Genomic DNA, 68,551 nt, shown 5'->3' with positions numbered 1-68,551 from the left:
AGACCTCCACTGAGCTCAACAGCTTTTGATCAAACAGCCACAGGATTACTCTGGTGAAATGATTTTAAACAGAAGCATTGAAACAAATCCCTGAACAACTGTTCTATTTGTCTATAATGACACGTTCTCTGTGCACCTGAGTGGGCAGCTGAGGAAGTCTTGGTGTTCTCCACTCCTATAATTTGCTGTACTGATTCTTGTTCCGTCCTATCAGGAACTTCTGATTAGGAGAAAGAGGGGGGTGGGGGTGGGGACAGTGCTGAGGAGAGAGATTTCGACCTCTGCAAGCTGCAGGAAGGAATACAGCTGGGCTGGTTTCTATACAAGAACGGAAGAACATAAAAGAGCCTGCTGGATCACACCAACAGTCCAGCATTCTGCAGCTATGGCATGCCAATTGTGGAACGACATTCCCAAATATTATCAGACTTTTCACATGCTGCTGTTTTTAATTATTACTACCAGTCTATTTACTAAAGCCCTGTACGTGGCCCTGAGTTGTTTTTAAAACATTTAGTGCTGGGTGTTTCCCAGTTTGTTTGGTTTTTTTTAGTTGAAATTTGTAATCTAATTTCAATATACTGTATGTTGCATTTTAATTTGACTAGCTGCCTTTTACGCTAACATGATTTTTTCCCCTTTGTATGTTTATGTTGTGAACCGATTATGTTGAGATCTATCAGCAAAGGGCAGCATAAAAATTCAATTAAAAAAATAAATGAAATAAAAGATAGGGGGGAATGTTTAAATTAATAGGTAGTGAGAGCTTGAAAGGGGTTTTTTCTCCCCACCCAGAAGAGAGATCAAAGATTGCAGACGTGCGCCAAAGAAAAGAACAGAAATGATAGGAAATGAGATGAGGTGGAGAAGATTTCAATGGGTGGGAATCTGAAGAAGTGTGCATGCACACGAAAGCTCATACCAAAATAAAAACTTAGTTGGTCTTTAAGGTGCTACTGAAGGAATTTTTTTATTTTTAATGGGTGGGAATGACTGCAATCCTCAACACAAGTCGTATTGAAGAGGACATAAATAATGCCCTATTATTTACTTATCCCTACTCGCTGGCAAATCCACACCGTGATGAACTCCCACCTGGAAACCAATGTCCCCACTGTGGAAGGACGTGTGGATCCAGAATTGGCCTCCACAGTCACATACGGACCCATTGTTAAAATCGTGTTTATCTTACTCGGCTACAAGTGATCGCCAAAGAACAAGAAGAAGATTTACTTAACCACGTCTCTAACCTTGCTCTCCTGCAAGGACATTGCCTCCTCACCCCCAATTCCTCCTCTTAACAACCCTGCAAGGTAGGCTTCATGTCTGAGTGGGGCTGTGAACCCAGGTCTCCTCGCTCCTAATTCAGCCCTCTAACCACGACACAACACCGTTTGACAATTGTGTGGCAGCTTTTGCTTAGGGGAGGCGTTGCACTTACAGTTAGAGTCGCTTCCCTGGCTGAAAGGATCCCCTGGCCGGGCTCTCTGCTCTCCCTTCTCTTCCCGGCTTGAAAGGCACCCTCACCAGGAATCCTTCAAGAAGCGGGGATCCTCGGGGACTTCTCAACCGATCCCTCTCTCTTCTTTTTCTCTCGGGATTGTGCTACGACGTCTCCTCGATCACCATCACAGTTGTCTGTGCGCGCCCGTGCGCGCTTAAAAGCGAATCGGTCTTTTTCAATTTTATTTCTACTGTATTTTATTTCCCTTTCTCCTCCTCCACCAGAACGCTCAATGGGGAGAGCTGGCGGCTTTGCTCTTTGTTTTCCGCTTCCCACCATGTGATCGAAGCAAAGCCAAGAGGAGAGGGGGGGGGCACACAGAAACCCTCTTGCAAGGCAACCCTGCAAAAAGAAAAAAACCCACTTGGCTACCTGAGCTCATGGATGGAGCGAGGGTGGATGCACTTGGCAATTGATTCCTTGGGGCTGCTTGAATTCATTGCCTCCGGCGCGCGCGCAGTTATTTTTTGTTTGTTAAAGCCCACCCCCAATCACATAAAAAAATTCCTTCCAGTAGCACCTTAGAGACCAACTAAGTTTGTCATTCGTGTGCATGCACACTTCTTCAGATACACATGAAAGCTCATACCAATGACAAATTTAGTTGGTCTTTAAGGTGCTACTGGAAGGATTTTTTTTATTTTTTATTTTGTTTCGACTGCGTCAGACCAACACGGCTACCTACCACCTGTAACCCCAATCATATATGCAGGTTTACTCTGAAGTAGGTAGAACGGGAGTGGTGGACTCTCCTTCCTTAGAGGCTTTTAAGCAGAGGTTGGCTGGCCATAGGTCATGGATGCTTTAGTTGAGATTCCTGTGTTGCAGGGGGTTGGACTAGAGGACCCTTGGGGTCCCTTCCGACACTACAATTCTATGATTCTCTGATTCCAACTCCATGATTCTAAACCCTTAACTCTGGAGCTGACGGTTTGCTCCCAGGCAAATGCACCGGGCTGGGTTTCACGGCTGCATGAGCCCCGAATCTTTTGCGCGCTTACTCGAGAGTAAACCATTGAACTCAGCTAGTCTTTGTAGTAAAAGCACGCAGGATTGAGTTGTTGGTATTTTTCTCCGCGGCCCTTCATGCTCCCTTTCTTGGCTCTTGCGCAAAGGTGACTTAGAACCACCTGCTCTCATTCCTTCAGCCTAACTTTGGCAAATATATGTAGAATATATGCATTTGTAAACTAAGATGATAGATACCGTAGATAGATAGACAGATAGGAAGATAGATAGATACTTTATTGCCATTGTACATAGTACAACAAAATTGAATGCCATCCCATAAACAACTAAGCAAAAACACGATTACAGCCACACACACACATACATACACACCCATCACAACTCCCCAGGATCATATTATTTAGTTACAGCATTTAAGATGGTTATACATAGCTCTTGGATAGAAACTGTTCTTTAATCTATTTGTTCTTGATTTAATTGTTCTGTATCTCTTGCCCGAAGGCAACGGTGCAAAAAGACTATATCCAGGATGAGATGAATCTTGTAAAATATTATTTGCTTTTCTAAGGCAACGGATATGCAGAGGATGCTGGTGACTGGGCTGCTGTCTGTTCAAATTATATTTTAATTGCTGATTTTAGATATACTGTGATGCATTTTAAGTATTGTTTTTAACCAGTTTGTTCTGTATTTTATAACTGATGTTGTAAGCCGCCTTGAATCCTGACTTGGCAGGATAAAAATATCTATACAAATAAAAATGAAAGGTAACCTTGTTCAAAATTGATAATCTCTGAAAGTTCTTGACCGATTGCTTTCAAATTTTGACACAACGTTGTCACACCGTACATGAGTGTTTTTATATACCTAGATTATATAGATGGCTCACCTGTGACAGGTGAAAACATGCTTTTTTAGAATAACAGCGCCATCTGCTGGATGTCAAAGCAACACAGCTGAGGATGCTGCATCATAATCTCAGGCCTAAGCTGCTGCCATTGGCTGAAGACTATCTGTGACATCACAGTTCTAGTTACAGGTAGGTAGCCGTGTTGGTCTGAGTTGAAATAAAAAAAAAACTTCCTTCAGTAGCACCTTAAAGACCAACTAAGTTTTTATTTTGGTATGAGCTTTCGTGTGCATGCACACTTCATCAGTGTATCTGACGAAGTGTGCATGCACACAAAAGCTCATACCAAAATAAAAACTTAGTTGGTCTTTAAGGTGCTACTGAAGGAAGTTTTTTATTTTGTGACATCACAAACGAACATGGCAACCTACTGAATATAAATGTGGGCCTTTTACGCTTTCCCAACAGAACAGAAAGCAACAACTGCACAATTTTTCCAATGTTGCAATTATTTGTTTTTTAGTTCATGTTTTTAATGTTTTGCATTTTTATATGTTTTTGTTATAACTTTCTAATTTTTCAGTATAGTCGATCTGCTATAGTTCATCAAAATAATGCCTCGCAGAAAATCAAACTTAGGTCGTCGTACTCGTGGAGCGGAAGCAGTGCGACGAGCAATTGCAAAGCAAACTGAGCAAGAACGGGCAGCAGCAAAGGAGCGAAAGAGACAAAGAATGGCTCAAATACGTGCCAAAGAAGCAGCAGAGCGACTTGAGGTTACACGGTTGCGAGCACAGCGATCGTGTTCTGCAGCTTCAGATACGCTTCGTTCTCAACAGAATGAATGTGACAGGCTGAGAGTGGCTAAAAGATGTCAACAAGAAAGAACAGATCAGCATCAAACACGACTCCGTACTCAGCAATCGCGTGACCAGAGAGAGAGGTGTCGTGACGTCTGGGGTGAGGAACGGGGGTGCTGAGTGGAGGAGGGACGTGCCTTTGGGGAGGATGAATGGGGTGGGGTGGGGTAGGGGGATTTAACAGAACACGTGTGTGTGTTTTTGGGATTGATTGCTTTCTCTTTCTGAGCCACAGCAATGCGTGGCCGGGAACAGCTAGTATTAAATAAAAAATAGATTTTCAAAAAAATGAGAGGCAGTGGGGTAGAATCCAGGCTTGCTTTGAACTTCTTGGAGGATGAACCCTATTATTTTCTGCCTTATGCACATTACAACTGCATTTTGCTTTGTACCTGGTAACTGATGCCCATTATTTGTTGTTTGCATTGTTCCATGTTATTCATCTATATCACAGAATCATAGCATTGTAAAGTTTGAAGGGACCCTGAGGATCATCTAGTCCAACCCCCTGCAATGCAGGAATATGCAGCTGTCCCAGACAGGGATTGAACTTGTAAACTTGGCACTATCGGCACCATGCTCTAACCAACTGAGCTATCCATATGTATCCATATATTATATAAGTGAGTGGGTGACGCTGTGGTCTAAACCACTGATCCTATTGGGCTTGCTGATCAGAAGGTTGGCGGTTCGAATCCACACAATGGGGTCGGTGAGCTCCTGTTGCTCCGTTCCAGCTTCTGCCAACCTAGCAGTTCGAACGCACACCATTTCCGTGCGCTCTGGTTTCCATCACAGTATCCCATTGCGCCAGAAGCGGTTTAGTCATGAACCGGAAAGCTGTCTGTGGACAAATGCTGGCTCCCTTGGCCTGAAAGCGAGATAAGCGCTGCAACCCCATAGTCACCTTTGACTGGACTTAACCGTCCAGGGGTCCTTTAGATTAGATTAGATTTCTTTATTGTCATTGTGTAATTACAATGAAATTGGATGCTATCCCATAAAAACAAAAACAAGAAACAAAACAAAAACCACATTTTCAGCCACACATTCACAAACCTACCTTTTACCTTTACCTATTACATGTTTTTTTTATTGTTGATCCTTTGGTTTTCAATTGCTATTATAGATGTAATGATTTTTTTATTAAAAATGCAATTATTTTAAATATGTAATACTTTAAAATATGTTTTTAATGGAATTGTGAAATCGCTGAGAGATGCAATATAGGAAGCAGCACATAAATGAAATGAATGGATGGATAAAACGTATGTTGTTTTCTTTAAATCATTAATTGCTTCAGGATATTTCATGGGAAGCCACTCGTAACTGAAATAAATGCGTGTGTGCCTAGCATGGGCTTTGCCACTGAGCTGAAAGAGAACGAGAGGGCTAACGCCTGACAGACAGGCATTCCATTTGAGCACATAGCACAGAAGATAGATTTGCACTGCCAGGGATCTGGTTTGGCTTCAGTCACATGGTGGGAAGCGGAAAAGCAGGCACATAGGTCAAGACAGGCAGGCAGGAGAAGGAAAAGCGGTGCAACATCAAAAGGGGCACTTCCAAAACATCAGCCCGCATAATTTATATATATATATAAATTATATATATATATTAAAAAAAACCCTCCTGGGAGGCATAAAGCCGAGAAGGGCAGGAACTGCAGATGTAGGAAGGAGGAAGAAAGAGATCCAACAAGAAAAGGGGAGGGAGGGGAAAACGGAAAAGGGGGATCGGCTGGTCAGGGATGCAGCTGAGCAGGGAGTGTGATCCGCTGGTGAGAGAGGGGAAAAGGGGCGAAGTGTGTGGTGGACGGGAGGGGGAGGGGGAGAGGGAGAGATCTACATATCTAGACACCCCCAATATTGTAAATCTGTGCATTGGAAAAATAATTTCCTGAGGCTTCTGCCTCAAAGCTGATCTCAAAGGGGGAGAGGGTTTTTAATGTTGTCCTCTGCATTTATATTTTTTTCCACTTTGGACTAGACTAGAGGCACATGGTAAATGTGTGGTGTGGTGTGGTGTGTTTTGTGTGTGTGTGTGTGTGTGTGTGTGTGTGTGTGTGTGTGTGTGTGTGTGTGTATTATCCCTGAGCCCATGCTCTAAGGCAGGGGTTGCCAACCCTGAAGAAACCTTGACTGGTGTTCAGTTTTTTAAGTTGGTGCTAGACTGCTGAGCAACTAAAGAAAGAAAAGCGCTTTGCACATGCATAGAGGCCTATGTTTAGCTGCTCACAACGTATAGCCTTGGCCTGGAAACCCCCCACCCCCCAAATGTGGGAACGAAAGGCCTGTGAGCCCAGGCTCCAGGGAAGCCCTGCACTCTGCCTCCTTAACTGCTCGCAACTGCCATGGTTCAAAAACCCCAACATCCTTGGAATGGAACCCCTGACCTTAAGACCCTTGTTGTTTTTTATCCTTCCTCACGGACTCAAGCTTGACTCATCATCCGTTGCAAGATCCCTGTTACAATATAACCACCTCGCTTTTCTCACGATACATTTGGGTTGATACTTTTATATCTACGTAGGGCACAGCCCCATGTAACCTTGTCGCTTTCCCACGTCTCGCAGGAGCATCATCCCCACCTGGCCGCCCTCTGAGGGAAGCGGAAGCTGCGATGGACACAGAGATGCCTCAGGTGTGTGTGTGTCGGGGGGGGACTGGGCTGGGGGGGTGTACCTGGGAGAGGGGCAAGTCCAAGAGGAATCTGGACCCTGAGAAACAGAGCTCAGGGCCCAGATTCCTCTGTTCTGGCTGAGTTGAGCGGGGGTGCTGTCATTCAGTTTCAGCATCCAGAAAGCAAAATCCCTTGGCATCTTGTACAGTCAAAGGGATGCAGAAGTAGGACTGGCCCCAGGTGTGCCTAGGATGGGACAGCAATTGGTACCCGCTTCCTGCAACAATAAATAAATAAATAAAACTTCGAGCTGAAAATAAAATCTCAGGATAGGGCTGAGCTAAATGTGATTTGGGCAGTTCATAGACAGATTCCTGTACTGGATTTTTGGGTGGGGTGGGGGAATAGCAGCCAAAGCATATACCCCCCCCCATGCCAAATAAAGGACTGTGGTGCAGAGGGAGGGGATTTCACTATGTTTGGTACGTTTCCGCCCTGAGGGTAACTTTGGGAGACAGGGTGATATTAGGACAATTGCATTAAGGCGTTAATCCCACCTTCCCCCAGCACTGCTACCCTGATCCAAATTGGCAGGTGCAGGCAATAACACTATTTTTTTTTAAAGTTGTAGGAGACCCGGTTGTAGGTCTGCCATGCTGATATCTACTTGAATGCTCAGTGGCCTCAAAAGCAACCCGTGGTCTGTCTTCTTCTTAAGCTTAGTTTACAGGGTTGTAAGGATTGCAGAGGAAATGGGTGAACCCCAGCTAAGTCAATTTTGAGGGTAAAAGTCAGTGAATTCATCCATCTATTCCTCCGAGTGTGACTAACAATGGATATCGGCCATTGGACATAGATTGCCTGGCTGTTTTTATTTAGGCAATTTATTTGCTGCCCTTCTGCAAAAGGACTTTCAGTGCGGTGTACAATTTAAAGCAGAAGTGACAGAAGTCACAAAAACCAAACAAACCTTGTTGCTTCTAGACAACATATTTAGCAAGCATGTCTCCTGATTTGTTTGTGAGATTAGAGGACGTGGGCTATTTAATGAGCAGTCGCACATTTATGGGGAGGTTCGATGACACTGCATCAAAGGAAGTGTTGTCCCACACTTTCCCGTATTTTCCCCATCCTTATTACAAAACATGATCTTTTTTTTTGGGGGGGGAGCCAGGTCTCTGTGCAGGACCTGCCAATCAACCATAATTGTGCAATCTGAATTTACCAGTACAGTCCTACCTTGGAAGTTGAACGGAATTCGTTCCGGAAGTCCGTTCGACTTCCAAAACGTTTGGAAACCAAAGTGTGGCTTCTGATAGGCTGCAGGAAGCTCCTGCAGCCAATTGGAAGCAGCTGAAGCTGGCAGGGCATTCGGCTTCTGAAAATCGTTTGAATACTGGAACACTCACTTCTGGGTTTCGATCGTTCAGGAGCCAAGGCATTCGAGATCCAGGGTATGACTTTATGTTATTGGATCCCATGCATAAATAGCAGCCGCCCAGAATAAGGTTACCAGATGTCCCCGTTTCCCGGCCTGGATTTACAAATCAGTTTTGAAATATACTCGGAGTCGAGAGTGAATTTCATGCTCTTTGGAGAAGAAGAGAAGAATGGCTCTTTCCCCAAAACCATCTGCTTATATACATTATTTACACAATGGGCCTAGCGTGATTGGCTACTTCAGGACTACACCTGTGGGCCAATCAGGTTGTGGATTGACTTCTGCCAGCAGCCTGATTGGCTGTTCCTGCAGTCCAATCAGGTTGCTGATTCACTTCCACCTGGAGTTGGATTGGGTGGCTCCTGCGGACTAATCAGACTGCTGATTCTGGATCCTATTGTTCTAGGATTCAGCTCAGTACATAACAAGTTTCCTGACAAAATCCATCTGTTTAGTAGGAAGTTGAAAAGTTTCCCCGGATTCATTGAAAAAAATCTGGTTACCTTAGCCTAGAAGCATCCCAAGTCATAGTTATCTGTAGCAACAGGCAACTTAGTATTTGCCTCACACTTTTCCTAAATGTTGCTACGGTATTTCCTTTCTTTCCAGGGCCGTGTGGCTTTTGAGGATGTGGCTGTGTATTTCACAGAAAGCGAGTGGACTTTATTAGATACACAAGAAAAGGCTTTGTACCGGAACGTCATGCAAGAAAATTATGGGCATGTGGCCTCTTTATGTAAGTGCCCTTTTTCTCAACTTTTGATAGGAAATGTAATACTCTTCCCTCCCCTCCACCCCTTTCATTCAGAAATTCGTTTCAACACACACTTCTGATGGTGTGGGACTTGTTCTAGGAGCGAGGTACTCGTATCTTGTAGCACAGAAAGCAAAGTATTATAATGTGCTATTAGTATACTGTTAGTTCCTAACATTGAAAAGATATCTTTTGGGGGTGGATGAGCTCTTAGTTGTTGTTTTTTACTTTTACTTTTCTTATTTGTATTTGTTAATGTTTTGAAATCCAATCAAAACAATTTGGGGGGAAAACACATAAAAGATAATCATTAAAATAATAAACTGTAATAGAAAAAAATCTATTAAGATACGGTTCATAAAAAACAATAGAAACTTTAAATACAGGCTCATTGAGTGAACTTGCCCTGTGCTTACTTCAAATCCTTAATTCCCCACAATTTCTTCTTCTTTATTTTTTTGTGTCAATTTTTATATGGAAGCATTTGGTAGCCAGTGCAGTCCTGCCAAAATTGGTATTACATGCTCTGACTATCATGCTCTGGGCAGAACCATCTTCGAAGGCAGCCCCACATATTACTTGAGTTTCTTCTGTTCCCTGGGCAGGTTTTCGAGTTGTCAAACCCAACTTGATCTCCCAGCTTGAGCAAGAGGAAGACCCATGGATCCCAGACCAACCAATTGTGGAGGAAAAGGAGATCATTTTGGAGCCTGACACAGGTGGGGAAGCTGAGACACCATTCCAATACATAGTGAATCCAGTACAGTGGTACCTCTGGTTATGAACTTAATTCGTTCCGGAGGTCCATTCTTAACCTGAAACCATTTTTAACCTGAGGTACCACTTTAGCTAATGGGGCCTCCTGCTGCCGCCGCGCCGCTAGCGAGCAATTTCTGTTCTCATCCTGAGGTAAAGATCTTAACCCGAGGTACTACTTCTGGGTTAGCGGAGTCTGTAACCTGAAGTGCTTGTAACCCGAGGTGTTTGTAACCCAAGTGTCAGAGAGAGGACTGGCAGGAAGCAGACCTCTCTCCCAACACGCACAAACTGGCAAGACGGGACAGAGTGCAGCAAGGCAGGAAGGAGGTTCCAGGGCTCTAGCAGCATCCTGGAGCCTCTGGAGATAGAGGAAAGGGGAAGGAGGTTCCAAGGCTCTAGCAGGATCCTGGGAAGCAGAGAAGAAGGGGCGGAGCCAGCTTCAACAGAGGGTGGAAAGGAGGGGGAAGAACCAACGGCACCTGAGGAGAAAGGTTTGACACAATGGGGATCCGTAGCGCCGGTAGGAGGGGTGTTTTGGGGGCCAGTCTTAAAGGCTGGGTCAGAGCCTGCCAGACGCCATTGCGGGCTTCTGCCCCACGCTGAGCAGACATGATTTGAGACATCTCGGCACTGTATATAGAAGGCACAATAAAACTCTGAAAATCCAGAAGGTGTGTGGAGTGCTTACTCGGGAGTAGCCAGCACCCATCCGTGACACCAAGGTACCACTGTAAACATTGGGCTAAACTCTGGAACACAATTTTGGGTTCTGCCCCTGTCTAGAGTGATGAAATGCCCCTCTTAACCATACTCTTTCTCACATATTTCCTGTCAACCAGAGATTCCTGATGTGATAATAAAGCAAGAAGAAGAAGAAGAAGAAGAAGAAGAGGAAGAAGAAGAGCAGCTTTGGGTTCTGGACCACCAGTGGCAAAAGACCTTCCCAGGTACTGCCAGATCAGGTGAGGGGTGGAAATTAGGACCAAGAGGATGGCCGGACGGCATGTTGCTTTGACATGATACAAATAATAAAGAGGATGCAAGATGAACAAACACCAATGAAAGCCAGCAATAATAATAATAATAATAATAATAATAATAATAATAATAATAATAATAATAATAATGCTGCAACCACAATAAGAAACATCCTAAAAAATAAAAAATAGTGAGCGTTAAAAAACAAAACAAAATCCAGGAGGAGGAGGAGGACCACAAATAGTTACGGTAAGATAGCAATTGCATCCATCCTCCAAAGGCCAAATTGGAAAGTTTTGATGACCTTCTGCTACAGCGTTGAGAAGGGGGAAGATGAACTTCCCTAGGCAGGTTACAACCAGATTACAAATCAGGGGAGAGATCTGATAAGTCAAATGATAAGTAACTCTAGAACAAAACCCTTGCGTTGCAGGGGGCTAGAATAGATGACCCTCAGGGTCCCTTCCAACTTTACAGTTCTATTCTGATTCTCTAGTTGTGCTCTACATCTAAGGTAGGCTGTTGGAATATTGCACCTGAACACTTCGTTTTTACCTCTCCTTTCCCCTACCCCCTTTGATTCAGGATACCCCGACCTCGTAATAAAGCAAGAACGGGAAGAGGAGCCATGCGTCCCAGAACACCCAGGAGCTGACGAAAATGCAAATGCTGTCGCGGATCAGTCAGGTGTGGTTACAGTTCATCTGATTTGGGGTTCACCACCGAATCCTTAATTTTAAAGGGTTTACGTGGGCATTTCTCCCCAGGGCCCTCGCTCTTGTTCCAGGTGCACAAGGCGATCATGGGAACATAGCAAGTTTCTCCCTGATCCGATCCCAGACCATTCCCACGCTCCCTTTGCCCAGCTCAGTATTTTCTCCTCCGATCACCAGTAGTTCTCCAGGGGCACAGCCTGGGTTCTTTTTCAGACCTATTGGGAATGACTGGGACTTTTCTGCATAAAGACTGGGATGGTACAGTCCCTTTCAAACCAGGCCTCCTGGGTCCTTGCAACCCGGAACTGTCCAGATGTTTCAGCCCCTGCCAGCACAACTGTCCTGGCTGAAGCTTGGCCTGGGATCCAAACCTGATCTAAAAGTCTTATCAATCACGGCTGCCAGACTTTTATATGCACGAAAATGGAAGGGCACATCATTACTAACAGTGGAAGAATGGCTGTTAAAACTGACGGACTTAGCTGAGATGGTGAAGCTGATGTGTTTGATCAGAGAAAAGGCACTTTTGTTAAAGATTGGAAACTTCTCTTAGACTTTTTGTGTGAAAAAGAAAATGAGGATTGAAGATAATGTTTGTTTATAGAAAGTGGCTTTGTTGGGTGTTATATTGGATTGGACAAAGTGAATCTTGTTTTTACATAGCAGACAGAGGAAGAATAAGAAGTTCTTTGTTTTCTATCTTATCCTTCTATCTTTCTCTTTTAACCTCTTTTCTACTTTTAACATTTTCTTTCTTTTTCTTTCTCTATTTCTTTCTCCCATCCCACCCCTTTTGTGATTTTATTGTATCTAGAAGATAAAAGACTTGGTGGTTTTTTTAAGGGAGAAGATATTAGGTTTTGTATTTTCTCTGTAAGCCTTAATAAAATTTATTTTTTTTTAAAAATAGAAGTCTTAAAAATTTATAAAACCTTCTCTAATCTCCTTCCTCCTAAACAGGATTTCCTGGTATAATAATAAAGCTGGAACTGAAAGGAGAGACCTGGACCCAAGATTTCCAAGAAACTGAGGAAAGGGCAACTGTTTCAGGTGAGGCAAACCACAGTGCCACCAGCAGGATCGGGAAGAACCGTGACAGGAAGCTAGTCTCCCCTTGCCAAATAAAAAGCGGGTGCCTGGGAGACTAAGAAAAGGCTAAAGTGACATAGACATACCATCACCGTGCCTTTTCCCTTTTGGGTGCCAGGGCCCTGAGGCAGAGAGGGGAGAAGATCTGCTATGCCCTTTTATTGTTATTATTTCTTTGTTTATTAAATTTGCATGCCACCCTTCATCTGTAGATCTCAGGGCGATTCACAGCATAAAATTACAATATTAAAAACCACAGAATACATAAGAAAAATAAGAAAAACCAACCAATAATAATAAGGATAATAATTTTTATTTGTATCCTGCCCTCCCCAGCCAAAGCTGGGCTCAGAGCGGCTAACATCATATAAATAAGACAATATGCACAATACAATATGCAAATAAAATAACATTCAATGTTCATTAAAATAATATAGAATAATATTAAATATCAGCATTTCAAATTAAACAGAAATCCACCCTTAACAGTTACAATAAGTAATTTCTAAACTCCAATCAGTAAAACGCAGCAAACCAAGAGTGCACAATGTAATACAATACAAAATAATAATAATAATAATAATAATAATAATAATAAAATTTATTATTTATACCCCGCCCATCTGGCTGGGTTTCCCCAGCCACTCTGGGCGGCTTCCAACCGAATATTAAAACAGTACAGCATTAAACATTAAAAACTTCCCTAAACAGGGCCGCCTTCAGTTGTCTTCTAAAAGTAAAATAGTTACTTATTGCCTTGACATCTGCTGGGAGGGCGTTCCACAGGACGGGTGCCACTACCGAGAAGGCCCTCTGTCTGGTTCCCTGTAACCTCACTTCTCGCAATGAGGGAACCACCAGAAGGCCCTCGGTGCTGGACCTCAGTGTCCAGGCTGAATGGTGGGGGTGGAGACGCTCCTTCAGGTATACAGGACCGAGGCCGTTTAGGGCTTTAAAGGTCAGTACCAACACTTTGAATTGTGCTCGGAAACGTACTGCGAGCCAGTGTAGATTTCTCAGGACCGGTGGTGTTACGTGGTCCCGGCGGCCACTCCCAGTCACTAATCTAGCTGCCGCATTCTGGATTAATTGCAGTTTCCGGGTCACCTTCAAAGGTAGCCCCACGTAGAGCACATTGCAGTAGTCCAAGCGGGAGATAACCAGAGCATGCACCACTCTGGCGAGACAGTCTGCGGGCAGGTAGGGTCTCAGCCTGCGTACCAGATGGAGCTGGTAGACAGCCGCCCTGGACACAGAATTGACCTGCGCCTCCATGGACAGCTGTGAGTCCAAAATGACTCCCAGGCTGCACACCTGGTCCTTCAGGGGCACAGTTACCCCATTCAAGACCAGGGAGTCCTCCACACCTGCCCGCCTCCTGTCCCCCCAAAATAGTACTTCTGTCTTGTCAGGATTCAACCTCAATCTGTTAGCCGCCATCCATTCTCCAACCGCCTCCAGGCACTCACACAGGACCTTCAGAGTGCAGAGACTGGAGGGTGGGGCAAGGCAGGTGGAAGAAGGCCTTGCCTGATGGGAGTCTCTCCCCTCACTGTCTCCCCCCTCTTCCCACATTTAAAAGGGCTTTGGGCGCCAATCAGCCAAAGGCCTGGTTGAAGAGGAACATGTTTGCCTGGCACCCAAAGGTGTATAATGAAGGCGCCAGTGAGCTTCCCTGGGGAGAGAATTCCACCTCCTTTTTGTCTTGGAAGTTCCAGTCAAACGGCACTGGCAGCATCGATCCAAGTGAGGATCCCTTCTGGTTCTCTCTAAAGATCTGCACAGAAGGTGTAGAAAAGCTGTACAGAAAGGATATCCATAACCATCACTGCTTGGTCAGGTTCGGGGCTTTTTTCGAGCTGGAACTCGCCAGAACTCGGTTGCGGCTCCTCTCAGTTGGGTGCCATTGCCATTATAAGCAAACAAGAGAGGTGTTTGTGGTGAGTCTCGGTAGACCTCTTTTTCTATAAAAATAGCACTGGTCTGGTTGTCCCTTATGGAAGGCAAATTACATATCTTTATCAAGTAAACTAAACAGTGAATTGCCACACATTTCGGTTGATGACTTCTTTCCTCAGGAGACAAACTAAGGCAATACAGTGTTACCTCAGTTTACAAACACAATTGGTTCCGGAAGTGCGTACTTAACCTGAAGCAAACTTTCCCATTGAAAGTAATGGAAAGTGGATTAATCTGTTCCAGACGGGTCCGCGGAGTACCTAACCTGAAGCGTACTTAACCTGAAGCGAACTTTCCCATTGAAAGTAATGGAAAGTGGATTAATCCATTCCAGATGGGTCCGTGGAGTACTTAAACTGAAAATACTCAAACCGAGGTGTACTTAAACCGAAGTAAGACTGTATATCTCTTACTGCTATCACAATTCTCTGTTTAGCCGAACAGGCAATAGGTACATGAAAGAGGAAGGCTACTTCCCACCGGAAAGTGCTCATCAAGTGGAAACGGATAAGACACTCTTGGGAACTGCCAAGGAGAGAATCTTCCAGTATCCAAAGAAGGCCGAGGTCTCTGTGAACGAAGGCCAAGTAGAGAGGCGCCAAGGAAATGCCTCTGGAAAGAGAACGGGAAAGACTTTATCTCGTGGGGGAAGTGGCATCAATGAAACCAAACTCCAGAAGAGAATCCATAAGTCTGGGAGAATGCTTAAAAAAGGAGAGGAACCATATAAATACCTAGATGACGAAAAGAGATCTGGTTGGAGATATTACCTGATGACCCATGGGAAAAGCCACGCAGGAGAGAAACTATATACATGCTTAGTCTGTGGGAAAAGATTCTTTCGGAGATCACACCTTATTAGACACAAGCTGAATCATACAGGGGAGAAACCATATACATGTTCAGTCTGTGGAAAAAGCTTCAATCAAAGATCCCATCTTATTAGCCATGAAAGGACCCATACAGGGGAAAAACCGTACCCATGCTCTGTCTGTGGTAAAAACCTGAGTCGTAAGGCACTCCTTATTAGACACGAGAGAATTCATACAGGAGAGAAGCCTTACAAGTGCTCTGAGTGTGGTAAAAGCTTCTGTCAGAGCTCTGGCCTTGTTGCGCACAAGATCACCCACACAGGAGAGAAACCATATGTGTGTTCAGTCTGTGGGAAAAGCTTTAGTCGCAAAGCAAGCCTTATCAGACATGAGAGAATTCATATGGGTGAGAAACCATATACATGTCCAGTCTGTGGTAAAAACTTCAGCCAGTGCTCCGGCCTCCTTCAGCATGAAAGAATTCATACAGGAGAGATCCCGTATAAGTGTTCTATCTGCGGGAAAAGTTTCAGTCGTAAAGACTGCCTTCTGGGGCACAAGGGAACCCATACGGGAGAAAAACCATATTCATGCTCTATCTGTGGGAAAAGCTTCAATTGGAAAAGTTACCTGGCTGTCCATGAGAGAAGCCATAATGAAGAAAAGTCGTATATATGTGCAATCTGTGGGAAAAGCTTCAACCAAAGATCCAATCTTCTTAGCCATGAAAAAACTCATACACAAGAAAAAACGTACACGTGTTCTATCTGTGGTAAAAGCTTCATTCACAAAGTAAGCCTTATTAGACATGAACGAGTCCATACTGGGGAGACACCCTATAAATGTTCGGTATGTGGAAAAGGTTGCAGTGGGAGAACTAATCTTATTTCACACGAAAGAACTCACACGGAAGAAAGGCCTTATGCCTGCTCGTTCTGTGGGAAAAGTTTCAAGCAAAGATCCAACCTCACGAGCCACGAAAGAATTCACACTGGAGAAACTCCCTTTATGTGCTCAGTCTGTGGTAAAAGCTTCAGCTGTAAAGCAAATCTTCTTGGACACATGAGAACCCATACAGGGGAGAAACCGTATTCGTGCTCAGTTTGCGGGAAAAGCTTCGGTAATAAATCACAAGTGGCCATACACGAGAGGATTCATACAGGGGAAAAACCATACACCTGCTCAGTCTGTGGGAAAAGATTCAAACACAGAACGAGCTATACCGAACACCAAAAGATCCACACGCAGGAAAAACCATACACATGCTCAGTCTGTGGCAGAAGCTTCAGTCGTAAGGAGCACCTGATTATTCATGGGAGAATCCACACCGGAGAGAAGCCATATTCATGCTCAGTCTGTGAGAAGAGTTTCAAGCAAAAGTCAAGCCTTACTTCACATGAGAGAAGCCACACAGGAGAGAAACCACATACATGCTCAGTCTGCGGGAAAAGTTTCAATCGACGATCAAACCTTATTCACCATGAGAGAATTCACACAGGAGAAAAACCACACCAATGCACCATCTGTGACAAAAGTTTCCGGAGTAAAGCATATCTGAGGAGACATGAGAAAATCCATGTCAGATAAGGCAATCCATATGGGAGGTGGGGCAGCGATATGGGGAGAGAAAATTGAAGTTGGTAAAAGATGATTAAATAGAAAGAAATTATATATATATGTAACTCTAAACCACAGTATAGCACTATAGGAGTGAGTCTGTGTGGCCGGCAGAAAGGGTTTGGAAAATTACACTTCTAGTTTTGTTTGTTTTTTACTGTCCACAGTTACTTGATTTGTTCAAGGCAAGGCAAGAACTGTTAGCTCTTAACTATGTTCTTAGCATAATATTAACTATGGTTTTTAGGGAGATATGCCAAGATTGTAAACCACAGTTTGGTCAGCTTATTTCCCTGAACCAGTTAAGATTAACCACAGTTTACTTAGGTTCAAATTTAACCTCGGCTGAAAATGGAAGGAAAGCTTCCCAGATGCTCCTTGTGGCTGCTCCGGAGGAGAGGAGTGGGGGCCCCAAAGTTTGTGCACGTAACACTAAACTATAGTTTGGCATTATGTGTGACCCAGGCCAGTGAATATAAGAGCTCCAGCTGTGGCAAAAATATCAGTCGTATACTGCCTCTTTGGCAACACTTGGAGCATTAGTTCTAGAGCAAATTACAAAAAAATGTAAAGGTTTGCAACCAATCTCTACAAATCTCATAACCGTCTCTCATGTTCCATAAATAAGAAACAAATATTAGGGCAAAGTATTAAGAGGAAAAATCAGGATGCAGAAAAAGGCATATGCTGAAATGATATATACCATATTAAATAATGAAATTTCCCCCAAAGAGATCTGAAGTACTGTGCCTATAGTATAATTGTACATACATTTCAGGACTGATAATATTTGTGGTCCATGAACTGTTTCAGTTCCGTAACAGCAAAATTTCTATTTGATGTATGCACCCTTCTAATAACAAATCCTGCTTCTTGCCCTGTTTATTTACACTGAATTCTAGAAGCTTTTTCTTTTAGCTATAAAGTATTCTGATGTAGGGTTTATAAAACAACATTGTTTTGTTTCACTTTGACTAAATCTATCTTGGAGTCTCTTATGTAACTTATTAAATAAAGTGTTTGACAATTATGTATTTTGTGATCTAGCCACTGTGGAACCTGCATAGATTCACAGAATTGTAGAGTTGGAAGGGACCTCAAGGGTCATCTAGTCCAACCCCCTGCAATGCAAGAATCTTGGCTGAACAATCTATGACAGAGGGTCATCCAACCTCTGCTTAAAAACCTCCAAGGAAGGAGAGCCCACCACCTTCTGAGGGAGACAGTTCCACTGTTGAACAGCACTTACTGTCAGAAAGTTCTTCCTGGCGTTTAGTTGGAATCTCCTTTCTTGCACCTCGAATCCATTTGGTATGCAGGAGAAAATAAGCTGGGTCCATCTTCCACGTGACAGCCCGTTTAATCTTTAGGTCCTATCTCCTCTCAGTCTCCTCTTATCCAGGCTAAGCAGTCCCAACTCCCTTAACCGTTCCTCTTGACCTGATTATTTGTGGATCGCATACCCTCCAACATTTCTCTGATGAAAATAGGGACGTCCCATTCCATAATGATAATTCTACTTTTTATACCATACACATTTGACTGGGTTGCCCCAGCCATTTTGTGTGGCTTCCAATATATATAAAAACATAATAAAACATTTTTAAAAGCCTTCCCTAAACAGGACGGCTTGGGGGTAAGATAACTCCATACCCTCCAACATTTCTCCAATGAAAATAGGGACGTCCTAAGGAAAAGTGGAACATTCCAGGATCAAATCAGAAACCAGGCAGCTTCTCTAAATCTGGGACGTCCCTGGAAAATAGGGGCACTTGGAGGGTCTAGGATTCTCTCTCCCCTTCATCTATGATAATGAAAACACAGAACTAGATGGTATTTTTGGTTCAGCTACTAAGGGACCCAGGTGGCGCTGTGGGTTAAACCACAGATCCTAGGGCTTGCTGATCAGAAGATCAGCAGTTCGAATCCCCGACAGGGTGAGCTCCCGTTGTTTGGTCCCAGCTCCTGCCCACCTAGCAGTTCGAAAGCATGTCAAAGTGCAAGTAGATAAATAGGTACCGCTCTGGCGGGAAGGTAAACGGGAGCCAGTGTAGTGTAGTGGTTAAGAGCGGTAGACTCGTAATCTGGGGAACCGGGTTTGCGTCTCCGCTCCTCCACATGCAGCTGCTGGGTGACCTTGGGGTAGTCACACTTCTCTGAAGTCTCTCAGCCCTACTCACCTCACAGAGTGTTTGTTGTGGGGGAGGAAGGGAAAGGAGAATGTTAGCCGCTTTGAGACTCCTTAGGGTAGTGATAAAGCAGGATATCAAATCCAAACTCTTCTTCTTCTTCTTCTTCTTCTTCTTCTTCTTCTTCTTCTTCTTCTTCTTCTTCTTCTTCTTCTTCTTCTTCCGTGCACTGCTCTGGTTCACCAAAAGCGGCTTAGTCATGCTGGCCACATGACCTGGAAGCTGTACGCTGGCTCCCTTGGCCAGTAAAGCAAGATGAGCGCCGCAACCCCAGAGTCATCCATGACTGGACCTAACGGTCAGGAGTCCCTTTACCTTACTAAGATAAAAAGGTGAATGAGCTCTGGATGGTTAAGTCCAGTCAAAGGCAACTATGGGGTATGACAATCCCACTAACCAAACAAATCGGAAGCCACCTAGAGTTGCTGGGGCAACCCAGCCAGATGGGCAGCATATCAGCAAATATTATTATTATTATTATTATTGGCCAACTTCCTTCTAAGGTGGAATATCCAAGTGTGCTCAATCTCAGGGGATGAGTTACAGGTAGGTAGCCGTGCTGGTCTGACGTAGTCGAAACAAACTAAGTATGTCATTGGTATGAGCTTTCGTGTGCATGCACACTTCTTCAGATACCGGTACTTCAGGGGATGAGATTGCTTCATTCTGGAAAGCAAGAAACGCAGAGGGAAGGAGAGGGAGGAAGATTGCAGACCCCTCCTCCACCCCTCCTCATCCATCCTCTCCCCTCCCTTCTTCCATGAGCTCAGGCAGGCAGCAAGACTGAGTACGGTGCCTCGTTTTGCCAGGAGTCTGGTCCCGACTTCAGTCACATGGCGCGGAAGTGGGGAAACAAGCCTCCACAGGGGGCTTCCAACACACACAAACCCCACCGTAAGAGAATAGCAGCTGTGCGGTGGGTGCAACGTCGACCCGGGTCTGTTGGCGAAGAAAACGAACCCCAAATCAAAAACGCCACTCGCGGGGGAGCCGGGGAGGCAAATGAGAATGGTTGGTGCAGGATCGAGCTGGAGAAGAAAGATCCAGGAACGAGAGGAAGGGTAGGGGGAGAAAGTGGAGTGAGCCCTGGGCAGGGAAGCAAGCGGGCTGGTTGAGAAGAGGAAGGGGAAGGGGAAGGAAGAAAGAAAGAAATAAATAAAGAAAGAAAGAAAGGGGGACGACGGTGGCTGAGACTGGCTGGAGACAAACATCTGGGGCTCAGAAGTGGTTGGAGGGGGGTTTATTTCTTAGGTGACGCGTATTTGTTTTGTCCCACTGGCCGCTTCTAGGTAAACAGGCTTTGCAGGGATTTATTTATACAAAAGCCTGCAGGATCTAGCATTTGTAGAACCTGAGATGTTTCTCCCTCTTTCTTGGAAAATGCTTCTCTCTCTCTCTCCCCTCCCCCTAAATTCTGCAGACTACCATGTTATCAGAGGTGAAAAATATGGGAAGAATTGGGACGTCTTTACACACCAGGGACAGACCTTCTCTTACCTTTGTCTGTCATACCCCCCTAAAGGGCCAGACAATAAGGATTTTGGCACAGATGACATAGGTGTAATCTGAGCTAGCTTTGAAGGAAAGGGCTTGAGGCTCCCCTTTTCGTTTTTTTGTTTGTTTTTTGCGTTCTGCTCTCAGCTCCCTTGAAAAACAACAATTCCTCTCCGTCTCTTCCGTTCTCACAATAGAGGGATTCTTCTCCCAGCGTTGGCAGTTTGCAAAATATAAATGGTAAGAGCAGAAGAGGATGAGAAACGGGATCAAAGTCTGTTTAGGGTCTCACTCAGGCCCTGGGGACGCCGCCAGGTTAGTAGAATAACAGTAAATGAAGAAGAAAAGAGAAGAATATAAAAATATCTTGGTGAATAATAACTATGCTCACCAAGATGGCCTGATTGAATTTCTAACAGCTGTAACTCAAATATGTATCTGGGGAAACATTTGTTCATTTCCTGACATACATACAGTATTTGCATGCTGCTGCTGTAACCCACTTTTGAATGAAGCTGCAACTCAACCCAGTAGTTGAAGATTAATGACTTGAAGTACAGAAAGGAACCCTTCTAAAGAGCTCCAGTTGCTTTGATGCTTAAAGGGGGAAAATTTATTAAGATCAAATAAAAAACTCTGATCCCAATAAATCTGTGACGAACACAAAGCAATAAATCATTAAAATCAGAGAGTTTCTATGGTTCACAGGTTATAAACTTGAGGCACACCTCCTGGAATAACTTTATAAAGCTGTGCCCGTGATTTTACCAAAGGTGCATTGCTGCTTGTCTTAATTTATATTAAATATTATATTAAAGCAAGAGCTGTTTGATGGGAAAGCAGGACATAAAACTTTTTAATAAATATTTCCTAGGCCTCAGAGCTGATATTGATTTTTTAAAAAAGATGGTGAGCCTCAGATCCCAGAAAGTCCAGCGCCAAATTAAACCTCACATTCTTACTCAGCCGGCTGCATCGTTTAAGCGGTTGGATTCTGAACTGCTAGGCAATTTTGACATCTGAAGGGAGCCCTGTTCAGGGAAAGTTTAGTGTGTGATGTTGTATTGTGCTTTTACTATTTTGTGTTGCGAGCTGCCCAGAGTGGCTGGGCAACCCAGTCAGATGGGCGGCATATAAATACATAAATTCTTATTATATTTTAAAATGGTAGCTGTCTTGGAATAGAACTTCTAAAGTGGCTTGCATAGTTTCTCTTGCTTTCTCCTCGCAAGATTTTGTTGTCCCATAGGAGGACAAACCATATAATATTACCCGCAACCCTTCGTCTTGCTTTCTCATTGTTGCTCTCTGATTGCAAACGCCTCTCTCTCTCTCTCTCTCTCTCTCTCTCTCTCTCTCTCTCTCTCTCTCTCTCTCTCTCCCTTCTTTGCAAAGGACATAATCCTGACTTGAAGCCCTGAGTACTTTTGCCCCATACACTTTTCCCGTTTTCAGTGCAGCACAACATTCAAGATCCTTGCTAGATGTACAGATCCTTGGAAAATGGAAATGGCTGCAACAGGGTGGCCTCAGGTATGTTACCCAAGAAGACATTCTGCTGCCTTGAGGCAGAACTGTGAATGTGCAGCAATAAAACTGCTAGCGCATGTGCAAAGCTAAGCAGGGTCTGGTCTGGTTTCAAACTGGATGGGGAACCACGTTTTGGGATTCCTACATTGAAGACTAGATGACCCTCGAAGGTCCTATCTAACTCTACAGATCTATGATTCTGTGACAAATATCCACAGATAAACATGCTGAATTTCATCACTCTCTAGAGCAGGCATCCCCAAACTTCGGCCCTCCAGATGTTTTGGACTACAATTCCTATCTTCCCTGACTACTGGTCCTGTTAGCTAGGGATCAAGGGAGTTGTAGGCCAGAACATCTGGAGGGCCGCAGTTTGGGGATGCCTGCTCTAGAGCATCAGAATATCTTCCAATAGATACTATGCACAGTTCTTTGAGCTGCTGGAATTTCTTAGACTGCCAACGTTTTCTAGTACCTTGAATTTCCCTCCACCCTTAAAGAATATGAGGGAAGTACTTGACTAGGGAGTCAAGGCCAAGGAAGATAGGAGATGAAATTCAGCAAGATCTGGGGAGGCAGGCCAAATTTCCCCACACCTGTGCCATTGTCCTTAAATTTTAAATAAGTTTCCCAGCTGTCAGAGTGCAGCCCGCTTGACCCACTAATGGCACCACCGATAGAAGGAAGAAATAGATGCCTTTCACTCTTTCTTGCGCTACCTTCATCTCAAAAGTCGTCCTCCATCGTTGTCGGAAGCTGTCATGAAAGAGCAGCAAGTGGTTAATTATCTGATTTATTATTTTCTCTTCCAGGGGAAGGGAGACTTGTTCAAGGGAGTTTAGGAACAATTGGAAGTTGCATTATATCGAGTCAGACCATTGGTTTATCTAGCCATTATGTCTACACTGACTGGCAGAGGCTCTCCAGGGTTTTAGCCAGGGGACGTTCCCAGCCCTACCTTGAGATAACCAGGGATTGAACCTGACACCTTCTGCATACAAGGCACTTCCACTGAACTGCAGCCCTTCCTCAATCTTCAGCCTCAGGTGCCAAAACACCTTGACTGGTCTTTAAGTCCAGTATTGGCTACTCTGACTGGCAGCTCAAAAAGAAGACCTATCCGTTCCAACATCCAGTTTCACACAGTGGCCAACCAGGTTTCTGAGCACAATTCAAAATACATTAAAATATCACACGACTAAAAACTTCCCTAAGCAGGGCTGTCTTTAGGTATTTTCTAAATGTCAGATAGTTGTTTATCTCTCTGACCTCTGATGGGAGGGCGTTCCACAGGGCGGGCGCCACTACCGAGAAGGCCCTCTGCCTGGTTCCCTGTAGCTTTGCTTCTTGCAGTGAGTGAACCGCCAGAACGCCCTCGGCGCTGGATCTCAGTGTCCGGGCAGAACGATGGGGGTGGAGACGCTCCTTCAGGTATACAGGACCGAGGCTGTTTAGGGCTTTAAAGGTCAGCTCCAACACTTTGAATTGTGCTCGGAAACGTACTGGGAACCAATGTAGATCTCTCAGGACCGGTGTTATGTGGTCCCAGTGGCCATTCCCAGTCACCAGTCTGGCTGCCGCATTCTGGATTAATTGCAGTTTTCGGGTCACCTTCAAAGGTAACCCCACGTAGAGCGCATTGCGGTAGTCCAAGCGGGAGATAACCAGAGCATGCAGTACTCTGGTGAGACAGTCTGCTTACCTTCAAAGGGATGGTGTAAACATTGCAGACATGATGTGTGTGAAGCATCTGAGGCGCTTGGACACGGTTTGCTTATGTTTCCCCAGGAGCTGGTGACTTTTGAAGACGTGGCCTTGTATTTCACGCAAGGGCAGTGGGCTCTGCTGGATCTGAATCAAAGAGCTATGTACAGGGAAGTCATGCAAGAGAATTACAGTCATGTCGCTTCCTTAGGTAAGGACCCCTTTGTTAGGGATATCTGAACTTAGATTGCATCCATTAATCTTCTTCTTTGGCGATCACTCGTAGCCGAGTAAGATTGTCTTCCATAAATACAGTTTTAACAATAAGTCCGTACGTGACTGTGGAGGCCAATTCTGGATCCACACGTCCTTCCACAGTGGGGACATGGGTTTCCGGGCGGGAGTTGATTATGGAGAGGGTTTGCCAAGAGTGCCTTCCTTTTAGCATGTTTCTCCCTTGCATCCTGAGTTCATCTTCAAAGCCCATGACACCTTTGGTAAAGGCTGTTCTCCAACTGGAGCGCTCGCAGGCCAGTGTTTCCCAGTTTTTGGTGTTTATATTACATTTTTTTAGATTTGCCTTGAGAGAGTCTTTAAACCACTTTTGTTGACCACCGGCATTACGCTTTCCATTTTTAAGTTGGAACAGAGTAGTTGCTTTGGAAGACGATAATTAGGCATCCGCACAATATGACCAGTCCAATGAAGTTGATGTTGAAGAATCAATAGTGCAACATGAATCTATACTTAAAGCCTGAAATTCTACTCAATAACATCTTTTTTAAAACTCTGGGCAGGCTTTCCACTTGTCAAGCCTGGTTTGATCTCCTGGCTTGAGCAAGAGCCATGGTCTGCAGAACGGCTGGGTTTGGAGGAGATGGAGGCTCCCTCAGAACAAAGCTCAGGTGAGGGAATGAAAAACAGAACTCATAAAAAGTATATATTCCTGCGAAAACTCCAGAGATTTGTACCAAATCTAGTTCTTCTCTTACTGGGTCAGAAAGCCAACCTTTGCATGACCTTTACCTCTGAATCCCAATTTTCTTACACTTTTCTCTTGATCAGGGTTTCCTGATGTGATAATAAAGCTGGAGGAAGGAGGGGGTCTATGGAATCTGCATCAGCAGGAATCCAACACCCTTGCAGGTACCAATATCTACATTTCCTTACCTGTCTGGATTTTTTCCATGTTAAATGAACAGCTGTAAGTAATTTTGCCTCATTCTGCACATTTTGCCAACTCTCTTTGTTTTTTTGCAATATTGTTTCTGTTGAGACTAACTTTTCTGAAGCCTGTGCAATGTTGTTTGTTTGTTTGTTTGTTGTTGTTGTTGTTGCTATCAACATTATTCCAGTAACAGGACGTTTGTGTTGTCACACTACTTTGTAGCCATTTCTTAAACATTTTTATTTAATTTTATTTTGGAAAAAGTATCCACAGGTTGCCCTTCCATGGAAAAAAATCAGTGTACAACAAAATATACAATTTGAATAACATACAAAATTCAATAAGAACAGGACAAAATAGTCATAAAGATGATCGGCTCACCTTGAAAAGGTTTAAACCACTGAATAGGCCTGTTGGCATAAAAAGACTGAGTGTGCCTGCTGCATCTCTGCGGGAAAAGTTTTCCACAGTATGGGGCCAGCGATGCTAAATGTCCAAATTCTAGCTGAAGCCACTCAGGCTTCCGAAACATGGGGGACAATTAATAGTGCTCCATTGGATGGTGTCTGTGATTATAGGGGGAATCTATAGTTGTTGTTGTTGTTGTTGTTGTTGTTTAGTCATTTAGTTGTGTCCGACTCTTCATGACCCCATGGATCAGAGCACGCCAGGCACTCCTGTCTTCCACTGCCTCCCGCAGTTTGGTCAAACTCATGTTGGTAGCTTCGAGAACACTGTCCAACCATCTCGTCCTCTGTCGTCCCCTTCTCCTAGTGCCCTCAATCTTTCCCAACACCAGGGTCTTTTCCAAGGATTCTTCTCTTCTCATGAGGTGGCCAAAGTATTGGAGCCTCAGCTTCATGATCTGTCCTTCCAGTGAGCACGGGGCTGATTTCCTTCGGAATGGATAGGTTTGATCTTCTTGCAGTCCATGGGACTCTCAAGAATCTCCTCCAGCACCATAATTCAAAAGCATCAATTCTTCGGCGATCAGCCTTCTTTATGGTCCAGCTCTCACTTCCATACATCACTACTGGGAAAACCATAGCTTTAACTATACGGACCTTTGTCGGCAAGGTGATGTCTCTGCTTTTTAAGATGCTGTCTAGGTTTGTCATTGCTTTTCTCCCAAGAAGCAGGCGTCTTCTAATTTCGTGACTGCTGTCACCATCTGCAGTGATCATGGAACCCAAGAAAGTAAAATCTCTCACTGCCTCCATTTCTTCCCCTTCTATTTGCCAGGAGGTGATGGGACCAGTGGCCATGATCTTGTTTTTTTTTTTTTGATGTTGAGCTTCAGACCATATTTTGCACTCTCCTCTTTCACCCTCATTAAAAGGTTATTTAATTCCTCCTCACTTTCTGCCATCAAGGTTGTGTCATCTGCATATCTGAGGTTGTTGATATTTCTTCCAGCAATCTTAATTCCTGTTTGGGATTCATCTAGTCCAGCCTTTCGCATGATGAATTCTGCATATAAGTTAAATAAGCAGGGAGACAATATACAGGCTTGTCGTACTCCTTTCCCAATTTTGAACCAATCTGTTATTCCATATCCAGTTCTACCTGTAGCTTCTTGTCCCATATAGAAATATTTACATATTTTTAATTTGGAATGCAATGATCACGGCTTGTTGTTTTTGCACCTCGTTTTCCTTTAACCTCACTGCCTGCATTTTTACTTCTTCTACACCCTTCCAACGTTCAGGTTCACAGGATGCATTGCCACGAGTTCTTGTGTTAAAAGAGAGGGAGGAAAACTCTTTACCTACTTCCTCTGTTCTACATGATGTCATCACCTGTTTGTCTCACCTCTTTTTTTCCTGACTCAGGACTTCCTGGCGTTCTAATAAAGCAAGAGCAAGAAGAGGAACCAGGGGTCTTGGATGATCAGAGAACTGAGGAACGGCCCAGTGCTGCTGGCGGCCAATCGGGTGAGGGAGCCATTCGTCTACAATTCCTGGAGTGGTTTAACAGTCAATCCCTCTTCCCAGGGAATTCTGGGAATTGCAGCTCTGTGAGGGGAACAGGGGCTTCCTAACAACTCTCAGCACCCTTAACCAACTACAGTTCCCAGGATTCCTTGGGAAAAGCCACGACTTTATAAATGATATGAGAAAAGAAAAGTTGGTGTCTTTTTATTTTTTTAAAAAAGCTAGATGGTCACACCTCACATTTTCCTCTTTCCTCTAACTCAGGGTTTCCTGGTGTGATAATAAAGGTGGAACCGAAAGAGGAATCCTGCGTCCCTGTGCTCCAAACACCTGTGGGAAGCACATCTGTTTTGGGTGTCCACCCAGGTAAGAGATGGGTTCAAGTAGCTCATGATCCACAGTCAATATGTTTTGAACTTAGTTTGGTTGTAATTTTCCAGGCCAATGATGTTGACACCAATTGTAATAAAAAAAGGAGACCCTCTTCTCTTTAAGCAACATAGGAAGTTGCCTTATAGCACCACAGACCATTAGTCTATCTTTTTTTTCCAAATAATTTTTATTCATTTTCCAATATTCACAAAAATAAAATCACAAGAAACATAAAACAAAAATAAAGCATGAAAAAGAAAAACTTAACAGTTCTTACATTTTTTTACTTAACATTGTTGACGTCCTCAATTCCCCCCACACTGGGTCCATTTTAAAATCTCAATTAAGCAATTTTCATTTTGCATCTTAAATCATTCTAACACATTTTATCATTATCTCTCAACTATTCTATTCTGAAAAACGTCCACTATCCTCCATCAATAATTAATCAGTTAATCCAAACCAGAAATTATTTTTGCATCCTCTATCTTTTATTTCTCCCCTTAGCCTAAAATTTATTACCAAAAACTTTCCATAATTTCGAATATTAATTTTTCTAACATAATAACATTTAATCACTTAAAACTAAATCAGTCCCCCTTCCCCCGGATTCAGGGTCTCCCAGATGATTCAGCGAGTTCCATAAGTCACTCCAGTTTCGGACGACCATTGGTCTATCTTGATCAGTATTCACTACACTGGCTGGCAGCAGCTCTTCATATTTTCAAGCAGGGATTCTCCCCCTCCTGCTGCAACCAGCTCCCCTGCCTCCTGGTCTCCTGGAACTGACAGAGAAATGAAATGAGCAGAGGCTGGTTGTGCGCAGACGCAGCCTGAAATTGCATGGGAGAGAGACCCAGGACAAAAGTACCAGGATTCATAAAATGTTTAGAGGTGTGCATACCCCTGCAACCCCCCCCCAGAAAAAGCATTGATGTTGATAATGATGGTGATGATTACTAGTACTGCTATCTTTCTCTTAATAGGCAGCAGGTGTGAGGGAAAAGGAGAAGAGGATCTTCCAGGAAGCGCTCACCTGGTGGGAGCAAACAAGATATCCTTAGGAATTACCGAAGGGAGCATTTTGCAGTACCAAGATATCGCCAAGAACCGAGGCAGAGAAGAGAGGCATCAGAGAAATGACCTGGGAGAGAGGTCAGGAAGGGCTTTACCTTGTCGGGGCGGTGAAAAAAGTGAAACCAAAATGCAAAAGAAAATTCACAAGTATGGGAGAACTCTTCAAAAAGGAGAGAAACAATATAAGCAATTAGGTTGTGAGAAGAGAATGAATGGGAGCTGCTGCCTGATTTCTCAGAGCAAAGGCCGCAAAGGAGAAAAAATTCATGCTTGTTCAGTCTGTGGCAAAAGCTTCAAGTGGAAAAGTAACCTGATTGTCCACGAAAGAATCCATACAGGAGAGAGGCCGTATGCATGCTCAATCTGTGGTAAAAGCTTCAGCAAAAGATCGTACCGCGCTGTTCATGAGCGAATGCACACGCAAGAAAAAACATACACTTGTTCAGTGTGTAATAAGAGCTTCATCCATAAAGTCAGCCTTAGGAGGCATGAACAAGTCCACACAGGAGAGACCCCGTATAAATGCTCAGACTGTGGGAAGGGCTTTAGTCAGAAATGTAACCTCCTTTCACATGAAAGAATCCACACAGAAGAAAGGCCTTACCTGTGTTCATTCTGCGGCAAAAGTTTTAAACGAATATCAAACCTCAACAGCCACAAACTCAGCCATACGGGAATAAAAACAAATATGTGCTCGATCTGTGGTAAAAGCTTCAGTCATAGATCAAACCTTGTTAGTCATGAAAGAACTCACACTGGAGAGAAACCGTTTTCGTGCACAATCTGTGGTAAAAGTTTCGCTGACAGAAGACACCTTATTAAACACGAAAGAACCCATACAGGTGAGAAACCATATATGTGCTCAATCTGTGGCAATAGCTTTAGCCACAAATCAAATCTGGTTTGCCACGAAAGAACCCACACAGGGGAAAAACCATACCCGTGCTCAGTTTGCGGCAAAAGTTTCACAGATAGAGCATATCTTCTTAAACACCAGAGAACTCATACAGGAGATAAACCATTCAAATGCTCTGTCTGTGGGAAGAGCTTCAGTCGTAAGGATTACCTTATTAGACACAAGATAATCCATACTGGAGAGAAACCATACATGTGCTCAGTTTGTGGGAAGAGTTTCATGTGGAAAAGTTACCTATCTATCCATGAAAGAATCCACACAGGAGAGAAACCGTATACATGCTCTTTCTGTGGTAAAAGCTTCAGTGAAAAATCATACTACATTGTACATCAACAAATGCATACAGCAGAAAAAATACATGCTTGTTCCGTCTGTAGTAAAAGCTTTGTTCATAAAGTAAGCCTTATCAGACATCAGCAAGTCCACTCGGGCGAGACACCACATAAATGTTTGGTTTGTGGGAAAGGCTTCAGTCAAAAATGTAGCCTTATTTCACACACAAAAATCCACACAGAGGAAAGACCTTTCACATGCTCCTTCTGCGGCAAGAGCTTCAAGCGAAGGTCAAATCTCACCAGTCACGAAAGAATCCATACAGGAGAGGCCCCCTATGTGTGCTTGGCCTGTGGCAAAAGCTTTAATTGTAAAGCACATCTTCTCGGACATGAGAGAACTCATACAGGGGAGAAACCATATTCATGCTCGGTTTGTGGGAAGAACTTCGGTAACAAGTCACAGGTGGTTATACACGGGAGAATACATACAGGGGAAAAACCATATACTTGTTCACACTGTGGGAAAAAGTTCAAGCACAGGACAAGCTATACCGAGCATCAAAAAATCCACACGGAAGAGAAACCGTTCGTATGCTCAGCCTGCGGCAGGAGCTTCAGTCGCAAGGAGCACCTGATTATCCACCAGAGAAGCCACACGGGAGAGAAGCCATATTCATGCTCGGCCTGTGGGAAAAACTTCAAGCAGAAGTCAAGCCTTACTTCACATGAGAGAAGCCACTCGGCCGAAAGGCCACACTCATGTTCCACCTGTGGCAAAACTTTCAAGAATCAAGTATACCTGAGGAGACATGAAAAGATTCATATGAGATAAAGGTCGAAATATGTTTGAAAAGCCTCAAAAGGAGCTTCTCAACCTCGTCAGACTTTATTTAAGCATCAGAAAGGTGAGGGGTGTGTGTGTCACAAGATACAGAAGACGTTAAGGCAGAGACGTGACCCAGAAACCCATACCAGAGACAGAAATAATACATGCAATATTTAATAAAGAAGCAGTAACGTGTTTTTTCTCTCTCCCAATCATCTATAGTATTGGAATCACAGTGCTGTTCTGAATACATTTCAATATTTCAAACTTTTCCTGGGCTTGAATTTCCTAGCTCCGCCTCATAGTCTTAACAACTAATTTCCACCCGCTTCAACTTCCAGATCTGCTTTTTCAAACATTTCCATCAATTCCAGAGCACGTTTGTTCTTGTAGCTGTGTGAAAGAACTCTTGGTTTAGCTGCAGATGTGTCATCATATATAATGTATTAAAGTATTAAAGAATTTTAGAAACTTGGCTTTTGTTTACCCATGGATGCAGAAGCTGCATGGTGTAGTTCAAATGTTCTGTCATCTGTGAACGATGAAAGTATGGGGCTAAGTTATATTTTCAGCCTGCTCTCTATAGCACAGTCAAACACAGAATGGGGCAGTGCCCCACAAAAGCCAGTTTCCCCTCAGCCAGCCCCCACCTGCCTGGCACAGACTGCCAGCTGCCTCTTCCTTAGTCTCAGTGTTGCCCTCGGAGAAAGCAGGGAAGACGATGGGGGCAAAAGCTAGAATTACTTGGCTCGGCTTTTGTCATTGGCTCTCTGGTTCCACCTACTGTTAGCCTCCGGCTTTTCACTCTACCAGTTCCAACAGGCACCAGCCCACCACTGGGTATCCATAACTAAGCTCTGTCTGTCTGTGCCTTGCATTTAAAACTGAACCATACAGTCATGGCTTTCCCCAAAATGTTGCCTTATCAGCTACTAAGGGTCCTTTAAGTTGCGCCCAGGCAGGGACAGAGACAGCCAATAATGACACTGGGGGTTGAATCCAGAGAAAGAGTTTAATTCTTAATTAATTAAGAGACTCTTGGTGGTCAAGCTTCACGACAAGAGCAAAGAAACACAAATTTGCAAAGCTTCTTATACACTTCTTGGGCTCCTTTCCCCCTCCTCTGTAAATGTGCGCACGCAAGGGGGTCACAGGTTACAAATCCATATTAGGAAAATCCGTATCCTGTCCTTCTCATAAACACAAAGGGGGTCACAAGTACATATAAGGAAGATCCTCTTGTTGTGTATTAAAGTAAATCTAGTTTGTGGCTTAGATCATCATCAGATGAATTTTGAACGCTGCTATGCAAAACCTGGCAACATTGTATGTTGCAGCAGGGTTGGTATCTGAAAGCAGCAGCAGAGGTATAGAATTGTCCTGTGCACCCTGGGTACTTTTGGAGTATAGAATCATAGAGTTGGAAGAGACCCCAAGGGTCATCCAGTCCAACCCTGCCGAGCAGGAAACACCATCAAAGCATTCTTGACATATGCCTGTCAAGCCTCTGCTTAAAGACCTCCAAAGAAGGAGACTCCACCACACTTCTTGGAAGCAAATTCCACTGCTGAACAGCTCTTACTGTCAGGAAGATTTTCCTAATGTTTAGGTGGAATCTTCTTTCTTGTAGTTTGAATCCATTGCTCCGTGTCTGCTTCCCTGGAGCAGCAGAAAACAACCTTTCTCCCTCCTCTATATGACATCCTTTTATATATTTGAACATGGCCATCATATCACCCCTTAACCTTTTCTTCTCCAGGCTAAACATACCCAGCTCCCTAAGCCGTTCCTCATAAGGCATCGTTTCCAGGCCTTTGACCATTTTGGTTGCCCTCCTCTGGACACGTTCCAGCTTGTCAGTATCTTTCTTAAACTGTGGTGCCCAGAACTGGACACAGTACTCCAGTTGAGGTCTGACCAGAGCGGAATACAGTGGTACTATTACTTCCCTTGATCTAGATGCTAGTGAGAGGAATATTTAGCCCTCCTGATGCTGAGAGCCAGTGTGGTGTCCTAGTTAGAGTATCGGAGAAGGAGACCAGGGTTCAAAATTGCACTGAGCCTTGAAGCTCACGGGGTGACCTTAGGCCACTCACTGCCTCTCAGCCTAATCTACCTCGCAGGGTTTTTGTTGGAGAAAAGGGTGGGATAATGAATGAATTAATGAATGCATAGGACTACGATTCCCATAATTCCCAGCAAGCATTGGCTATGGGAGTTTGGTTCATTGGCCCCTGAAGGGAGTGAACTGCCCTTTTGTTGAAGGGTGGTATATAAATCTAATTAATAAATAAGGGTCGATGGTTCCCCAGACCTGCTCTATATGACTGTTGTGGTGAATTTGAAACTGTTATGTTATGTTTTTGTTTCGCAACCAACCTATCGAAGGGTTAACCCAGACTCCTGGTTAACTGGCAGCAACATTCCATGGGAGGCGTGGCCTGCATGGGGTTTAAATGGAAAGGGGAACCCTTATGTCAGTTGGCGGTTGAGGGTTTTTTGTGTGGGAGCTTGGGTGGTTGTGGAGAAGGTAGACTTAAGAGTAGATGAAGTAGTTGATAGGTATTCTGTTATTTGATTACCAAGAACGTTACCTGTGAAATTAAGTTTGTACCAATGATACCAGAAAGCAACCATTAAGATTCAAGCCAATAAATATCCATCTGTAAAGTGTCATACCAGTAATCGTCTATTTCATTTTCCAGCTAAGGTACCCAGGAACCCAGGTGGTGGGGAACTCTTTTAAACTGTCAAAACTGCCTCTTAGAGGAGAAAGGTTAGTTTGTGGCTGAGAGTGCACCAAGAAAAGGAGGGGGGCTAAAGGAGGAGACAGGTTCTGAATGATAAGAAAGTTACCTCAGGAAGGAGGCTAGCTTTACAGTGAGGGAGTTTCTAGTGAAGTGAAACCCTTATCTGAGTACACATAGGAACAGTCTTACTTATAGCCCTGAGTCTATATAGGTACCTGGCCACATTTAGGCTGGAAGAGGACTCTCTTTTATTTTTGAAAACCCACAAGTGCTAGAGGGTTTAAAGAAAGGCTAGAGGGATAAGGGGGAGGTTGATTTACCTCAGAAATCCCTGTTAGTGCTTTTAATAATTGAGAGGTCAAAGTTATAAGATGGAAAGTAAAGGACTTTCGTTGCAACTGTTTTGATGGACAGATCAGCAGATGATTGGAGATTTTGAAGGAGAGGGAAACACTTCGGGTCTATAAAGCAGAATTAGAAATTGAAAGGACCTGGGAAATGAATGAGTCCTAGAAGCATGGGTGTAGCCAAGGGGGCAAAGCTCTTCATCCACCCCTACTTTAATCTATTTTAATGAATGGGATTTAGGGGGGGGGCTTTCTGTATTTTGAGAGGGGGTGGCCAGGGTCTTTTTTGGGGGGGGGTCTCTTTAAAAATAAGAACATTCTAGGCATTTCCCCTCTTGCTGAGGGTTTGTGCGATCATCTCGTTTGCAGTGTTCGAAATCCCCCAGGCACGTTTTGCGATGGGTGTGGGTCCAATTGCGACCACATGACTTCTGGGTGGCCTCTCTAGCTAGCTTTCTTCTTTTTAAAAAGTGTTTTTATTTGATTTTACAAGTTAAAGGGGGGAAAAGATTATCACATTACTAAATGGAGAGATTTCTCTGAATCCCACGACTTCCCACCTTCCCCTCCATGGGTCCTATTGTCAACATGTTTGACTACATACAGGTAATCTTATTAAAATCCTGCTAGTGTTTTCATCTGCTTACAGTGCCCCCCTAAATCAATTATAAACTTTCCCCATTCTTTCTTGAAATTATTGTCTTCTTGGTCCCTGAGCTTTCCAGTCAGTTTATCCATTTCGGCATATTATAACAGCTTGATTTGCCATTCCTCTCTGGCCACTCTAGCTTTCTTAAGAAGGTATGAAAATAGTATCTCAGGTTAAGAACTTTGCTTCAGGATGAGAACAGAAATCGTGCTCCAGTGATGCGGCGGCAGCAGGAGGCCCCATTAGCTAAAGTGGTGCTTCAGGTTAAGAACAGTTTCAGGTTAAGAATGGACCTCCGGAACAAATTAAGTTCTTAACCAGAGGTACCACTCACTGTAATAATAAATGGCATTGCCTTTCCCAAAATAGGCCCATACATTCCATTGTGGTGATTGTGACATAGGTTACATTTGGCGATTCGCTTATATATCTAAACTGCATGTTTCTGTTTTGTGAAATTGGTAATTTGTGCTCCCTGCCACGATTTCCTGGATTGCCAAAGGTGCCCCTAGACCAAAGGTCGTGGGGGATGCCTGATTTAGCCACTGTGGTGTAGTGGCTAAGAGCGGTGGACTTGTAATCTGGTGAACCGGGTTCGCATCCCCGCTCCTCCACATGCAGCTGCTGGATGACCTTGGGCTACTCACACTTCTCTGCAGTCTCTCAGCCTCACTCACCTCACAGAGTGTTTGTTGTGGGGGAGGAAGGGAAAAGAGAATGTTAGCTGCTTTGAGACTCCTTAGGGTAGGGATAAAGTAGGATATCAAATCCAAACTCTTCAAGCACCCAGATCATGAGGCAAGCCAAGCCAAGCAGATATACAACGGAAAAAGAAAAATCTGACACATTCTAGTGCTTGTTGTCATATCCTTAATATCTTTAATGGCATCTATACAAAGAAACGCACACAATCCGTTGATTTAAAAAAATCAAGAAATGATCTGGAAGTTACTTTTCCACACATTTCTCTTCTTTTTCGGGAGGGGTGCCCAGGCTAGTGTGTTACCGGATGGAGCTCAAGGCAGGTTTTTGGCCCCACACAGAAGATGGGCAGAAGGGGCTCCCCAGAGAATTCAGCCTTTGCAAAGGAGATGAGTAAATCTCCTGTATCAGCCTCAAAAAACAGAATTTGGCGCCCGGCATAGTTAACAGTCACCCGGATCCTCTTCAGCTTCGCAGCAGGAAGCGGCAGGAAGCGGCGGGAAGACCTGGGCTTGCTCTCCAGCTGACCAATTCCCCAGATGCCTTCCTCAGGGCTAAAGCAGACCAAGCCCTTTCTGCTCACAGACTTCCTGGCAACCCCCACAGCCCAGATGTCCTCAGTTCCCATGGTGACTTCCCAGCAGTGCCTCCCTGCTGTAAACTCCTGATGCCCCAGCACGAAGGCATGTCTGTCAAATCTCTCGGGACCGTTGGGCAGCTCTTGATGTGCCTCTCCCCACCTCGCGCTTCGACGATCCTCGGACAGGGTCAGGTGGGGAGGAGTGGAGTCTGGGTCCAGAGTTACACTTGCTATTGGCAACGCGAGGAGAGAAAGGAAGAGAAAAGAAAAGAGGAATCAACTGGGAGGATAGACATGGTGAGCTTAGATCCACTCCAGGGACCAGTGAGGAAGGGGGTTCCTTTCCTGCCTGGACTGTGGGCCTCCCAGGGGCATCACTGCTGGGGTAGCCCAGCTTTGGCCCTCTGTCCAATTTCAAAAGCTCTTTGAAGCCACCATTCTCTCTCCCAATAGCCAACTGGCCAAGGATGAAGAAAGGGAGCAATAAAAAGGCTCGGATCTCAGAAAAAGGAGTGACTTTGGACTCTGGTTGTGTCCACTGTGGCCCCACCAGCTATCGGCACATGGGCCCCAACAGCTCCCCTTGATGAGAGGGGGATTGATTGATTGATTGATTGATTGAGGCACCTCAGCTTACCTTTCTTCAGAGAGAGTCCTGATGTTAGAGTGCCTGTGAAAGGGAACGCAAGAGAGATTAAGCATCACACCATCATGGTGTTAATGAATGTTATAGCACAGAAAAAGAGTCAGTCGATATCATTGTTTAGTCATAATGCCCTTTCTTATAAATTGAAGCCATTGGTTCGAGTCCTACCCTCCAGAGCAGCAGAGGACAAGCTTACTCCATCTTACATGCCTTTTAGATATTTGAAGATATCATATTGTCCTCTCAGTCTGCTTTTTTCCAGGCTAAACATACCTAACTCCCTCAACCATTCCTCAGTTTCAGAACCTTGATTGTCTTTTCACTTGTTTCACTTGTCTCTCTCAGCATCCGCAAGGATAACTACTGTCTGCTTCTGAAAATCTTAGCAAGCTGCCTCTTAAGGTTATTGCCTTAAGGCAGGCATCCCCAAACTTTGGCCCTCCAGATGTTTTCGACTACAATTCCCATCCTCCCTGACCAACCACTGGTCCTGTTAGCTAGGGATCATGGGAGTTGTAGGCCACAACATCTGGAGGGCCGCAGTTTGGGGGTGCCTGCCTTAAGGTGTTGGAGCCTAAGGCCTGGCTAAACTTGAGTTAGGACATAGCGTCACTGAAACCACCAAATTGATCATTTAGCTCTTGAAATCCAAAACGTGGGAAGTCCCATTGAAATTAATTAATTTAGACTCGATAATTGGCTGTATTATTATAATTATTTATTTAGAATGTGGTAAGATTTGGCTTGATTTGTTATTAATATGAATTCCCCCCCTTTATTGGAAAAGGAATAAAAATTATTTACAAAAAATAGAAACTACCAAAATGATCATTATTTTCACCACAGTATTTTTGCACACACACACCCTGTTTTAGTGGGCCTTAAGTCATTCAAAGCTTCAGCCAAAGAAGTGTGTGGGTTTTTTCTAGTGTCCTTGCATAAATCTGCATGTGGGTGAGACACCATTGCTGAAGAAATAAACATGTTTCCTTCATTTGTAGGCCAGAGAGGAGGAGGTTGTGGTCTTCACAATGCTGTTGGACTCCGATTATCAGCTGGTCTGATGGGAGTTGGAGTCCAAAACAAATGGAAAGCACCAGGCTGAGAGAGGCAGTCTTAGCGAATGACGTTTTGAGCTGTGATGGCAGGACCTCCTTCCCCCCCTCAGTGAAATTTAAAGTAAATTCCCCACTGACCCTCAAGTTCATTTTTTTTTCTGGCTCTCCTAGCATTACAAAAGACACATTGAGCTTTTCCTCAACCTCCATTCAATATCCAGCATGAAATTCTTGCAGCCATTACCTTTGAACTTTTTTATGATAGCTTCCAGAAATGGATTCATATCACGGAAGTCCCAAACTTTCCACAGAAATTCAGGAGGGAAAAGGTTTGGAGCCTCAAATGTCTGTCTCCCTTCATGCCTGTGGAGAAATAAAAGGTTTTAAAATGCCAGCTTGCTCTCCCTCCAAACTAGAATTCCCAAAGGAACCAAGAGGAGGAGAAGGGAGAGGTCTCAAGAAACTGGTTGGTCAGATTCAAGGTGAAAAATAAGAGGAAAGGAATATTGAAAATAAGCAGTGCAGGGAATAAAAGTGTGAACAATGGTTTGTTGCTTTCTTAGATATATCCCTGTTTCAGAAGAGAGTTGAGACTACCAGGTGGAAACAGAAAGGAAAGAGAATCAGAATTAAACAAAAGATAGAAACTGAGAGAGAAGATAAGACTCCCTGGAAAAGACCCTGATGTTGGGAAAGATGGAGGGCACAAGGAGAAGGGGACAACAGAGGATGAGATGGCTGGACAGTGTTCTTGAAGCTACGAACATGAGTTTGACCAAACTCAGGGAGGCAGTGGAAGACAGGAGTGCCTGGCGTGCTCTGGTCCATGGGGTCACGAAGAGTCGGACACGACTAAACAACAACAACCAGGAAAAGCTATCAGATAAGGCATTATCTCCATTCTGAAGGAAATCAGCCCTGAGTGCTCACTGGAAGGACAGATTGTGAAGCTGAGGCTCCAATACTTTGGCCAACTCATGAGAAGAGAAGACTCCCTGGAAAAGACCCTGATGTTGGGAAAGATTGAGGGCACTAGGAGAAGGGGATGACAGAGGACGAGATGGTTGGACAGTGTTCTTGAAGCTACGAACATGAGTTTGACCAAACCGTAGGACGCAGTGGAAGACAGGAGTGCATGGCGTGCTCTGGTCCATGGGGTCACAAGGAGTCGGGCACAACTAAACGACTAAACAACAACAGAAGCTGAGAGAAGGAAGTTTTGAAGTGAAAACAGGAACTTTAGAAAAAGTGGGCCCCTATTGATTTGTTAAAAGTTGGAGGTCACAAAGACCTTCACTCTCCCCTTGGAAACAACCAGTGTATTTCCTGCTGTCGTTACAGGTAGGTAGCCATGTTGGTCTGAGTCGAAGCAAAATAAGAAAATTCCTTCAGTAGCACCTTAAAGACCAACTAAGTTAGCACCTTAAAGACCAACTTTCCTGCTGTCGACATCCTTGACAGAACCACAAAGCGCAAAGGAAAAGAAGAGGGATCCACATACCTCTGCAAAGTGCGTCTAATATCCTGCAGGGGAAAGGGAAAAAGAAGAGAACTCAGCATCCATAAATGGCCATACATCGAAGCCCACGCCCCATGCCTCAGTCCAACCAGGGTAATGACATAAAATCAGAGCACAGCCTCTTAAATGAAGCCCTGAGCAGGTAATATAACCACAGAAGAGAAAACTTCTTAAAGAAGCCCTGAAATGACAAACTGTCCCACACCTTAAAAGGCCCACAAAATAGGACCCTGTTCATTGCAGGGATCAGGCCAAGGGATCCACCCAGTCCTGTCCCCTCTTGGCAATAACGGCTTCTGGAAAGCGTACAAGCAGCCCAGAAGGCAACATCACTCAATTGGGAGCCAGCAGCAGACCCACCACCAGCCAAGAGCAGAAAACATCTGATTCCATCATCGTTAAGTAACAAATTAAGGTGAGCATTCTCTGCTTGTTCTCTTAGGTGCTCCTGCCCCTAACACAGGCATCCCCAAACTCTGGCCCTCCAGATGTTTTGGACTACAATTCCCATCTTCCACGACAACTGGTCCTGTTAGCTAGGGATCATGGGAGTTGTAGGCCAAAACATCTGGAGGGCCGCAGTTTGGGGATACCTGACCTAACATAAGAGAACCGGCTACCAGCTCCACAAAACCAATCAACGTCATTTTTGTACAATGACAGAGGCAGAGACTAGTCTGGTAGTGGCCTTGACCTTGAGAAAAGCTTGGTCTGCTTATGCCACTGTCCTACCTGCAGGAGTTCACTGGGGGGCTGCTGAAGCTTTTCCTCCAGCTCCCGGATGATATTTGGAAGAGGGTCGAGTTCCCTGGAGAGCTTGGCCAGCTGCTCATCCCTTTTCCTCACAATCTCAGTCTCCACCTCTTCCATCTGCTTCAGCAGCTCTTTTTCCCATTTTTCAAGAAACAAACGTAGTTGCTTAAACTCACCCTTCATCTTCTGCCTATCTGATGTAATTTTTCTCTGCAAGAAACATGTGAGAAGAAAAACAGGCTGTTAGCAACATTGCCACTCCTTCTGCAGTGTAAAGAGGGTGTGAGGATTCGTGCAAGGGAACGGGTGGGTGCTTCTGAATTTTTGTATTTTTGTATTTTCACAGATGACGCATCAGTTTTCAAGCAAATGAAATTTTTCCTTCCAGTCAGAACAGGCTTCCCCAAATATATCAGCATGCAGAGGCAGAGCTAGCTGCTCTGGCACCCAGAGGGTGGTACATGCTGTGCACCTGGGGGAGGGGCTAGCCGCACATGGGGCGGGGTGAGCGTCCCAGTGGGGCACCCCCCCTTCCTCTGCCAGTGTCAGCATGTAAAAGATTAGACCTGCCCAATGGCTTCAGTATGTAATTCTAATTCTCTCCCAAGCATTAATTCTCTTTCTTATTTGCTTACTTCCCAGTAAGAGTGACACTTACAAGCAAGGCTTCACTTTCTTTTCTTGTGATTGCTTCATTCGCCCGAATTTTTGCCTTCTCCTCCTTCAGAGTCTCCAGACACCTGTAGAGCTGATCCTGAAAAGAAAAGCCAAAATTCCCATTTGGGTCCTGGTGAGAGGTTTCTTGGAGATAGTCATCAAAATCGCCATTTAGACAGAGAGAAGAAAAGGAAAGCAAGAGGACAGTTGAATTATGCTTTTGTTCCCTGGGTTTTGAGGTTGCAGAGCCTGCTTCTGCCATCCAGAGCATTGAGCCTAACAGAGATGCAACTGATGAGTGTTATGGAGAAATGCTGAGAAAAGGCCCAGGAAGCCCCTTCACTAGAAAATCTCATTCTCTTTCTCTCACAGGTTTATTTCCTTCTTTTTTAATTATCATTCAAACAAATTGCCCACTAATGCAAATAAAAGATACCATATGGCAGGATGGGCATTGTTGATATCCTAACATGCAGAGTGCACATAGCTGCCATGTACCCCGTTTTCCCCGGGAAACCTCCGTTTTTTCATACCGTTTCCCGGCGGTCCCCCATATCTCTTCATATCCCGTTATTCTCCCTTATATTCTCCTGCAGGCGGCCTTTTTTTCCTCTTGATTTGCCCATCTATGGGCACCGAAAATGGCTGGCGCCGGCTTCGAAAGTCGCGTCTACGCATGCCTGGAAGTGCGTAGACGCGACTTCCGCTGTTGGCGGCAGCCATTTTTGGTGCCCATAGATAGGCGGAGCGACACTGGAAGTTGCGTCTATGCACTTCCAGACATGCGTAGACACGACTTTCGAATCCGGCGCCGGTCATTTTCCGTGCGGTCCCGGATTCTGCAGTCCGGGACTTGGCAGGTATGAGAGAGCAGAAGAGTTTACGTCAACCCTTCAGTCTAGGATTGCTAAGAAGTGTTAGTCCCTGAGGGTTGTGTTTTTTTAGGGAATGGAATTGTGGAGGTTGTAACCGATGCTTTAACCAATGGGGCCTCCAAAAAAAGGGTTGTAATCCAAAAAGAGAGAGAGTTATAATCCAAAAAAAAGGGACACACAAAAAAGGGTTTGACGTGGTTGTAATCCAAAACAGTTGTAATCCAAAACGGTTGCAAACCATTTTGCAACCATATTGATATACCACTGCATATAAATAGAATTGCTAACATGGAAATACAACCAAGGCAGGAAATTAGATGAGAGTTCATTCTGACAGGGGGTAGAGCTAAGAACTGACAGTATACCTATGTTCTCAGGTTCTGAATCTCAGAACACTGTTAAGATAGAAAAAACACAGTCCCACACGGTGTTCACAGGGAAAAGGGTCCTCATAGGGAATACTCTTGACAGGAAAGGGCAGTAGGGATTCTGAGGCAAAGGAGGATTTTTTTTGGGGGGGGGGTCTGTAAGGAAACAGTCCAGTTCAAATCCTCAATTCCTGAAGTGTTTGTGGAGAGGTCTGATCTATGGAAGATGTGTAAAAGAAAGTATAGTGGTACATCGGGTTAAGAACATAATTCGTTCTGGAGGTCCGTTCTTAACCTGAAACTGTTCTTAACCTGCGGTACCACTTTAGCTAATGGGGCCTCCTGCTGCCGCCACCACGCAATTTGTTCTCATCCTGAAGCAAAGTTCTTAACCCGAGGTACTATTTCTGGGTTAGCAGAGACTGTAACCTGAAGCACCTGTAACCCGAGGTACCACTGTAACCGTAAGCCTGAACAGCATACAGCCTATAACTTGAAACCGTTATATATATATATATATATATATATATATAAAATGTAAAAATCTTGAAATTGTCGGTCGCACTTTTCTCCATAACCGCTTGAAATTTTGACACAACCGCTTGAAATTTTGACACAACGATCCAGGCCACTTCCCGAGCATTGTTGGGAACAAAAAACCCTCAAATCTCGCATCTGGGCAGGTAGAAACCTGGTTTTCCACCAAGTCAAACAGCGCCCTCAAGTGGCATTATACCCTCCTCCACCCCCTCCCTTCCTGTGAAATCTAAGCCACACCCACAAACCAAATGACATCATCAACCAAGCAACTGAAACCACCAAGGCGGCCATTATCAGACCCCTAGGCCCTTGTTTTATGTAGGCCCCTGCTGCCAGGCCCCCACTAGGCCCGGGGGGGGGATAACCCACAGCAACACACTTGGGGGCACGGCAAGGGGTTTTTAATTTACAATTTAGCACCACTACCCCCCCCAAATCCCCCACCAAATAACCACAAGACAAAAATAAATACCATCCTTCAAAACATCATGAGATACGCCGTTCACGGAGAGGGGTGATGACAAACAGAATAGATCATGGCTCGGGACACGTGGGGGCAGTGACAGGAATAGCCACAACAACGTGCCACACCCACAAACCCCGCCTCTGCCACGAGATCCTGAAGGGGGCCTGTTACCCACAGAGTCAGGCCAGGGTCACATTTAAATACTAGCCCAAGCCAAGGCCTCGCCTCTACTTTACAGCCTAAAGACTAGGCCTTGGCTCCATTTTACAGACCAGGCCTCAGTGGGGATCACAGGAAAGAACCACAGCAACGCGTGGCCGGGTCAGCCAGTCATTTTAATAAAAAGCAACAGCACTGCTTATTACATTTTGGTGGAAGAAGAACCGAAACTCCTTGTTTACACCTGTTATAATAAAGTTTGTTTGCAACCTGTTTTCCCAAAGAAAGCCCACTGTCGCTCGTGATTCATTATCCATTGGGGATTTCACCTGAGGGAAAAGGAAGCAGAGGGCTGGCCTAGGGAGAGAAAGTGCCTTTGCTCCATTGCTGCTTCCTATATTTTGAGAGGGGGTTGCCAGGTGTTGTTTTGTCTCTTTAAAAAAGAGAGAATGTTCTAGGCATTTTCCCTCTTTTTGGGGGTGTGTGCGATTATCCCGTTTGCAATGTTAAAAATTCCACAGGCAGGTTTTGCGACTGGCACAGGTCCAATTGTGAACCTTGTGAATGTTGGGTGGCCCCTCTGGCTATATTAATAATAATTTATTAATTCTACCCCACACATTTGGCTGGGTTTTCCCAGCCACTCTTAAGCTTCCTTAAGGAGGTATGCAAAAGAGGTGATTTATCAATGTTTTAATGTGTTGTAAAACCTCTTTGAGATTTTTTTCTTTAAAAAGTGAAACGAAATGAATGGGAATAATAACGATATTGAACGGCATTGCCTCCCCCAAAATGGCGCCCGTACATCCCATTGTGGTGACTGTGACATAGGTAACATTTGGCGAGTCGCTTATATACCTAAACTGCATGTTTCTGTTTTGCGAAATTGGTAATTTGTGCTCCCTGCCGCGGTTTCCTGGATTGCAAAAAGGTGCCCTTAGGCCAGAAGTCTTGGGGGATGCCTGATTTAGCCTTGAGCACCCAGATCATGAGGCAAGCCAAGCAAATATACAATGGAAAAAGAAAAATCTGACACATTCTAGTGCTTGTTGTCATATCTTTAATGGCATCTATACACACACAATCCTTTGATTTTAAAAAAATCAAAAAACGGCCTGGAAGTTACTTTTCCACACATCTCTCCTCTTTTTCGGGAGGGGTGGCCAGGCTACTGTGTCACTGGGTGGAGCTCAAGGCAGGTGTTTGGCCCCACACAGAAGATGGGCAGAAGGGGCTCCCCAGAGAATTCAGCCTTTCTAAAGGCGGTGAGTAAATCTCCTGTATCAGCATCAAAAAAGAGAATCTGGCGCCCTGCATAGTTAACAGTCACCCGGAACCTCCTCAGCTTCGCAGTAGGAAGCGGCACAGATCGGCGGGCAGACCTGGGCTTGCTATCCAGCTGCCCCATCCCCCAGATGCCTTCCTTAGCGCTAAAGCAGACCATGCCCTTTCTCCTCACCGACTTCCTGGCAACCCCCACAGCCCAGATCTCCTCCGTTCCCACGGTGACTTCCCAGCAGTGCCTCCCTGCTGTAAACTCCTCACACCCCAGCACATAGGCATGTCCATTAAATCTTTCGGGATTGTCGGGCAACTCTCGATGTGCCTCTCCCCAACTTGCGCTTCGACGATCCTCGGACAGGGTCAGGTGGGGATGAGCAGTGTCTGGGTCCAGAGTTACACTTGCTACTGGCGTCACGAGGAGAGAAAGGAAGAGAAAAGAGGAATCAGCTGGGAGGAAAGACATCTTTTTAAAAAATAAAAATAAAAATAAAAATAGATTTTATTTCAAAAATCAAAACATCAAACAGTGCAAACTGACATCACATATAAAAGCTTTTACACATACACAAAGAAAACCTCCAATTCTCCCCCTACACCCTTCACCCCCCCACCCGTGTTGACTTCCCGCCTTTTCTACATTGTGCTTTATATTTCCTAAATCTCATGTATACGTCTTTCTATTTTTTTCAAAGAATCATAGAGTTGGAAGAGACCACAAGGGCCATCCAGTCCAACCCTCTGCCAAGCAGGAAACACCATCAAAGCATTCCTGACATATGCCTGTCAAGCCTCTGCTTAAAGACCTCCAAAGAAGGAGACTCCACCACACTCCTTGGTAGCAAATTCCACTGCCGAACAGCTCTTACTGTCAGGAAGTTCTTCCTAATGTTTAGGTGGAATCTTCTTTCTTGAAGTTTGAATCCATTGCTTTTTGATCACTTTACATCTCTGCTATAAGGTCGATTTTCTCCACGGTATGGCTTAACTACTCCTTAAACATTTTACAATCTTTATCTATTTTCTGATCTGATATCCCTTTAGCTTTCCCCGTGGTTTTTTTTTGTTTTTTGTTTGCCAAATTTTGATACATCGACAATTTTATTTGCCATTCTTCCTTACTCGGTACTCTAACACTCTTGCAATTTTTTTGCGATTAGAAGTCTGGTGGTCGCAGTAGTGTACATTAATATACATCTCTTTCTTTAATTTCATCACTTAATATTCCTAATAAAAATAATTCCGGTTCTTTCTTGAATGAATATTTAACTATCCTGTTCAATTCTCTGTATATTTCTTCAGCTGAGAGGATAGACATCTTGAGCTTAGATCCACTCCAGGGATCAGTGAGGAAGGGGGTTTCTTTCCTGCCTGGACTGTGGGCCTCCCAGGGGCATCACTGCTAGGGTAGCCCAGCTTTGGCCCTCTGTCCAATTTCAAAAGCTCTTTGAAGCCACCATTCTCTCTCCCAATAGCCAACTGGCCAAGGACAAAGAAGGGGAGCAATAAAAAGGCTGGGATCTCATAAAAGGAGTGACTTTGGACTCTGGCTGTGTCCACTGTGGCCCCACCAGCTCCCCCTGATGGATAACTATGATTGATTGATTGATTGATTGATTGAGGCACCTCAGCTTACCTTTCCGCAGAGAGAGTTCTGATGTTAGACCGCCTGTGAAAGGGAAAGCAAAAGAACTAAAGCATCACACCGTCCTGCTATTAATGAATGTTATAGCACAGAAAAAGAGTCAGTTGATATCATTGTTTAGTCATAATGTCCTTTCTTATAAATTGAAGCCATTGTTGGTGCTGACCTTTAAAGCCCTAAAGAGCCTTGGCCCAGTATACCTGAAGGAGCGTCTCCACCTCCATCATTCTGCCCAGACACTGAAGTCCAGCGCCGAGGGCCTTTTGGTGGTTCCCTCACTGTGAGAAGTAAAGCTACAGGGAACCAGGCAGAGGGCCTCCTTGGTAGTGGCACCCGCCCTGTGGAACGCCCTCCCACTAGATGTCAAAAAGAAAAACAACCACATAACATTTAGAAAACATTTGAAGACAGCCCTGTTTAGGGAAGTTGTTAATGTGTGACATTTTAATGTATTTTAATCTTTGTTGGAAGCCGCCCAGAGTGGCTGGAGAAACCCAGCCGGATGTGCAGGGTACAAATAAATAATTATTATTATTATTATTATTATTATTATTATTATTATTATTATTATTATTATTATCACCATCACAGTATTCTTGCACGCACACAAACACACACACCCCGATTTCAGTGAGTCTTAAGTCATACAAAGCTTCAGCCACAGAAGTGTATGGGGTTTTTTCGTGTCCTTGCATAAATTTGCATGTGAGTGAGAACTATTGCTGAAGGAATAAACATGTTTCCTTCATGCTTAGGTGATGTAGGCCAGAGAGGAGGAGGTTGTGGTCTTCACAATGCTGTTGGACTCCGATTATCAGCTGGGCTGATGGGAGTTGGAGTCCAAAACAAATGGAAAGCACCAGGCTGAGAGAGGCAGTCTTAGCAAATGACGTTTTGAGCTGTGATTGCAGGAACTCCTTCCCCCCCTCAGTGAAATTTAAAGTAAATCCCCCACCATAGCTGCCAAGTTATCCTTTATTTTAAGGGATTTTCCCTTATGCTGAATAGGCTTCCTCACGAGAAAAGGGAAAACTTGGCAGCTATGTTCCCCACTGATGCTCAAGTTCAATTTTTTCTGGCTCTCCTAGCATTACAAAGGACATCTTGAGCTTTTCCTCAACCTCCATCTGCACCAATTCAATATCCAGCTTGAAATTCTTGCAGCCATTACCTTTGAACTGCTCTATGACAGCTTCCAGAATTGGATTTATATCACGGACATCCCAAACTTCCCACATCAATTCAGGAGGGAAAATGTTTGTAGCCTCAAATGTCTGTCTCCCTTCGTGCCTGTGGAGAAATAAAAGGTTTTAAAATGCCAGCCTGCTCCTCATCCAAACTAGAATTCCCAAAGGAACCAAAAGGAGGAGAGGGGAGAGGATCACAGAGGTCTCAAGAAACTGGTTGGTCAGATTCAAGGTGAAAAATAAGGGGGCAGCTGAAAAGTATATTGAAATAAGCAGTGCAGGGAATAAAAGTGTGAACAATGGTTTGTTGCTTTCTTAGAAACATCCCTGTTTCAGAAGAGAGTTGAGACTACCAGGTGGAAACAGAAAGAAAGGAAAGAGAATCAGAATTAAACAAAAGATAGAAGCTGAAAGAAGGAAGTTTTGAAGTGAAAATAGGAGCTTTAGAAAAAGTGGGTCCCTATTGATTTGTTAAAAGTTGGAGGTCACAAAGACCTTCACTCTCCCCTTGGAAACAACCATTGTCTTTCCTGCTGTCCACATCCTTCACAGAACCACAAAGCGCAAAGGAAAAGAAGAGGGATCCACATACCTCTGCAAAGTGCTTCTAATACCCTGCAGGGGGGAAAGGGAAAAAGAAGAGAGAACTCAGAATCCATAAATGGCCATACATCGAAGCCCACGCCCCATGCCTCAGTCCAACCAGGGTAATGACATAAAATCAGAACACAGCCTCTTAAATGTCCCACACCTTAAAATAGGACCCTGTTCATTGCAGGGATCAGGCCAAGGGATCCACCCAGTCCTGTCCCCTCTTGGCAATCACAGCTTCTGGAAAGCGCACAAGCAGCCCAGAAGGCAACATCACTAAATTGGGAGCCAGCAGCAGACCCAACATCAGCCAAGAAAACATCTGATTCCGTCATGGTTAAGTAACTCCTTGCTACAAGGAGTGTGGTGGAGTCTCCTTCTTTGGAGGTCTTTAAGCAGAGGCTTGACAGGCATATGTCAAGAATGCTTTGATAGTGTTTCCTTCTTGGCAGGGGGTTGGACTGGATGGCCCTTGTGGTCTCTTCCAACTCTGTGATTCTATGATTCTATGAAATGAAGGTGAGCATTCTCTCCTTGTTCTCTTAGATGCTCCTGCACCTAACATAAGAGAACCGGCTACCAGCTCCACAAAACCAAGCAACGTCATTTTTCTATAATGACAGAGGCAGAGACTGGTCTGGTAGTGGCCTTGACCTTGAGAAAAGCTTGGGCTGCTTATGCCACTGCCCTACCTGCAGGAGTTCACTGGGGGGCTGCTGAAGCTTTTCCTCCAGCTCCCGGATGATATTTGGAAGAGGGTCGAGTTCCCTGGAGAGCTTGGCCAGCTGCTCATCCCTTTTCCTCACAATCTCAGTCTCCACCAATTCCATCTGCTTCAGCAGCTCTTTTTCCAATTTTTCAAGAAACGAACGTAGTTGCTTAAACTCACCCTTCATCTTCTGCCTATCTGATATAATTTTTCTCTGCAAGAAACATGTGAGAAGAAAAACAGGCTGTTAGCAACATTGCCACTCCTTCTGCAGTGTAAAGAGGGTTTAAGGGGTACCTGGGGCAGCAAACATGGGGGCACCCCTGGGACGGGACGCACGCTCTCCCTGAGTGGAGTTGAGGGGCGGGCCAACGAGGTGACGCTCTCGCTGGCCCGCCCCTCAACTCCACCTGTCGCTGTCCCTGGATGGAGTTGAGGGGCGCTGTCCCTGGGTGGAGAGTGGCCGCAGTCAGTCCGGCCGATTGGACTGACTGCGCATGCACTGGATGCGGCACATGCGCAGTGAGTCCGATGGGATGCCGCTGGTGTGTGGTGGCTCCACGGAGAACCTCTCACGCTTGGCAGCCCATTAAGGGGTGCCGCTCCGTAAGGGCCGCCGAGCGCATGCGGAACACCATGGAGCCGCCATACGCCAGCGGCACCCCACCGGACTACACATGTGCGGGTGCCGGGGGAGGCGAGGGGCGGAGCTGTGAGGAGTAACAAGTAACCAAGGGGTCAACTGTGTACTGTGCACCTGACCACTGAGGAAGATATGTTACAGATTGTACTGGAAGCATTTCTTTGTGTAACAGTTGGTTTCTATTCTGCCTGGGAGACGGTCGCAAAATGTCTGCGAGCTCACCAGGTCGTTTGTTGTTTTCTCTGTAAAATAAACTTCAGTAGTTATTAGAACACCTTGGACTCTGTGTGTTCTTAAGAGGCTTTTTATCCAAAGGCTATACAAGCTACCACTGTGCGTGAGAAAGGAAAGGAGAACTCTGCTATATTTTACTGCCAGCCCGGGTCTATGGAACAGAGGCGCTAGAGAAAGCGTGCCGGGCGGCATTAGTGGCTCCTAATTGAGTCATAAATAACTCAAAGGAGTCCTATACTCGTCACAGGTTATGGTGAAACAGGTCATAACAGGTCCTGAACCTAATCAATCACCAAAGCAATAAAAGGTGATTGCAGCTGTAAAAGCCTTGGAGAAAGCCGGAGTAAAAAGCCAGCTCGAGAAACCTGTTTTTTGCAGTCGGCAATTAATAGATGTACTCGCTGGAAGAATGTCGCTGGACTGGAGGCTGGGATTCGCAGTCTACCCGGAGGAGCAACGTCAGCTATTCTAAGTGAGTACATTGCTGGACACGGAGCCCGGGGGTAGGCAAGATGGCGGAGCAGCTCCAGGAGACGTTTGTCGTGCCGTTCCAGAGGCTGAATGGCGACAACTATGCAGAGTGGAGAGAAAGGGCCAGAATGTGGTTGCTGGGAAAGGATTTGTGGACTTGTGTGTCAAATCCCCCAACCCCTGCCGCTGATAACTCAGCAGCTGAAGCGCAGAGATTTGCGGCAGAAACCAGGAAAGACAATAAATCTCTGTGTGCCATTGCCATGAGCTGTGCTACTACGCAACTGCCCTATGTGCAGAATGCTGCAAATGCTAAGGAAGCCTGGGACAGTTTGGAAAGGGTTCATCAGAGAAAAACAGCTGGAGCTAAGCTGCATGCTATGAGGCATCTTTTTGAGTTGCGACTGAGGCCAGGACAACCCATAAAGGAGCACATTGCCAATGTGATTGATGCATTCCATAGGCTGCAGCGGCATGAGCTTGTGTTCAAGGAGAAGGAAAAAGTTTATATCTTGCTGTCTAGTCTGGGAAACGTCTATGAGCATTGGTGCCTAACGTTTGAGGCAATGCCTGATGATGAGCTCACGCTAGCTTACGTTTCTGGTCGTTTGGCGGATGAGGAACAGCGACGCCAGAGAGAATCGGCTGAGAAGGGGGGCCGTGGGCGCAGAGAAACCAGTGGAGGTGCAGGAAAAAGCACTGAGGAATCCACTGTGAGTGCGTACACAACAAGGCTTTGCTTTCGGTGCCAGCAACCAGGGCACGTAGCGAGATTCTGCCCAGCTCTGGAAGCAGTCAAGGTCACTCAGCCAGGTGCCAGGCAACCCAGCGGACGTGGTCGTGGGACCAGCCAGCATCGCCGAAGCAGAGGGCGTGAGAAGACTACAGATAAGCCTGTCAGTCAACATCTTTCTGCTGCCTTAGCAACGGTTAGAAGCAAAGGACAGGACAGTTTTACTTTCATTGTCGACTCAGGCAGTTCGCATCATCTTATGCCGCCTTCAGGACGGATCCGGAACTGCAGGCCACTTGAAGAAGAAAAAAGCCTGCAACTTGCTGATGGTTCTTATGGAACAATTAAAAACAAGGGTGTTTTTTATATGCAATGCTTAGACACTAACCTTGATGTTCATGTTGTACCAGGCATGAAGAATTGTCTCTTAAGTGTGTCTTGCTTATTACGTGAGGGCTTTGAAATAAGTTTTGCCAATGGTGTTTGCAAAATTGCCAGAGATGGGGGTGAGCTGGTAAGTGTTACTGTTGGGTCTGATGGTCTGTTTGTCCTAGATGGGAGGGGGCAAGCAGGTGGAAGTAACACTGGTGATGCTCAGGCTAAAAGTGCTAATACCCCTAAGGGCACAGAGGGCGCTATCCATAAGGATTGTATTCATGCTTGGCACAGGAAATATGGCCACATGTCTTTTCCTTATGTGAAAAAAGCCCCTGACTTTGTCAAAGGTTGCAGGTTCAAGCCATGCGATAAACACCTGCAGTGCCGCGCATGTGCGAAAGCGAAGACGAAGAGATGCTCTTATCCTAGGTCTGAGAGGAAGAGCACAAAACCATTTCAGCTAGTGCACTTGGATATTTCTGGGCCTATGTCTACGTCAAGTTTAGGTGGTTCAAAATATGTTTTGTGTCTTCTGGATGATTTCAGTCATTTCTCTTGGGTCATAACACTGAAAGAGAAGGGGGAGGCTGCCAGAGTGATACAAGAGTGGGTAGCCGAAGTAGAACTACAGTTCTCCCTCACTGTCCAGTGTTTCCAGAGTGACAGGGCGGGGGAGTTTTTGAGTGCAGAACTACAAGGGTTCTTCCGCAGCAAGGGAATCAGACACAGGAAGACCGCCCCCTTTAGTCCACAAGAGAATGGTTTAGCTGAAAGGAAATTTAGAACACTGTCTGAACTGGTAGAGGCAACGTTGTTTGATGCAGGCCTACACCAGAAGTTTTGGGCTGAATGTTTTAAATTTGTGAATTTCTGTTCGAACCGCGCTTTTAATTCAGTTGTGGAAAACACACCCTACTACATGTTGTATGGCAAAGTTCCGAAGGTGCACTATTTCAGAACTTTTTGGGTGTGAGGCGTGGGTTCTAATTCCAAAGCAGAAGCACAGAAAGGGAGGATCAAGATCCAGGAAAATGATCTTCTGTGGTTACGAACCAAACTCAAAGGCTTGGAAGTTTGTGCCAGCAGAGGGGGACCAAACCCGCATTCACATTAGCAGGAGTGCTACGTTCTGTGAACAGGAGGGCTGGAGACGCATTCATGCTAACCCCGAAGTTCTTCTTGACTGGTCTTCAGGTGTTGACCAGGAAGAGGAAACTCAGGTAGCTGATGCTGGAGTTCCAGGTGCTGCAGGACCAGATCCAGGTCAGGCAGCTGGTCCAAGTGGTGTAGCTCCTAAGGAAGTGAAGCAAGTAGTCAGAAGCGCACCGACTTCTCCTCAGGTCAAGCCTGGGAAGTATAGCAAACGTGGTAGGTCACCCACTTCACCCAAAGCAAGCCCAGAGGGGGCTGCAAAGCGTAGTAAATCTCTTGACAGTGCTGCTAGTCCAAGAGAGCTACAGAGACAAGCAGTTCAGATTTAGAGGGGGAGGATGTGGGACCAAGGCGTTCAAAACGCACCACGAAAGGTAAACCACCTGAAAGGTTTTCAGCTGTCAGTGTATGGGCGAACCTAGCAGTGTGTGAGCCTGAAAGCTTTGAAGAGGTGCAACAGTTGTCAGTGGAGGAAGCTAGAAAGTGGAAAGTTGCAATGGAGAAAGAGTTGAACTCCATGCAATCTCTTGGTGTGTATAGTCTCACACAGTTGCCAGAAGGTAAGAAAGCAGTCAGTTGTCGGTGGGTCTACAGGTTGAAACCCACAGTGACTGGAGAGCCTCAGTACAAGGCTAGATTAGTGGCTAGAGGTTTTACTCAGAAGAAAGGAATCCACTACACAGATGTCTTTAGTCCTACTTCGAGGTGTGAATCTTTCAGGATGCTTTTAGCGACTGCAGCGCAGAGAGGCCTAGTGGTCAACCACTTTGATGTGGACACCGCTTATTTGAACTCTGACCTCCAGGAGGAGTTGTACATGTTGCCTCCTCCAGGGTTTGAGAGTAAAGTGCCAGGTCAGGTGTGGAAGCTGCATAAGTCGATCTACGGTCTGAAGCAATCCGCTAGAAACTGGAATTCGTGTCTTCATTCTGTTTTGGAGAGCCTAGGTTTCAGGAAGAGTCTAGCTGACAGTTGTCTGTATCTCAGAGGTGAAGGAGAACAGCAAGAACTGTTACTGGTCTATGTAGATGACCTGATCTGCTTAGCAAAAAGCCAGATGCAAGTGCAGAAGTTTGCAAAAGAGCTAGGCAAGAGGTTCAAACTCAAGAACCTAGGTGCAGTGAAAGTTTATCTAGGTGTGCAGATAGACAGAACTGAGGATGGAAGTTTTTTGCTCAGTCAGAACGGAAAGATTGAACATTTGCTTGAGAAGTTCAGAATGTCTGACTGTAAAGGAGTCAGAACACCCATGGAGACAAACTTTGTGAAAGAGTCACAAGTGAAGGACAAAGTAGCATTTGAGAGTCCTGAAGTGTTTCAGTCAGCGCTAGGAAGTCTGTTGTATTTGTCACAATGGAGCAGACCAGATATTGCTTTTGCAGTCAATTTGCTCAGTAGAGAAGCATCGAAACCTAGCGTGCATGCTTGGAACGGTATTAAGAGAGTGCTTAGGTATTTGCAGGAAACCAAAGAGTATTGTTTGGAGATGTCAGCGCAAGGTGAGCCACAACTCACTTGTTTTGCAGATGCGGATTGGGCCAATCAGGAGGACAGGAAGTCAGTGACTGGTTTGGTAGTGAAGTTTGGAAATGCCCTGATTGGTTGGCGGTCGTGCAGGCAAAGCCTAATAGCTATGTCTTCCACGGAAGCTGAATTCTGTGCGTTGTCTGCGACATGCACTGAGTTGGAGTACTACAGATGTTTGGTCCAGGAAATCTGGGGTGATTGTAGCCAGCCCATCACTGTTTGGGGCGACAATCAACCATCTTTGAGACTGGCAGAGTCTGGACAGTTCAAGGCCAGAACCAAACACTTAGACATCCGCTTCCGAAACGTATGTCAGAGCATACAGGCAGGCATGGTGAAGTTGAGATATTGTCCAAGCCAGGAGAACATAGCAGATGGGTTCACAAAACCCTTGAGTTTCCAACGACATGGGGAATTCTGTGAAGGGTTGGTTTTGGGGTAAGTTTGGATACCCGCTGTCCCCAGTGTTCAGGTGAGAGGGGGTGTGAGGAGTAACAAGTAACCAAGGGGTTAACTGTGTACTGTGCACCTGACCACTGAGGAAGATATCATGTTACAGATTGTACTGGAAGCATTTCTTTGTGTAACAGTTGGTTTCTATTCTGCCTGGGAGACGGTCGCAAAATGTCTGCGAGCTCACCAGGTTGTTTGTTGTTTTCTCTGTAAAATAAACTTCAGTAGTTATTAGAACACCTTGGACTCTGTGTGTTCTTAAGAGGCTTTTTATCCAAAGGCTATACAAGCTACCGCTGTGCGTGAGAAAGGAAAGGAGAACTCTGCTATATTTTACTGCCAGCCCGGGTCTATGGAACAGAGGCACTAGAGAAAGCATGCCGGGCGGCATTAGTGGCTCCTAATTGAGTCATAAATAACTCAAAGGAGTCCTATACTCGTCACAGGAGCAGGGGTGCGGGCACCATGACACCCCCAGGCTGTCACCCGGGGCTTAACCCCCCCCCCCGCCCACGCTTGCTCTGCCCTGCATGCAAAGGGACAGGTGGGTGCTTCTGAATTTTTGTATTTTCACAGATGATGCATCAGTTTTCAAGCAAAGGAAATGTTTCCTTCCAGTCAGAACAGGTTCCCCAAATATATCGGCATGCAGAGGCAGAGCTAGCTGCTCTGGCACCCAGAGGGTGGTACGTGCTGTGCACCTGGGGGAGGGGCTAGCCACAAACGGGGGGGGGGAGGTTGAGTGTCCCAGTGGGGCACCCCTCCTTCCTCTGCCAGTGTCAGCATGTAAAAGATTAGACCTGCCCAATGGCTTCAGTATGTAATTCTAATTCTCTCCCAAGCATTAATTCTCTTTCTTATTTGCTTACTTCCCAGTAAGAGCGACACTTACAAGCATGGCTTCACTTTCTTTTCTTGTGATTGCTTCATTCGCCTGAATTTTTGCCTTCTCCTCCTTCAGAGTCTCCAGGCACCTGCAGAGCTGATCCTGAAAAGAAAAGCCAAAATTCCCATTTGGGTCCTGGTGAGAGGTTTCTAGGAGAGTCATCAAAATCGTCATTGAGACAGAGAGAAGAAAAGGAAAGCAAGAGGACAGTTGAATTATGCTTTTGTTCCCTTGGTTTTGAGGTTGCTGAGCCTGCTTCTGCCATCCAGAGCATTGAGCCTAACAGACATGCAACCGATGAGTGTTATGGAGAAATGCTGAGAAAAGACCCAGGAAGCCCCTTCACTAGAAAATCTCATTCTCTTTCTCTCACAGGTTGATTTCCTTCTTTTTTAATTATCATTCAAACAAATTGCCCACTAATGCACATAAAAGCTACCATATGGCAGGATGGGTATTGTGGCTGAGAAAGTTTTAACTCATGTTTGTCCTGGAAAGCATTGTTGATATTCTAACTAACATGCAGAGAGCAGAAGAGTTTATGTCAACACTTCAGTCTAGGATTGCTAAGAAGTGTTAGTCCCTGAGAGTTGTGTTTTTTTGGGGGGGGGAATGGAATTGTGGGGGTTAGTTTATTGTTGCAGCATCGTGGCTGGTAGGCGTTGGTTAAAGCTGTTGCAATACACTGCTTGCTTTGTAAAAACCTGATCTTGCATTTATCTGGTTGTAAACCAAAACAGGTTGTAACCCATGCTTTAACCAATGGGGCCTCCCAAAAAAGGGTTGTAATCCAAAAAAGAGAGAGAGTTATAATCCAAAAAAGGGGGGACACACACTTCAGGGTTTGACGTGGTTGTAATCCAAAACGGTTGCAAACCAAGGTACCACTGTATATACATAGAATTGCTAACTTGGAAATACAACCAGGGGGGGGATTAGATGAGAGGCCTCCTGAGCATGTGCAGAGTCAGTTGACAGCAGACTGCATCCCTGACACCTAGGATTATAGGGATAAATGCTCACTCAGAGGAGACAGTGGTTTGCGGACAGTCTTGAAAACTGATAGCTAACTGGCTCAGTTTGTTAGAGCATGGGGCATATACTGTCAAGGTTGCAGATTCAATAACCTTATGAGGCAACTGCATGTTCCTACACTGTGGGGGGTTGGACTAGATGATCCTCAGGATCCCTTCCATGTCTACAATTCTATGATTTAATTCCCATAACATATACTAGCCATTCCTATTAAGGGTTCGTTCTTACCTCGTAGTCTTGGACGGCTTCTGCCACAGGAACCACCCTGTGGCCGCTGTGCCCTTGGGATGTGTCACACTCCCCACAGAAGGGGGCTTCATCGTCCCGGCAAAAGAGGTCCAGGTTCTTCTGGTGCCTCTGGCATTCTGAGCGCTTCCTTTGAGCCTCTCTCTCCACACAATGATCCCACGCACTGATGATTTCGACCATATTTGTGAGAAGCCTGTTTCGCCCGTATTCTGTTTCTACAGACGTTCTGCACACGGGGCACCTGCTTTTCTCACCAGACTCCTCCCAGTATCTCATGATGCAGGTTTCACAGAAGTTGTGCTTGCAGCCCAGTTCCACTGGACGGGAAAAGTAACTGAGGCAGATGGAGCAGGTGACTTCCTTCCGCATCCTCTTCCTGTACCTCTCTTCAGCCATAGCTTCACTCCTGTTGTGAGGAGAAGCAGAAGCAGCTGCACCTGGAAGAGAGATGGAGCAGAGTTAGGATCCCTGTGAACTTTAATCTGAAATGGGAAAGGTAAACCCTGCCCCATCCGCATGGACCTCCTCAGCAGTGGCACCCACCCTGTGCAACGGCCTCCCATCAGGTGTCAAGGAGATAAAAGAAGTACACAACTTCTAGAAGACATTGCAAGGCAGCTCTATATGGGGAACTTTTAAATGTTTGACGTTTTATTGTGTTTTATATGTGGGATCAAAGAAATGCGCGTTCTACACCCTGGAAAGAAAAGATTATCACCCTCCTGCATTTGGGAAAGGCAAATCTCATCACAAGAACTACAAAGGGGGACAGATTCCTCCTCGCCATAACAGCCATGGGGTGTGTTGCTCAATGGGAAGAGCAACTTCTTTGTAGACAAAAGGTCCTAGCTCATTTCCTAAAATCTCCAAGAGGAATTGTGAAAGATCCATGTCTGCATCCTTAACAGAAACTGCCAAATGTTTTCTTCCTCCATGGACAGGTTGAAAATTGCTGGTGGTCTCGGCAGACCACTTAATGATTTGCTTTGGTTTGATTCCTGCATTGTAGGAGTTGGACTAGATGACCCTTGGGGACCCTTCCAACTCTGCAGTTCTACAATTCTATTATTATTTTCTTGCCTGTTTTAGCAATTGCAATGCACTGTGTTCAATGGGTCTGAACTGCATTTTGTTCCTTCATTATTTTTCTTGAATGGTATTTTAATGTTTGCCGTTTGTATTCCAAATAATTCAACGTTTAATGCAATAAAAATATTAGAAATGCAGCAATAAAAAATACAATCGAAAATCAGCATGGATACTGTATTTAATTTACCACCTCTGTTAAGCTTCCCATTGAGGTTTTTCGCGGTGTGGAAAAACCCTGGTCCAGAAACAGCTTCGTTTGTATTGTATTTTATTTTATTTAACTCACACACCACTTTTTGTAATAGAACCTCTAGGCAGTTTACAATAAAGGTTTATGTTTAAAGGACATTGGAGAGGAGGTAAACCGGGGGCTGGATGTGAGAGAGGCACTTTTAACTTCATTTTTAAAAAATCATCATGAGGTTGGTTCCCATGATGCAGATCAAAAGAGGACGCCGAATTATTTGCCGCGTTTGTTAGCTGCTTTGTACAAAAACGTGGCTCTTATCGAATTAGCAAGGTAAAAGATGGAAAGGTTAAATCGGCTAAAATCCAGATGTAAACAAGAGAGCAAAACCGCGTGTGATAGGAAATCCTATCGCAAATAAGAGCAGTTCGTGGCCAATCGTGGGAAGTGCTAAAAAGGGCGTGGATGGCGCTGGATTTTTTTGGGAGATAAACTCGCACACGCACAAAAAATCCGCACCTGGACTCTGGAGATGGCAGGATTTGAACCTGCGACCTACTGCACGCAAGGCAGATGAGAGAAGACGGACACACATTTAAGTTACGACCTCTTGAGAAATTCATTTGCCTCTCCCCCCACCCCGCCCCGTTTTTCTTTCTAATTTAACAGCAATTTCTAAGAAATCCGAACCCTTTATTTCATATACATTACAGGTTTTCTAGAGCTCACTCATCTCGCGGAAACAGACCTGCAGTCCCGATTCTTTTAAAGAGTCGCCTGTGATGTCAGGGAAGGACAAAACCGAGGCCGGGGGGGGGAAGAACCACCATCACTCATCTTCCCATCCCTAAATAAAACGCACCCACACGTATCGTGTACCCGTGACTACATCCCCGCGCAAAGAGCACGGAAAGGACCCCGCAGCCTTACACGCGAATTTGTTGAGCAGTAGATCTCGCTCAGTTCCTTGATCGGGGGCTGCACATGGGGTCGGAGAAAAGGATTGCCTTTATTTTTCCGAGTCCGGACAGAGCAATGATGGGGAGCAAAGGAAAGAGAGGGGGTATCGCAAAATAAAAGCCATTCACACGACCGTGTACAGGTATCTCCTGCGCTACATGCTAGGAAAGGGTCCAGTCGGGTGAGGGGCGCCTATTGAGCAATGGATCTCTCTCACCTTAGAGATCTTGAGGGACAAGATCGGTGTGCAAAGCGGGTCCAAACCGGAGTGTCCTTCTGTCTCCACGTCCGGCGCAAACCAGCAATTCGTAGCGCTCCTAATAAGGCAGAGACAGGAGCAAGGTGACCCCTTTTTGCCTGATCCGGAGCAGCTCTGGTGGCCAGCAAGAGGAGGAGCCGAAGCAGCAGGCAACGAAATCAAAATCGCCGCCACGAGAAAAGTAGCCAGAGACTGCAACTCTGTTGATGAATGGATAATGGTTGAGAATGGATAAGCGGGGGCAGGCCAACGCCGCTTCACTTGGCAGCCAATCGGCTCTTGAGAGGCTCCAAAGTGCAGATCTGCGATTCTTATCTCTCTATATGGAGAATTGAGGCAATCGTAATCAGGGAGCCAAATCAATTCAGGCAAGGTCGCATCTCCGCTCCTATTCTGCATTTTTTGGGCGGGGCGTTTCTGGATTCCAGAAAAGCATTTTATTGCATGTTCACATATAACAGATATAATTTAATATGCAACCAGCGACAACTATAGCTTCTGGTCTATCATTTTTGCGGGAGCGGAACAGCAGCTTGTTAGAACCAATAGTTCAGAGCATGTTTATGGGGTTTGCAGCCCAGAATTTCGGAGCACGTTGTCAACAATATGCTGATGACACCCAGCTCTACATCTCCTTTACAGCACTACAGGTGAGCCAGCGGATGTCCTGGACTTAGAAATGGACAGGATTGGGCAAACCCTGACCCACATAATCTCTATCACATGAAACAGCACACGCATACACCATTTGAAGGGCAACGTCCACCAACTTTGGGTAGGTGGCTGGCCGCCTGAAATATTTTATATTTCATAGGAGTTGGCTCCTATGCCGGAGACACTCTTTGCAGATTTTGATACATAGAATCATAGAATCATAGAGTTGGAAGAGACCACAAGGGCCATCCAGTCTAACCCCCTGCCAAGCAGGAAACACCATCAAAGCATTCTTGACATGTGCCTGTCAAGCCTCTGCTTAAAGACCTCCAAAGAAGGAGACTCCACCACACTCCTTGGCAGCAAATTCCACTGCCGAACAGCTCTTACTGTCAGGAAGTTCTTCCTAATGTTTAGGTGGAATCTTCTTTCTTGAAGTTTGAATCCATTGCTCCGTGTCCGCTTCTCTGGAGCAGCAGAAAACTATCTTTCTCCCTCCCTGATACCATCAGGCTAGGATTCCCAAAGGCATTGGGAGAGGCTAAGCACCTGCAGCCCTGAAGGTACCCCCCCCCTTTTTGGCAAAAGCATTACCTGCGCGACGTGGGACTTTGATTGGATCTTCTACTGGTGAACAAAGGCACTTGCAATTGAATGAGATACGCTTATCTCTTGCATGAAGCGACTGCCTTTCTGCCTTTCCTTGCAAGAAAGGCTGCCCTGCCCTGCTCCATAGGGTGTGTCTAAAATGGGGGGCTAGGGTTATTGTTGTAATGACCCATCCTTCTTTCCTTTGGAGCAGGGCAGGGCAGCCATTCTTGCAAGGCATGACAGAAAGGCAGTTGCTTTATGCAAGAGATAAGCGTATCTCATTCAATTGCAAATGTTGTTCAAGAGTAGAAGATCCAATCAAAGTCACACTCCTGCTGGTAACGCTATTGCAAAAAAAGGGGGGAATGAGTCGGCATGGGAGCCAACTCCTATAAAATATAATAAAATATAATATATTTGAGGGGGCCAGCCCCCCCACCCAAAGTTGGTGCACCTTCAAACGGTGTGTGTGTGCTGTGTCATGTGATCAGTTATGTGGGTCGGGGTCATCCACTGCCTCACCTGCAGATGCTGAAACAAAATAAATAATAATAATAATAATAATAATAATAATAATAATCCTTCCAGGAGCACCTTAGAGACCAACTACTGTAAGTTTGTCATTGGTATGAGCTTCCGTGTGCATGCTGTGTGTCATTAGCATATTGCTAACAAGGCGCTGCAAAACTCTGGGCTCCAAACCCCATAAACTTGCTCTTGGTTACAGGTAGGTAGCCGTGTTGGTCTGAGTTGAAACAAAATAAAAAAATCCTTCAGTAGCACCTTAAAGAGCAACTAAGTTTTTATTTTGGTATGAGCTTTCGTGTGCATGCACACTTCATCAGATACATCAGATACATAAGGGTCTGGTGACTTCTGTTTCTGTGTATCTGATGAAGTGTGCATGCACAGGAAAGCTCATACCAAAATAAAAACTTAGTTGGTCTTTAAGGTGCTACTGAAGGAATTTTTTTATTTTGCTCTTGGTTCTAGCTTTAAGCTGGTGTTCCGTCCGCTCCCGCTTCCCCCAAAGAAAGGACAGACTAGCACAGGCATCCCCAAACTTCGGCCCTCCAGATGTTTTGGACTACAATTCCCATCTTCCCCGACCACTGGTCCTGTTAGCTAGGGATCATGGGAGTTGTAGGCCAAAACATCTGGAGGGCCGCAGTTTGGGGATGCCTGCACTAGCAGCTATTGTTGTCGCTGATTGTAAATGATGTTTTTTATATGCAGTGCTTTTTTTCTGGGGGGGATGCAGGGGTACGCATACCCCTTAACATTTTATGAATCTAAGTTTGGCCTCATTGAGGGGCAGTATTTTAATACGAGTAGGAAAATGAGAGTACCCCTAAACATTTTTTTTATAGAAAAAATCACTGGTTATATAAATTATACCTATTATATGTGAACATGCAATAAAATGCTTTTCTGGAATGCAGACACGCCCCCCCCCATGCAGAATAAGAGCGGAGATGCAACGCTGCCTGAATTGATTTGGTTACAGGTAGGTAGCCGTGTTGGTCTGGGTCGAAGTAAAATAAAAAAAATTCCTTCAGTAGCACCTTAAAGACCAACTAAGTTTTTATTTTGGTATGAGCTTTCGTGTGCATGCACACTTCATCAGATACATCAGATACATAAGGGTCTGGTGACTTCTGTTTCTGTGTATCTGATGAAGTGTGCATGCACACGAAAGCTCATACCAAAATAAAAACTTAGTTGGTCTTTAAGGTGCTACTGAAGGAATTTTTTTTATTGAATTGATTTGGCTCCCTGATTACGATTGCCTCAATTAAGAGGCACTTTAGAGCCTCTCAAGAGCTGATTGGCTGCCAAGTGAAGCGGCGTTGGTCCGCCCCCGCTTATCTATTCACAACCATTATCCATTCATCAACAGAGTTGCAGCCTCTGGCTACTTTTCTCGTGGCGGCGATTTTGATTTCGTTGCCTGCTGCTTCGGCTCCTCCTCTTGCTGGCCATCAGAGCTGCTCCGGATCGGGCAAAAAGGGGTGACCTTGCTCCTGTCTCTGCCGGATTAGGAGCGCTACGAATTGCAGGTTTGTGCCGGACGTGAAGACAGAAGGACACTCCGGTTTGGACCCGCTTTGCTCACCGATTTCGTCCCGCATTATCACTAAGGTGAGAGAGATCCATTGCTCAATAGGCCCGCATCACCCGGCAGGACCGTTTCCTAGCATGTCGCGCGGGAGATACTTGTACACGGTCGTGTGAATGGCTTTTATTTTGCGATACCCCCCTCTCTTTCCTTTGCTCCCTATTTCCGTTCCGTCCGGACTCGGAACAATAAAGGTTTTTCCGAGTCCGGCTCAACAAGTTTGCGCGTAAGGCTGCGGGGTCCTTTCCGTGCCCTTTGCGCGGGGATGTCACGTGTGTGTGGGTGCGTTTTATTTAGCGATGCGAACATGAATGATGGTGGTTCTTTCTCCCATGGCCTCGGTTTTGTCCTTCCTTGACATCACAAGCGATTCTTTAAAAGAATCAGGACTGCGGGTCTCCTTCCGCGAGATGAGTGAGCTCTAGAAAACCTATACTGTATATGATGATTTAACCTCATGATGATTTTTTTTTAAAAAAAATGAAGTTAAAAGTTCCTCTCTCACATCCAGCCCCCGGTTTACCTCCTCTCCAATGTCCTTTAAACATAAACCTTTGTTGTAAACTGGCTAGAGGTTCCATTACAAAAAAGTGGTGTGTTTGTGTGTGGGTGTTAAATAAAATAAAATACAAACGAAGCTGTTTCTGGATCAGGGTTTTTCCACACCGCGAAAAACCTCAATGGGAATAATAATAGTAATAGTAATTTATTATTTATACCCCACCCATCTGGCTGGGTTTCCCCAGCTACTCTGGGCGGCTTCCAACATAAATATTAAAATACAATAATTTATTAAACATTAAAAGCTTCCCTAAACAGGGGTGCCTTCAGATGTCCTCTAAAAGTCTGGTAGTTGTTGTTCTGTTTGACCTCTGGTGGAAGGCATTCCACAGGGCAGGTGCCACTACCAAGAAGGCCCTCTGCCTGGTTCCCTGTAACTTGGTTTCTCGCAGCGAGGGAACCGCCAGAAGGCCCTCAGCACTGAACCTCAGTGTCGGGGCAGAATGATGGAGGTAGAGATGCTCCTTCAGGGAAGCTTAACTGAGGTGGCAAATTAAATATCCATGTTGATTTTCGATTGTATTTTTTATTTCTGCGTTTCTTATATTTTTATTGCATTAAATTTTGAATACTTGGAATGCAAATGGCAAATGTATTAAATCACCATGCAAATATATATGAAGGATCAGAATGTAATTCAAAACCATTGAACACAGTGCATTGCAATTGCTAAAACAGGCAAGAAAATAATAGGATCGTAGAATTGCAGAGTTGGCAGGGACCCCAAGGGTCATCTAGTCCAACCCCTTACAATGCAGGAATCAAACCAAAGCAAATCATTAAGTGGTCTGACAAGACCACCAGCAATTTCACAGCTGTCCATGGGGGGAAACATTTGGCAGTTGCAGTTCAGGTTGCAGACATAGGTCTCTCCCAATCCTTCCTGGAGATTTTAGGAAATGAGCTAGGATCTTTTGCTTACAAAGAAGTTGCTCTTCCCATTGAGCAACACACCCCATGGCTGTTATGGCGAGGAGGAATCTGTCCCCCTTTGTAGTTCTTGTGATGAGATTTGCCTTTCCCAAATGCAGGAGGGTGATAATCTTTTCTTTCCAGGGTGTAGGACGCGCATTTCTTTGATCCCACATATAAAACACAATAAAACGTCAAACATTTAAAAGTTCCCCATATAGAGCTGCCTTACAATGTCTTCTAGAAGTTGTGTACTTCTTTTATCTCCTTGACACCTGATGGGAAGGTGTTGCACAGGGTGGGTGCCACTGCTGAGAAGGTCCATGCGGATGGGGCAGGGTTTACATTTCCCATTTCAGATTAAAGTTCACAGGGATCCTAACTCTGCTCCATCTCTCTTCCAGGTGCAGCTGCTTCTGCTTCTCCTCACAACAGGAGTGAAGCTATGGCTGAAGAGAGGTACAGGAAGAGGATGCGGAAGGAAGTCACCTGCTCCATCTGCCTCAGTTACTTTTCCTGTCCAGTGGAACTGGGCTGCAAGCACAACTTCTGTGAAACCTGCATCATGAGATACTGGGAGGAGTCTGGTGAGAAAAGCAGGTGCCCCGAGTGCAGAACGTCTGTAGGAACAGACTACAAGCGAAACAGGCTTCTCACAAATTTGGTCGAAATCATCCGTGAGTGGGATCATTGTGCGGAGAGAGAAGCTCAAAGGAGGCGCTCAGAATATCAGAGGCGCCAGAAGACCCTGGACCTCTTTTGCCGGGACGATGAAGCCCCCTTCTGTGGGGAGTGTGACACATCCCAAGGGCACAGCGGCCACAGGGTGGTTCCTGTGGCAGAAGCCGTCCAAGACTACGAGGTAAGAACGAACCCTTAATAGGAATGGCTAGTATACTGTATATTATGGGAATTTAAATCATAGAATTGTAGACATGGAAGGGATCCTGAGGATCATCTAGTCCAACCCCCTACAGTGTAGGAACATGCAGTTGTCCCATAAGGTTATCAAATCTGCAACCTTGACAGTATATGCACCATGCTCTGAGAAACTGAGCCATTCAGCGATATACTGGTTTTTCTTTTCAGGATCAGCCCTGCAGGTGCCTGGAGACTCTGAAGGAGGAGAAGGCAGAAAACCTGGCGTATAATAGAAGAACAGAACAGGACAGTCAACGCCAGCTTGTAAGTGTCGCTCTTACTGGGGAGTAAGCAAATAATCAAAAGAACTAATGCTTGGGGGTGGATATAAAATTACACACTGAAGCCATCAGGCAGCTCTACTCTTTTAGATGTCTTTTTATTTGGGGACGCATGTTCTGATGGGAATGAAAATATTTCCTTGCTTGAAAACTGATGCATCATCTGTGAAAAATCCAAAAAATCAGAAGCACCCACCCTGTTCCCTTGCACGAATCCTCAAACCCTCTTCTGCAGAAGGAGTGGCAATGTTGCTAACAGCTTGTGTTTCTTTCCATGTATTTCTTGCAGAAGAAACTAATGTCAGAGAGGCAGAAGATGAAGGGTGAGTTTAGGCAGCTACATTTGTTTCTGGACCAACAGGAATGGCAACTGCTGAAGCAGCTGGAAGAGGTGGAGAAGGAGATTGTGAGTAAAATACAATACAATATTATCAATTATATGACAAACCTAACTCTGGTAATAAAATAGGTTTCCAAAAACAAGTAGTATACTGTGTGTATTATTATGTAAAGATTTCATACGGGCATGGCAACTTTAACAATAATAAAAAAGAGATTGTGGAGCTGGTAAAGTTAGGTGCAGGGAGCATCTAAGAGAACAAGCAGAGAATGCTCACCTTACAGTGATTTGTTAGTTAACGATGATTGAATCATATGTTTTCTGCTCTTGGCTGATGTTGGGTCTGCTGCCGGCTCCCAAATTAGTGATGTTGCTTTCCTGGCCTCCTTGTGAGCTTCCCAGTGTGGGAATGTTTAGGGATGCAGGAGAGGCGATATTGTTTAATATTTCCTATCCTAACTTGTGTTAACCAGTTTATAAATCAGCAGAGTTATATTCCCCTTTAAAGCACACAGCGGATGTGGCGTTTAGGCTCACTAGAACCTCTGTATATACGACCTGTTATATTTCCCCTTCAATCCCTCTCAAAAGATAAGACACAACACAGTCTTATATGAAAGCATAAGAGGAGTTTACTCACACGATCATTCATTTCTGTTCACAAACTGGATCCCAGAAAGGCAGACTAGCTTATAAAGCTACATACATGTGGAGTCTGTCTCACAGGGAGACAGATCCATTGTCCTCTCTCTGGCTGGAGGCCAAGAGAGGATTTCTGCATAAGAGACATGATCGTCCCTTCGAAAGCGTGCTGAAAAAGAGGAGCAAGAGAGTGAAATGGCGGCTGCCCAGTCCTTATATTTACCTGGACACAGGTGAAGCCACGCCCATCTCATTACCTGCAGGGGGGGTCTTATTTCAGCCGAGAAGCAAATAGGAAGTTCCAACCAGCTGACCAGACATCCTCTTTCTATGTCTACTCTAGCAATGTTGTGCTTGACTGCTCTTGTGTTTTACATCCCACACCCAGAAGCTGCTCTTGCCAAGAGGGGACTGGATTGGGTGGATCCCTTGGTCTGATCCCTTACTGGTCTTCTGTTGTACCTGCTCAGGGCTTCATTTAAGAGGATGTATTCTGTCCTGGTTGGTTGGACTGAGGCATGGGGTGTGGACTTTGATGTATGGCAAGTCGTGGGTGCTGAGTTCTCTCTTCTTTTTCTCTTTCCCCTGCAGGATCATACAGGGCACACTTTGCAGAGGTAAGCAGATCTCTCTTCTTTTCCTTTGCACTTTGTGGTTCTGTGAAGGATGTGGGCAGCAGGATAAACACTCCTTGTTCCCAAGGGGACAGTGTGGGACTTTGTGACCTCCAACTTTTAACGAATCATTAGGGGCCCATTTTTCTCTGAAGCTCCTTTTTTCACTTCAAAACTTCCCTCACCTCAGTTTCTATCTTTTGTTTACTCCTGTTGTAATTCTGATTCTCTTTCCTTTTCCAAAACAGGGATGTATCTATGGCAGCATTTCAAGTTGCTGTCTAAAATCTAAACAGTTTATTCCCTAGTGGAGTAATGTTTTATGTCTCTGTCCTCTGTCCATAGTCTTGGGCTTCTTTGCTATTCATCTTAATGTGGGGTTTCCTGCTCGTATTAATTTTAGGTTTTGTTTTTCTTCCAACAAACCATTGTTCACACTTTTATTCCCCGCACTGCTTATTTCAGTATTCCTTTCCTCTTCTTTTTCACCTTGAATCTGACCAACCAGTTTCTTGAGACCTTTGTGATCCTCTCCCCTTTCCTCCTTTTGCTTCCTTTGGGAATTCTAGGTTGGATGGAGAGCAACCTGGTGATTTTAAACCTTTTATTTCTCTATAGGCACAAGGAGAGATCAACATTTGGGGGTCCCAACTATATCCCTTTTGAATTGATGTGCAAAGTCTGGAACTTCGGTCATATAAATAACTTTCTGGCAGCTTTCTTTCGGCAGTTCAAAGGTAATAGCTGCAAGAATTTCAAGCTGGATATTGAATTGGTCCATATGGGGTTGAGGAAAAGCTCAAGGTGTCCTCTGTAATGCTAGGAGCATAGCTGGCAAGGCTTCCGTTTTCCCAGCTGTTCCTAGCTGAAAAAACTGATTTTTTGTTTTTCCCTGGTTTATTCTGGCGTGGTGGCCATTTTGGAACTGGGCGGAGCATGCTCAGAAGTGACTTTTGATGCTGCTCCGCCCAGTTCCAAAATGGCGACAGCACTACTTCCGGTCTGCTATTTCCGGCCCGGTCCCTTATTTCTCTGACAGCAACTTGGCAGGTATGGCTAGGAGAGCCAGAAAAAATTGAACTTGAGGGTCAGTGGGGAATTTACTTTAAATTTCACTGAGGGGGGGGGGAGGAGTTCCTGCAACCACAGCTCAAAATACCATTCCATAACACTGCTTCTCCCAGCCTGGTGCTTTCCATTTGTTTTAGACTCCAACTCCCATCTGCCCCAGAGTCCAACAACATTGTGAAGGCCACAACTTTCCCCTCTCTGGAAACATGTTTATTCCTTCAGGAACAGTGTCTCACATGCAAATTTATGTAAGGACACTAGAAAAAAACTCACACAGTTCTGTGGCTGAAGCTTTGTATGACTTAAGGCCCGCTGAAATCAGGTTGTTGTTGTTGGTTTTTTTGCAAGAATATTGTGGTGAATTTAATAACCAGTTTGGTAGTTTTAATGACACTGTGTCTTAACTCATGTTTAGCCAGGCCTTAGGCCCCAACACTTTAAGGCAATAACCTTAAGAGACAGCTTGCTATGAGAGAGACAAAAGGTCTCATAAATCAGAAGTCAAATGTGATTATTTGGAAACAAGTGAAAAGACAATCAAGGTTCTGGAAACTGAGGAATGGTTGAGGGAGTTAGGTATGTTTAGCCTGGAAAAGAGCAGACTGAGAGGACGACATGATAGCCATCTTCAAATATCTAAACGTGTCATGTGAGATGGAGCAAGGTTGTCTTCTGCTCTGGACGGTAGGACTCGAACCAATGGCTTCAATTTATAAGAAAGGGCATTATGACTAAACAATGATATCAACTGACTCTTTTTCTGTGCTATAACATTCATTAACAAACAGGACGGTGTGATGCTTTAGCTCTTTTGCTTTCCCTTTCACAGGCGGTCTAACATCAGAACTCTCTCTGCGGAAAGGTAAACTGAGGCGCCTCAATCAATCTATCTATCATAGTTATCCATCAGGGGGAGCTGGTGAGGCCACAGTGGACACCACCAGAGTCCAAAGTCATTCCTTTTCTGAGACCCCGCCCTTTTTTATTGCTCCCCTTCTTCGTCCTTGGCCAGTTGGCTATTGGGGGAGAGAATGGTGGCTTCAAAGAGCTTTTGAAATTGGACAGAGTGCTAAAGCTGGGCTAACCTAGCAGTGATGCCCCTGGGAGGCCCACAGTGCAGGCAGGAAAGGAACCCCCTTCCTCACTGATCCCTGGGGTGGATCCAAGCCAATGGTGTCCAAACTTTTTTCAAAGAGGGCCAGATTTGATGAAGTGAAGGATTGAAGTTGCTGAGCTTTTATAGGGTTGGAGATGTTGAGCTGCTTTTGGGATTGAAGTTGTTGGTTTTTTTTAGGATGTTCTCTCAGGAAATAAACTGCCGACCAGCGGGACGGATTCCTGGCTGATTCCTCTCTGCGTGGCACCAATACCAAGGGTAACTCCAGACGGTCCAGTCCAAAGAACATCGGAGCATGAGTCTTTTTTTGATGCTGATACAGGAAAGTTACTTCCCTCCTCCTGCCTATCTTTTGTGTGGGGCCAAAAACCTGCCTTGAGCTGCCTCTGGTGAAAAAGAAGAGAAATGTGTAGAAATGTAACTTCCACTGTATTTCTTAATTTTTTAAATCAAAGGATCGTGTGTGTGTGTCTGTGTATTGATGCCATTAAAGAGATGACAACAAACTCTAGAATGTGTTGTATTTTTCTTTGGTGTGGTGCCTGAGGGTGAATCTGGCATCCCCCTACAGTTCT

The 68,551-nt window shown here is 45.0% G+C and overlaps 6 protein-coding genes across 19 annotated transcripts in view; 3 read left to right on the top strand and 3 right to left on the bottom strand.

The window, feature by feature from the left end:
* LOC118080977 (uncharacterized) overlaps nt 1-1,895 on the bottom strand; it is a 26,710-nt gene extending 24,815 nt beyond the window's left edge. Inside the window, exon 1 of the mRNA XM_088662482.1 lies at nt 1,442-1,895. The gene's annotated coding sequence lies outside the window, so the exon portion shown is untranslated. The remainder of the gene's footprint in view (nt 1-1,441) is intronic.
* Nucleotides 1,896-3,732: 1,837 nt separating this feature from the next.
* On the top strand, nt 3,733-17,960 carry LOC118080974 (uncharacterized). 5 transcript variants are annotated; one of them, XM_088663492.1, is made up of 8 exons: nt 3,733-4,283; nt 6,759-6,826; nt 8,856-8,982; nt 9,606-9,719; nt 10,599-10,706; nt 11,323-11,424; nt 12,414-12,503; nt 14,946-17,960. In XM_088663492.1, exons 1-8 carry the CDS (start codon nt 3,938-3,940, stop codon nt 16,898-16,900), a joined length of 2,910 nt encoding a protein of 969 aa, XP_088519618.1. In that variant the 5' UTR covers nt 3,733-3,937; the 3' UTR covers nt 16,901-17,960. The 5 variants fall into 5 exon arrangements, with proteins under 5 accessions (XP_088519618.1, XP_088519617.1, XP_088519619.1 ...); XM_088663491.1 differs by having other exon boundaries at nt 10,599-10,721; XM_060270945.2 differs by lacking the exon at nt 3,733-4,283 and adding an exon at nt 5,702-5,963.
* Nucleotides 17,961-19,946: 1,986 nt separating this feature from the next.
* On the top strand, nt 19,947-30,891 carry LOC148687067 (uncharacterized). Of its 10 annotated transcripts, none has more exons than XM_088663483.1 (9): nt 19,947-20,130; nt 20,811-20,928; nt 22,069-22,146; nt 23,932-24,058; nt 24,645-24,752; nt 24,913-24,993; nt 26,848-26,949; nt 27,214-27,315; nt 28,308-30,891. In XM_088663483.1, exons 2-9 carry the CDS (start codon nt 20,851-20,853, stop codon nt 30,419-30,421), a joined length of 2,790 nt encoding a protein of 929 aa, XP_088519609.1. In that variant the 5' UTR covers nt 19,947-20,130; nt 20,811-20,850; the 3' UTR covers nt 30,422-30,891. The 10 variants fall into 10 exon arrangements, with proteins under 10 accessions (XP_088519609.1, XP_088519607.1, XP_088519616.1 ...); XM_088663487.1 differs by having other exon boundaries at nt 19,998-20,130; nt 22,009-22,146; XM_088663482.1 differs by having other exon boundaries at nt 20,009-20,180.
* Nucleotides 30,892-35,015: 4,124 nt separating this feature from the next.
* On the bottom strand, nt 35,016-40,630 carry LOC148687066 (E3 ubiquitin-protein ligase TRIM7-like). Its single transcript, XM_088662481.1, has 7 exons — nt 40,610-40,630; nt 40,078-40,173; nt 39,399-39,629; nt 38,649-38,671; nt 37,392-37,510; nt 36,081-36,113; nt 35,016-35,673 (listed from the first exon to the last, which is right to left on the bottom strand). Exons 1-7 carry the CDS (start codon nt 40,628-40,630, stop codon nt 35,156-35,158), a joined length of 1,041 nt encoding a protein of 346 aa, XP_088518607.1. The 3' UTR covers nt 35,016-35,155.
* Nucleotides 40,631-43,652: 3,022 nt separating this feature from the next.
* Nucleotides 43,653-56,159, bottom strand: LOC118080114 (E3 ubiquitin-protein ligase TRIM7-like). The gene is made up of 7 exons (XM_035105044.3): nt 55,638-56,159; nt 54,381-54,476; nt 47,881-48,111; nt 47,190-47,212; nt 46,582-46,700; nt 45,402-45,434; nt 43,653-44,173 (listed from the first exon to the last, which is right to left on the bottom strand). Exons 1-7 carry the CDS (start codon nt 56,052-56,054, stop codon nt 43,653-43,655), a joined length of 1,440 nt encoding a protein of 479 aa, XP_034960935.3. The 5' UTR covers nt 56,055-56,159.
* Nucleotides 56,160-63,391: 7,232 nt separating this feature from the next.
* On the top strand, nt 63,392-68,311 carry LOC148687065 (E3 ubiquitin-protein ligase TRIM17-like). Its single transcript, XM_088663668.1, has 7 exons — nt 63,392-63,852; nt 64,080-64,175; nt 64,482-64,609; nt 65,759-65,791; nt 66,407-66,525; nt 67,689-67,721; nt 68,154-68,311. The coding sequence occupies exons 1-7, from the start codon at nt 63,436-63,438 to the stop codon at nt 68,171-68,173; spliced, it is 846 nt and encodes a 281-aa protein (XP_088519794.1). The 5' UTR covers nt 63,392-63,435; the 3' UTR covers nt 68,174-68,311.
* The last annotated feature ends 240 nt before the right edge of the window (nt 68,312-68,551 follow it).

The sequence above is a fragment of the Zootoca vivipara genome, chromosome 2 (assembly GCF_965207765.1).
Source record: "Zootoca vivipara chromosome 2, rZooViv2.hap1.1, whole genome shotgun sequence".
Taxonomy (NCBI): domain Eukaryota; kingdom Metazoa; phylum Chordata; class Lepidosauria; order Squamata; family Lacertidae; genus Zootoca; species Zootoca vivipara.
Note: the sequence above shows the minus strand (reverse complement) of the source record. Positions and strands in the feature narration are given on the sequence as shown.

What these genes read in the sequence shown, in the direction of transcription:
- LOC118080974 (XM_088663491.1), top strand. Translation starts at nt 3,938, where the DNA reads ATGCCTCGCAGAAAATCAAACTTAGGTCGTCGTACTCGTGGAGCGGAA. An exon ending in TGGGCATGTGGCCTCTTTAT is followed by an intron (nt 8,983 to 9,605) that starts GTAAGTGCCCTT and finishes TTCCCTGGGCAG; the next exon opens with GTTTTCGAGTTGTCAAACCC. An exon ending in CCCAGGTACTGCCAGATCAG is followed by an intron (nt 10,722 to 11,322) that starts GTGAGGGGTGGA and finishes CCTTTGATTCAG; the next exon opens with GATACCCCGACCTCGTAATA.
- LOC148687067 (XM_088663481.1), top strand. Translation starts at nt 19,953, where the DNA reads ATGGCGCGGAAGTGGGGAAACAAGCCTCCACAGGGGGCTTCCAACACA. An exon ending in CTGCAACAGGGTGGCCTCAG is followed by an intron (nt 22,147 to 23,931) that starts GTATGTTACCCA and finishes ATGTTTCCCCAG; the next exon opens with GAGCTGGTGACTTTTGAAGA. An exon ending in GGAATCCAACACCCTTGCAG is followed by an intron (nt 24,994 to 26,847) that starts GTACCAATATCT and finishes TTCCTGACTCAG; the next exon opens with GACTTCCTGGCGTTCTAATA.
- LOC148687066 (XM_088662481.1), bottom strand. Translation starts at nt 40,630, where the DNA reads ATGGGGGACCGCCGGGAAACG. An exon ending in ATTAGACGCACTTTGCAGAG is followed by an intron (nt 37,511 to 38,648) that starts GTATGTGGATCC and finishes ATTTCTCCACAG; the next exon opens with GCATGAAGGGAGACAGACAT. An exon ending in AGGACTCTCTCTGAAGAAAG is followed by an intron (nt 35,674 to 36,080) that starts GTAAGCTGAGGT and finishes CGTTGCCAATAG; the next exon opens with CAAGTGTAACTCTGGACCCA.
- LOC118080114 (XM_035105044.3), bottom strand. Translation starts at nt 56,054, where the DNA reads ATGGCTGAAGAGAGGTACAGGAAGAGGATGCGGAAGGAAGTCACCTGC. An exon ending in AAGCCGTCCAAGACTACGAG is followed by an intron (nt 54,477 to 55,637) that starts GTAAGAACGAAC and finishes TTTTCTTTTCAG; the next exon opens with GATCAGCTCTGCAGGTGCCT. An exon ending in CCCCCAGTGAACTCCTGCAG is followed by an intron (nt 47,213 to 47,880) that starts GTAGGGCAGTGG and finishes TCCCCCCTGCAG; the next exon opens with GGTATTAGAAGCACTTTGCA.
- LOC148687065 (XM_088663668.1), top strand. Translation starts at nt 63,436, where the DNA reads ATGGCTGAAGAGAGGTACAGGAAGAGGATGCGGAAGGAAGTCACCTGC. An exon ending in AAGGAGATTGTGAGTAAAAT is followed by an intron (nt 64,610 to 65,758) that starts ACAATACAATAT and finishes TTTTCTCTTTCC; the next exon opens with CCTGCAGGATCATACAGGGC. An exon ending in ACAGGGCACACTTTGCAGAG is followed by an intron (nt 65,792 to 66,406) that starts GTAAGCAGATCT and finishes ATTTCTCTATAG; the next exon opens with GCACAAGGAGAGATCAACAT.